Source organism: Arachis ipaensis, chromosome B9 (genome assembly GCF_059453495.1).
Source record: "Arachis ipaensis isolate K30076 ecotype BB chromosome B9, ASM5945349v1, whole genome shotgun sequence".
NCBI classification, from domain to species: domain Eukaryota; kingdom Viridiplantae; phylum Streptophyta; class Magnoliopsida; order Fabales; family Fabaceae; genus Arachis; species Arachis ipaensis.
Genome location: NC_142444.1, coordinates 118,509,354 through 118,581,442, shown reverse-complemented (window position 1 = coordinate 118,581,442; position 72,089 = coordinate 118,509,354). Strand labels below are relative to the sequence as shown.

The 72,089-nt window shown below is 38.8% G+C and overlaps 3 protein-coding genes and 1 non-coding gene across 4 annotated transcripts; 1 reads left to right on the top strand and 3 right to left on the bottom strand.

Annotated features, from left to right (window-relative positions):
- Nucleotides 1-32,964: 32,964 nt before the first annotated feature.
- LOC148546085 (uncharacterized) lies at nt 32,965-34,910 on the bottom strand. The gene is made up of 4 exons (XM_088499143.1): nt 34,649-34,910; nt 33,951-34,363; nt 33,766-33,834; nt 32,965-33,384 (listed from the first exon to the last, which is right to left on the bottom strand). The coding sequence occupies exons 1-4, from the start codon at nt 34,908-34,910 to the stop codon at nt 32,965-32,967; spliced, it is 1,164 nt and encodes a 387-aa protein (XP_088355269.1).
- A 696-nt stretch (nt 34,911-35,606) lies between these two features.
- On the bottom strand, nt 35,607-36,122 carry LOC107615774 (uncharacterized). The gene has a single exon (XM_016317807.1). The coding sequence runs from the start codon at nt 36,120-36,122 to the stop codon at nt 35,607-35,609; it is 516 nt and encodes a 171-aa protein (XP_016173293.1).
- A 10,631-nt stretch (nt 36,123-46,753) lies between these two features.
- On the bottom strand, nt 46,754-48,400 carry LOC148546084 (uncharacterized). Its single transcript, XM_088499142.1, has one exon. It carries the CDS (start codon nt 48,398-48,400, stop codon nt 46,754-46,756), a length of 1,647 nt encoding a protein of 548 aa, XP_088355268.1.
- A 6,686-nt stretch (nt 48,401-55,086) lies between these two features.
- Nucleotides 55,087-55,194, top strand: LOC148546083 (small nucleolar RNA R71). Its single transcript, XR_015901761.1, has one exon. It is a non-coding gene; the product is annotated as a small nucleolar RNA R71 (small nucleolar RNA).
- The last annotated feature ends 16,895 nt before the right edge of the window (nt 55,195-72,089 follow it).

Sequence of the window (72,089 nt, the reverse complement as noted above, 5' to 3'; positions counted from 1 at the left end):
TTTAGGTTGTTAGGTAGCATAGGATGTGGTTAGTGGATTTAGGTCTGTTTAATTGCGTTGTTCGTGTTTCTTGTTTTATTCTGTTGTTGCTGTGATGATTGTAATGTTCATATGCTGTACTTCCTTGTTTCTTGCTGCTCTGTACACTGAATTTTCATGTTTATATTCCTGATATGTAATTGCAGCTTTAATTTTGATTCATATGAACTATTTGATTGCTGTTTATTTTCCGGGACAATCCAATTTTAGCCGGAATGCTGCCCGAATTTCTGTAAAATGTTTTCATTCATGTTTTAGTTTTGGCATTTTGAACTCTGCTTTTCTTTGCTTTAACCAAACCAATTCATGACTGCCAGGGCATGCTTTCTTATCCTTTTTGATTTCCTGATTCATAAACTGTATTTTTTATGTTTGATTCCAATTTTTGCTTTCTCTATATCTATTTGAATCATCATCACCCTGTTTTCCTTGTTTGGTTATGAGTTACCTGTAGCCTTTAATTGTGAATGCTTGTTACTTAGAAACTTATCATTATGCCACTTACTTTAACCCACTTTTTACTAACTCACTAATTCTAACTTCTTAAACTCTTTTTCAATTCTAACCAACCTAACCTTTCAAAACTTCTCTTCTGATTTTCTTTCACTTTCTTTTAACATTCTAACCATGGCATGATGTCAATTTTTCTATTTAACATGATTTCTAATACATTTTGGGTTGTTAATTTTACTTCTCGAACTTTTAACTCCTATTCAATCCTTAATGCACATTTAATTAGCTCATATTCATTACTCTCCTGCTCCTTTGCCACTATGTGCTTCTTTTGTTAATTGCCTCCTTGTTTTCCTGTTTTTATTATATCCTTGAATTCTGTTTTTCAGGATGTCGGACTCCCACAGAAAAGGGAAAGGAAAGGCAACAACTGGCAAACGGAAAAGAGGAGAAGCCTCTATGTCTATCATAGATCTCATGCATGATGCCTCCTTGCGGGAGAAAAACTTTACCCCGCAGGAGAAGGCCGACCAGCTTATCCCTGCCACTGATCCAGTAAAGTTTGCAAACTGATACTGTGAGCTGAGGTATCCGGTGTTTGCAGCCTCTAGGAACCTATACTTGGAGAGAACTCTGAAGATCCCAGAAGAACTCCAGCAATACACCTCTGAGCAAATCAAACAAAGAGGCTGGTTCTTTCTAGAAAGACCCCTGACTGAGGTCAATGCATCTTGGGTTAGGAAATTCGACTGCAATTACTTCAAAACCTCCCTAGATGCAGTGAACCTCAGAGGGAAGTAGATTCTAGTTACTGAAGAGGCAATTGAAGATGTTCTGAAGCTTCAGCCTAAATCTGATCAGCTGGATGGTTATCAGAAAGCTAAGGAGGATATGTGCTTCATGAAATTTGATTGGGATGCAGTCAAGGCCCGGATAGCCCTTCACCCGACCGTTCCTTGGATTATGGGTCAAAACACTACCATGCCAAAGGGAATCAAGAGGATTTACCTGAATGATGAGGCTCGGCTATGGCATCAGATACTTAGCAACTTTATTATGCCGAGTACTCATGAGACTGAGATACCAGCCGCTATGATCACCCTCCTTTGGTGTGTGATGGAGGGTAAGGACCTGTGCCTGCCACGCTTTATCTGGTACTATATGGCCAGAGTCCACGTCCGAGGCACTCTTCCCTTTCTTTACCTGGTTACACAGCTAGGCCGTCGAGCTGACGTGCCTTGGGAGGATGCTGATGAAAAGCCACCTGCTGCAGAATGCAAGAAGATTATCCCTCACAGTAGGAACTTTCTGGCTTTGGGCTACAGACCTCCATTCCTCACTGCTACTGCTGACACAGCCACACCATCTGCCGGCCCCTCTTCTTCCACAGCTACCCCTGCCACCACTACTGCACCTCCACCTGCCCCAGAGCCCATCTATCATCTAGTGCACCGCCTGTTTCGACGGCTTGACCAGATGGAGCGTCGCAACAAGCGATGCTATGAGTACCTGAAGTTGATGATACGCTCTGGCAACATCCCCTCTAAGCCTGACACACCATCCGAGGCATCTGAGGAGGAGGCGGATGATCACGAGGCAGAGACCCATCCACAGAGCGAGGCAGAGCAGGCAGGCACCCAGCAGGCCGCATCACATCAGGAGGCTCCGCCTCAGATTCAGGCTGTAGACCCGAGATCCCTATCCAGTCAGCACCTCCTCTGCAGCAGGCTGATCTTCAGACCACCACCACAGAGACCCCAGCTACCCACCCTTCCAGTGATGACACCCCTTCACACCCTGCTTGAGTGAGCATCAGGGACGATGCTACATTTTAAGTGTGGAGAGGTCGCCATCTCTGGCGTTCTTTTTTTGGTGAACCACTACATACTCTTTTTATTTATTTTGCTATTTTTCTGTATTTTTATTTTTATTTTTATTTTTTTATTTTCTCGGTACTTATATATATTGCTATTTTTATGTATTTATTCTATTTTGCACTTTAGTTCATATTTTAGCCAATTAGTTTAGTTGCAATTCTAACTTATTAGTTATAGAAATTGTGGATTAATTAGTATAGTTTACCCTTTTTAGCATAAGATAGCTTAGTTTAAATTGAAAATATATAAAGGAAGTAAACTAGGAACTTGAACATAATAGAAATAATCCACACACCTTGTATATATAGCATTATATGTTAGTTAGTTAATAACATTTCATCAAGGAGAAACACTAGAACTTTAAAGCCATTCAATATAAGTTTTACATTGAGAATAATGGGAATTTTTAACTAAACCTGCATGACATACATAACTGATAAATGATTTTTGAGCTAGAGAACATACAGCCTGTGAGTTTTGAGCTTAATTGTATGGTTACATTCAAACCATAATATTTTATTCCTGTGTGTTCCACCCTTCTTTTTTATTCTGATGTTCTTTACTTTGTTTTAATCTATATGTCCGATTATAGAATAGAAATACATACCAAGAGAGTGATTGAGGCCATTATTTGATTTTAGCTCACTTATCCCAAAATAGCCTACCTTTTACATCACCCTTGTTAGCCCCCTTGAGCCTTTAAATCCCTTTTATTCTATAAACCACATTACTAGCCTTAAGCAGAAAAACAAAATAAAAATCGCAAGTTGAATCCTTGGTTAGCTTAAGATAGAAATTGTGTATGGTCTACATGTGGGAAACCTATTGGGAACATGGATGATAAAAACAAAAGGTAGAAAACTTGAAAAGAATAAAATAATTCAAAATAAAGAGTTTTGGGAAGCATGCTCATGTAAAATCAAATTAATTGAATTACCATGTGCATTAAAAAAATTAATTTTCAGTATTTAAATAAAGGGGACACAAAAGAATTCCCCAATTGAGAAATAAAGCAATGCACATGGGATAAAAATAATAAACATTGAAACATGAGCATGTAACATCAAAAGTGGAAAAATATGGGAAAATAGGTAAAGAAGCTTTGCTTTAGAAAGTATGTATGTTAGGTGAGATCTTAGACTAATTAAGGATTCACTTATTAGCTTACTTAGCCTTATACATATACCCTTACCTTTACCTTGGCCCCATTACAACCTTAACTAAAGACCTCATGATTTTTGGTATGTCTATATTCTATAATTGTTGATTAATTAGATGAAGAACAAAGTTATAGAAAGTAAGGATAAAAAAAAGACTAGAGTGATTAACCAAATAAACACTGAGTGACTAGAGAGTAAACACAAAATCCAGTGAGGGTTCAATAGCTCATTAACATATATCTCTGTTTGAATTATTAATTGTCTTGCAAGTTGATAAACCCATATTTTATGATATATTTTGTGCTTAATTTAAGTGATTTATTCAATCCTTCACCCACTTATTCATATTATTTGCATGATTTTACTTTCCCTTCCTTATTATGTGATGTATGTGAAAAACATGTTTTCCTATGCTTTAAAATTAATTATTTTAATTACCTTTATTTCCATTCGATGTCGTGATTAGTGTGTTGAGTAGTTTCAGATCTTCTAAGGCAGGAATGACTTAAAGGATGGAAAGGAAACATACAGAAATGGAAGGAAAGCATAAAACGGAGTTTGTGAAGAAACTGGCATCCACGCGATCGCATGGGCGACGCGGACGCATGCCAAGCGCGAAGAAGCAGCGACGCGGCCGCATGACTGACGCGACCACGCGCCTTAAGCAGAACACATATGACGCGGCCGCATGACTAACGCGACCGCATGACAAGGAAAACTCCGAATGACACGACCGCGTGACCCACGCGGATGCGTGACAGAGGCCACGCACCAGAAATTGCAGAAAATACTCCCAGCGAATTCTGAAGCCCTTTTTGGCCCAAATCCAAGTCCAGAAGGCATAGACCAGAGGTTATGAAGTGGGGGAATGCATCCATTGAGGGAGAGACCACTTTTTAGTTTAGTTTTCATGATTTAGATTTAGTTTAGAGAGAGGTTCTCTCCTCTCTCTTCTCTCTTTAGGATTAGGATTTATAATTAGGATTTTATTCGCTTTCAGGATTATATCTTTATCAGGTTCAATATTCCTTTTTATTTACTTTTGCAATTTAATTTATGAATTCTTCCATGTTACAGATTACTCTTTTGAATTAATGTTATTTGACAGTTTAATATTGCTTTCTCTTATTTACATTATTGTTATTCCCATCTGAAGACATTTTTATTCCAGTAGATTTACTTTTCTCCTTTTTAGTCTTGGTTAAGAAATCAGTAACTCAGGAGTTATCAAACTCAAACATGAATGATAATTGTTATCTTTGTTAATTGAATTGAACTTCAATAATCCCAATCTTTTCTTAGGAAATAAATAGGATTCGAAGATCAAACCAATTAATCCCTTGACCTCCCTTTATCTTAGTAAAGGTTAACAAAGTGGAATTAAGATTCAATTCTCATCATCATTGATAAGGATAGCTAGGATAGGACCTCTAATTTTTCATACCTTGCCAAAAGTTTATTTACAGTCATTTATTTATTTTACTTGCCATTTAAATTACTTGCTCCTCATTTACTTTAATTGCTAATTAAACTATTCACTCCTCATTCTCAAAACCCCAATTCACAATCTCCATAACCAATAATAAGAACATACTTCCCTGCAGTTCCTTGAAAAGATGGCCCGAGGTTTGAATACTTCAGGTATCAATTTATTTAGGGTTTGTTACTTGTGACAACCAAAACGTTTGTACGAAGGGATTTCTGTTGGTTTAGAGACTATATCTACAATGCGACTGTTTTTATAAAATTCTTTACTGGCAAAAATCCTAACGTCACCAACCCGACACATTCCCATGGGAATGTCACTTTTGGTCACGTTTATAAATGGGAACCCCTAGGGATATAGTGTCCGGCTCACTTTCCCAGATATATAGTGCTCGGTCACTCTTATGACTGAAAGTATGTGAGCAAGACATCTACCACAGCCCTCACACCTCAGCATACGTGGGTTGAATCCTGCCTTACGCCTACAACTCAGCATAAGCGGGACGAACCCGGACCTTATACCTACAGCTCATCAATATTATTCAAAAATAGTTTAATAATTCATGGTAAAATCTCTCAGCTCATTCTGAGTTTCATCATGATCCGAATTCATGCCTCAATATTCTCAATCTCAAAATAAGATCATCATCACATCATGTGTCTTCCATTCAATCTTAAAGAACTCTCCACCACTCACTCAGAATAATTCATCCATAACTCATACCACGCCTAAGTCTCCATCTTCTAAGAATTACTAACTTTATCTAATTTAAGCCCTCTAACTCTTTCTCATTGGTCTCAAGTGTCAGTTACAAGTTAGAAATATTAAACTGTAGATAAAGGAGCTTGGAAGACTAAAAAATCCTTGAAAAGTGAAGAAAATAATTTTTCAACAAAATAGGGATTGTGCGTATGCACACCCCTATCGTGCGTATGCACACGTCGAAGAAAACGCGTCTGTGTACGCGTGCCAATGTGTCGCGTACGCATCCATGCGCCACGTACGTGGAAGTACTGGACAGAGGCCATTACCCGCGTTGAGTGCGTGTGCCGTGATAAACCACTATTTTATGATTTATCTTGTACTCAATTGAGTGGTTTTTATCAATTCTTCACCCACTTATTCATACAATTTGCATGGTTTTATAATTCCTTCCTTATTCTATGATATATGTGAAAACATGTTTCCTATGCCTTAAAAATATTTATTTTAATTATCCTTTATTACCATTCGATGCCGTGATCTGTGTGTTAAGTATTTTCAGGCTTCATAGGGTAGGAATGACTTAGAGGACAGAAAGGAAACACGCAAAAATGGAAGGAACGCACAAAATGGAGTTTTGAAGAAAATGACAGCGACGCGCACACATGGACGACGCGGACGCGTGCCTAGCGCAAAACACAAGCGATGTGTACGCGTGACTGACGCGTACGCGTGACAAGGAAAATCTCCAAATGACGCGCACGCGTGATGGACGCCACGTGCAGAAAATTGCAGAAGTCGTCCCCAGGAATTTCTGGGCCCTTTTTCGGCCCAAATCCAAGCCCAGAAACACAGAATAAGAGGCTGGAGAATGGAGGAATCAAAGGAGGCGAATATCCGACATTCATTATTCACAATTTTAGTTTTTAGATGTAGTTCTCTAGAGAGAGAGGCTCTCTCCTCTCTCTTAGGTTTTAAAATTAGGATTTCTCTTATTTTGTGGTTATTTCTTCATTCCAGGTTCAATGTTCCTTTAATTTAATTTTTCTTCTACTCTTATTTACTTTATCACTTAGTTTATTTACCTTCCCAATTTGATTTATGAACTTTCTTATGTTAGAATTGATATCTTTATTTAATATAATTTGAGGTATTTCAGATTTATGATTGCTTTCTTTAAATTTATGTTATTGATGCTTCCAATTAATCTTCTCTTGGTTAAGACATTTTTATTCGAGTAGATTTTCTTTCCTTTTGGCTTTGGTTAAGTAATTGGTGACACTTGAGTTGTCAAACTCAGCGGTTGATTGAAAATTGGGAATTACTAATTGATTTGGATCCCTCTAAAGCTAGTCTTTCCATAAGAGTTGACTAGGATTTGAAGAATCAAGTTAATTAGTCCACTTGACTTTCCTTTATTTAGTAAGGGTTAACTAAGTGGGAGCAACAATAATTCTTATCACACCTGATAAGGATAACTAGGATGGGATTTCCAGTTCTTATACCTTGCCAAGAGTTTTTATAATTATTAATTTATTTTTCTTGCCTTTTAAATTACTTGTCCCCTATTTCAAAAACCCAAAAATATACCTTTTTCCATAACCAATAATAAATCATACTTCCCTGCAATTTCTTGAGATACGACCTGAGGTTTGAATACTTCGGTTATAAATTTTATTGGGTTTGCTTAAGTGACAACCAAAGTTTTTGTACGAGAGGATTTTCTGTTAGTTTAGAAACTATACCTACAACGTGATTATTTTTATAAAATTCTTTACCAGTAGAAATTCTAATCGTCATGCCATGTACGCAAGCCTTAGCAGCATCAACATTAATACTCATCATCATTATCAGCATTCATCATCATAATTCATCAAGTAATCACAAACATCAATACTCATCAACAATTCACACTTATCCTAAGGTCCACTAGCCTATGTTTCACGAAACATTACATATTATATAAAGAAAACCGAAACCATACCTTAGCCGATTCTCAATATGCTCAAAAGTCACCAATTGATCACAACCAAGCTCAATCAAGCCACCAACTCAACTCCAGTTGCTGCCAATAACTATACACAATTAATTCATAAAAATCAATACCTAGGGTTCTTAAATACATAATTTCACAAGGTTAAGAATAAGCTCACCAAACCCAATATTGATTGGGTCAAAACTCAATAGAAATCAAGTGCTAGAGTGTACCTAAACACCCAAAATCACAAAAATTACTCAATAACTATAGCCAAATTTTCAAAAATCTTAAGGCTGAGAACTGTGCAAAGATTTTTGAAAAGCTTATCATAATACTAGCTAGAAGTAATGAGCTCGGCGAAAGTTTCACGTAGCAACTGACAACACATGAATCGAAACATCGTAGCTCGAGTTATGAGCGATTTAAGTGGAATGTGAATAGTGTTTTTATTTCTTTGCTCTCTTCTCTCACTCTCACCGTGCTCCCTCTCTTGGCTGCATGGAATGAGTTGAAATGCTCATTAATTAGGGTTATATATGTTGGGCTTGGGCCCAATTTGGGTCTGGTCTAACTCGTTAGCATTTTTGGTATGTTTGGCCCAATTTTAGGTCAAACCTTTAGAATTAGCACCCAATTTTTAACTTTAATTATTTTTCTAAGTTTTTCTATAGTTTTTATTATTCTCATGCAGTACCGAACAAACTTAAGCCAGTATTACCGCTAATTTACCGGTACGCGTTTTTACGCAATTTTTCGCAGAAAATTATATTTTCCAACTTGAAAAATTCTACTGAGCCCAAATATCACATTTCAATTTAATAATTAATATTCTAAATTTTTAAACCTATTTTAGGCAATTAAATTATTTTAACTAAGCAGTTAATTAATTACGGTTCTTACAGTTAGCATTTTAAATTTAATAAATAAAAATAAATAACCCAACTAAAAATTATTTTGTAATCTGTAAAAAATAAATTTATTTTTTATGTAAACAAATTTAATTAATTATAATTTAATATGACAATATAAATAATATTTAATATTGATTTAATATAATTATTTATATTAATTATACTTTAAATAAGTAATATAAGTAATTAATATAAATTATTAATTAAATAGAGACATAATTATTTAATATAATTAATTATTATAATTATTAATAAATTAAATACTGTTCTTGTGAGAGTAACCTGGATATAGCTCGGTCTCCGAAAGTCAATGCCGAGTTGTTCCTTCAGCGCCGATCTATGAGCTTGAGAAATCCGAGCTTTCTGTCTAGAAAGGTGTCACGTCACGGAGAGTATGAACAAGGGGGGATGTACATACAAAAGGCACTCCGATGCTTAAGTCAGTATTGAGAATTCAGTGTGTCTATTAAGGATAAAACATCATACCTTTATAGGTGAGGTAAGATAGGTCAGTTACGTTCTTGTTGATTATCTGAATTGATGAGCAGTTATTAGGTTTAATAAGTAATAAATACCTGGTCAAACAGTTTTATTCCAGGATGTAGTCCGTTGAGTTTGTTTGTAATGCATAACGGCGGAGTTATAACGCCAAATGCCGATTTATTACTCATATTGCCGAGTTATAGCTATTAATTTGTAACAGCCGTATCATAGCCCATATGCTTACCCTAAAGATTTTTAATGGAGCAGGTTGAGCTTTTAGATGAGCTATAACTTGGCGAGTGGGATAGTTATGGAGCCTCCAGTTCAACTTGCTTTATTAAAAATAATATTAAATAATTACTGTAAAAAAGGAATGTGGTTTTAAATGAAGAGAGAGGTAAGTAATGATGGCATTAAGAGGTTTGTCATTTCCAATGCCACTTGGAGTGTAACACCCTACCACACAAAGTCTTATGCTTAAGTCATAAAACAGGGGTGGCAAGGCATTACGACCTTTAAAAATAAAATCTAGTAGGTATAGTATTGCAAAAATGTTTATAACTAGGAGCCTTTGAAGAAAAAGGGGTAAATCAAAACCGTTAAATCAAAAAGCGCAACACTCCGATCGATAATGTAAACGAACAGACAGAGAGTAAGTTAAAGGGAAGAGATATATAAAAGAGTGCCAAAATACATATATCAAGACTCGGGACTCGGTTTGCCAAGATAACCGATCCGAGCATATAAGGTATACATACATATATAAGGAACTTCCCAAAAGACAACCCAAAAGACAATATACAGAACCTGCTTCTCCAAAATAGCCTCTAAGAAGAGCTAATACAATATATATATATATATATATATATATATATATATATATATATATATATATATATATACAATGGAGAATATAAGTATCTATACAAGTATATAATGATCAAAATAAAATCCCAAGTTACAAGGATCTCCACCAAAAGGAAGTCTCCAGCATGCCTCAACGAGGAGCCTCACGTCCTGCATCTGAAAACCACAAAATCCACATGGATGAGAATCGGGGGTTCTCAGCATGGTAACAGTTCCCAAATATCTAACATGTAATGTCCTGGGAAAGCCGAAGGCAATCCTAGAACTTCCAGATTATAATCAAAGTGCATAAACATGCTAAACTATAAGATATGTAAATAGGCAACTAACTTAAGGATCTTCGGACTAACGAAACATCCTCTTTCCAAATTCTGTAAACCTTCCAACCGCCAACAGTGATCTAATATGCAAGCGCAATTATATCAAGCAAAGAAATGCACAAGTAAGAAACAAGTAAGGTAGTTAGGCAATTAGCAAGTAATGATGCAATCAAATAGGCATTCCAAACAATTCACATATAATGCAGATGATGCATGCCTGTCCTAGTGGCTGATGAGTCTCATCTGTCGGTTATAAAGCCAACCTGATAAGTTTTGGTAGCTAACCATTGGACTGTCCCTCTGTCGTGCATCCCCAACTTGAGTTATACTCAACATAAATCATAATCTCATATATATATCCAATACCCTCACTGGTGTATATTTACACGGGCGAGCTCATCCGGGACTTTCACAGTGCCCAGCCACACTTACGACATAGGGTCAGCAGAGTATCGAGTCTCCACCTGGAGCACGTAATGGCTAGCCACTGCTTTCACCCAGGGAAACTCGTATCTCAGATAGGTGGAGTGCAAACAATCATAATATCAACAATTCAATTCAGTATATATGCATTTAATCATAGCCATACATTAATATTCATCTCAGTCATCTGGCTTTCAACTCATAATTCATAATCAAATTTAATCACCATCACATACAGCCATTCGGCCCATATCACACTCAGCCATTCGGCCCATATCACACTCAGCCATTCGGCTATCATCATATACAACACTTCACCATCCTTCCCAACAATTCATATCATCATAATTCATCATAACATCCTCTTTCTTCACCCACAAGTTACCCTCTCCCCTAGCTTACTCTCATTCGCTAGGCATTCTATATCAATTAAAGATTTAAGGGATGAAATTGGGGGTTTATAAGTGTGAAATAACAACTCAGAAGGTTACAAGCTTGTTGGGAATGTAAGAGACTTGAAAACAAAAGCTTAAAAAAAGGGCTGCTTCATGTGCGTACGCACAAGGGTGTGTGTGTGCATGCCCAGAAGCATTTTTAAAAGTGTGCGTACGCACAGGAAGCAAAATCTTCAGGGTTGAGTGCGCGCGCAAGGCGTGCTGGCGCCACCAACAGTATGCCATTCCCAACGTGTGTGTGTGCACAGGCCTGTGCGTACGCACAGCTCGCAATTCTTCGTTGGTTGTGTGTGCGCACAGGGCATCCTAGCGCTCTTACCAGTAGCCCTCTCCCCGCGTGTGCGTACGCACAAGGCTGTGTGTGCGCACATGTCCAAATTCCCGTGGGGTGCGCGTGTGACGAACCCCGATTTTGTGGTTTATCTTGTGCTTATTTTGGGGGATTTTATCACCATTTCTCACATTTATTCAATGAAATAGCATGGTTTTGCAATTCTCCCTTGATTTGTGCTTAAATGTTAAAACATGGATTTTAGGCCCTAAAATTGGTGATTTTAATTCACTTTAATTCCATTCGATGCCTTGATATATTTGTTGAGTAATTTCAGGTTCATAAGTCAAGTATTGGATGGAAGAAGTGAGGAGAAAAGCATGCAAAGTGGGAGAACTCATGAAGAAATGAAGGAACCGTAAAGCTGTCAAGCATGACCTCTTCGCACTCAAACAACCATAACTTGAGCTACAAAGATCCAAATGAGGCGGTTCTAGTTGTGTTGGAAAGCTAACATCCGAGGCTTCAAAATGATATAAAATTTGCCATAGTTTCCTGACATATAGGGGCGCGCACGCGCCATGTACGCGTGCACGCTGATTGAGCATGTGGTTCACTAAAGTGAAATCGTGGCCAGCGATTTCTAGAGCATTTTGGGCCCAATCCAACTCATTTCCAATGCTATTTCATGCAGAATTCAAGCTTGGGCAAGGAGGGAGCAATTGTTTGGTAGCTTAGCATCATGTATGTTAGTTTCTATAGAGAAAAGCTCCCTCTTCTCTCTAGAATTAGGTTAGGTTAATCCATCTTAGATCTAGGCATGATTTCTTGATTTCATCTTGTTTCCTTTACAATTTCTTATTTCTACTACTCTATTCTTCTTAGTTCTTTTGTCAATTTTACTCTTATGTCTCTTTTATATCTATGAACACTCATGTTGGATCTTGTTTACATTTGATGAAATTTAATGATGATGTTTCTTTTATTGATGATTTGAGTTGTTGATTTACTTTTTTTGCAATTGGTAGTTAGTAGATTTATTATTCTTGCACATTTATTATGCTTTCCTTTATTACCCACCAAGTGTTTGATAAAATGCTTGGTTGGGCTTTAGAGTAGATTTTGAGCATTCTTGGCTTGGAAAGAGTAATTAGACAATCTTGAGTTATGAATACCCAACTAATGTTGGTGATCTAGAGTTGTTAGTTAATATGATTTCCATTGACTCTAATCTTTTGCTAATTCTATTAGTGAGTTGATTAGTACATTTGGATTGAGGTTAACTAGTCTTGTTTGACTTTCTCTCATGGAAGATAATGTGATACCTTCTTCCAATATTGGAGATGACGAAATGAGATAGATTCTTGTTATTATTGTGATATGATTGATTAGTCTTGTTTGACATTCTCCCTATGTGAAGATAACATGATACCTTCTTCCATTTGTTAGAGTTGACTAAATAAGATGAATTAATCATTGTATGACTAGGATAGAAAGCCTATGATCTCAATTCTTGCCATGAATGTCTCTCTTTATTACTTGCTTTCTTTAGTTATTTGCTTGATTTACTTTCCTTGTCATTTAATTTCTTTCCTCTTATCAATCAAAACCCCCCTTACATCCTTCATAGCCAATAATCATACACTTCATTGCAATTCCTTTTGAGATGACTCGGAGTTCAAATACTTCGGTTAATTTTCGTTGGGGTTTGTACTTGTGACAAAACTAAAATTTAATTTGATGTGAGAGTTGTTCGTTGGTTTGGAGCTATGCTTACAACGAAATTCTTATTTCTAAAAGAGAAATTCTAGACCGACAACAATTTTTGCCATCAAATTAATGTCGCCGTTGCCGAGGAGTTGCAATGGTGTTATGTTATTGGCTATTGTATATATGTTAATATGCTTCTTTGCTAGTTTTTGCTTGTTTTAGGAGTTAGTTTTTATTAGTTCTTACTAGTTTTGTTTTTATTTTCTCTTGCTATTATGAATTCTCACCACTTTGGCTATGAGTTTGGCTCAAATTATGTTGTAAGGAATGGAAGCTACAATGAGGATGTGCATCAAGGATGGAACAATCAAAGGTGGGAGGAGCTTCAAGGGAGTGATCAACTTTCTTGGCAACGACAACCTCCGGATTCTTATGGGTATAATCTTAATCCTAATGCATATCAATCTAATGGATGTGGTGACCTTTATTGTGATTGTCAACAACCACCACCATATGCCTATGAACCACCTCCTCAACATAATTTTGAACCACCTTACTCACAAGCCCTTTTTCACCAAATACCTCCATATAACCCCAACCCATATCTACCATACCAACCATCTTGTGAACCATATGAACCATATGAAGAACCACCCCAATTCTACCACCAATACCCTCAAGAAGCACCACCTCCATACTATTACCAAGATGAATCACCTCCCATGTATGATAACTTTCAACCACAAAATAAATTCCCCTCTCCACCACAATCCTCTATGGAAGAACACCCATACCCATCCATCCAAGAGCCAATGGATCGTCTCAAGGAAGCAATGGATCGGCTTCAAGCAATAATCCATCAAAAGGAGCAAGAGGAAGCCCAACAGAGGAGGAATGAAGTTATCGAGGCTAACCTTGCCAAAATTAAAGCCAACTTGGACTCATGGGACTCATGCAACAAGCAAAGTACCTCTACGGATGAATGTGAGAAATCAACCGAAGAGAGGAGTATGAAGGAGATTTTGGAATCCCAAGATGAGGACAAGGAGATGGGGTATGTCTTGCAACAAGTGGAGAGTGAAGAGATTGTTAATGAAGAAGAAGTGGTTGAAGAGCTAGGCAAAGTTGAACAAGAGGTGGATTCCAAGTTTGAGAATACTTCCACACCAAGTGACATTGTTGATGATTTGGTGGAAGTTATTGAACCTTCTTCCAATGAGCTTGAATTTGGTGTTGAGGAGGATAATGCGCAACCTCCTAAGCATATAATGAATGATGAAGAATTGGAAGAAGGTGAGCAAATGGAAAATCTTCCTCTTGAAGATGATACCACACCAACACATGATCCTTTGGTAATTGAGGAATCTTCTCCTCTTGAAATTGAGGTGGATGTTGAGACAAGTTCCACATTACCTCTAAGTTGTGATATGAAGAATGGAAAAAAGCTAGAAAAGGTTGGTGAGGAAGTAATTGGACATGAAGAGCCTTGTCAAGAGGTGAACATGGAAGAAGCTTGCCAAGAGGTGGAGGTATTCAAAGAAGAGCACAAGGAAATGGAACTTACAAGACCATTGGAGACGTCCCTTCCTAAGTCGCCATTCAACATAACATTCAAGTGGGTAAAATTCTTATCTCTAATCTTTATTTTCCCACTTGAATATAGTTTGATCGAAAATGATGGGCAACTTAGAGCTCTTTGTGGGGTTAAGAGCAAAAGAAAATCTATTAGTGGGTGGAAATGCCAATCAAGGTTCCTTATGGTTGGAAACTCAAGGTCTAAGTGTAATGGTTGGTATAGTTCTCAACTAGAGGGGTTTAGGAAGATGCTTTGGTGTTTACTTGAGAATTCGGATCACTTCTCACCCAATTGGAATTGTGATGATCAATGAGAAGATGGGTGCAAGAACAAGGTTTGGGACCCCGGAATTCATTTCAACAATCAAAACTCTTGGGGTCTTGTCATCTACTTGAGCTTACTTAAAGGCCTTGTGCGCCTAATTTGGGATCCCGGTGGACATTGGAGATGCAAACAATGGTGGGGATTCAAGGATGAATTCAAGCATAAACCACCCTAGCAAGGACCCCCACCAAATGTCCAACATAAGGACTTAAACTAAAAGTGCTAGGTAGGAGACACCCCACCATGGTAAACTCTTTCCACTCTCTTTTAGATTTGGTTAATAAGTGATTTGAGTTGCCATTGTAGGTAGTTTTTGTTATTTTCTATACTCTTATGCATTTTGCTTTTATTGACAGGTTGTTTGTTGCATTCCTGCTTTGATTAGAATAGTTGTTGTTAGATTGCATTTTGTTTGTAGTATAAGTTTTGTTTTTAGTATGTTTGAAAATTTTTCAAAAACTAAAGATTTTTTGTTAAATTTGGTTTGTGGTTGCTTTAGAATGTTTATAGGTTAGGAGAGTGTTAAATTCTATTTTTATGCTTCTTAAAAAAAAAAAGGGCATCCGCGCACGAGCGTACTGTGCATGTGCGCGTCGATGGTGCATTTCACACTCCTGGTACAAAAACCAGAGAGTTATGCCCAGTTTGTACCTATTCTATGCCTGCGACCCACGCGCAAGCGTGCATGACGCGTACACGTCAGTCGCCATCTTCACATCCACGCGTATGCGTGCTATGCGCGTACGTGTCACTTGTCCCGCCCTACACGCCCTGTTTTTCCCTGTTCTGCCCTGTTTTCTTTCTCCCTTCTTCTCTTCTTTTCCTTCTAGTTTCTTCCTCTTCTTTTCTTCTTCTTACTTCCTTTCTTACTTTCTTTTCAAAATTTTCACTCTTTATTTTTCTTGTTTTCATCTTCTTTTATATGTTGCATTTGCATATTATCATTCATTGCATTTTAATTTTGTTTTTATAGTTTGTTCTTATTTTATTTTCTAAGTTTCTCATTTTAATAATGGTGTTGAATTTTCTTACTCAATTGTTGAGAATTTCTTGGTTAATCTTGGTGCTTCTTGACTTGTTTGATATTGTTGGGTGATGAAAATTTTAAATCAATGCTTAATCCTGTATGACTCTTATATTCTTTGTGCATTGATATGAACTTGCATGTCCTTCATGACCCACTCTTCCATTTGAACTTGATGCTCAACATGCTCTTCATGCTTTAACTTGCTCTTGCATCAAGTGTTAGTTAATATGCCTTAGCTTATATTGTTTTCTCACTCACATGTTGTAGCTACCATGTATTTGAGAACCATACTTTTATTTGGCATTAGCCCCTTCCTATGTTCTAATTACTTTCATATCTTTGTTGTAGGCTTAATTATCCTTATTTATCTTTCCTTTTAGGTTGGCCACCAAGAAGGAAAGGAATGAAAAGGCTTCTAAATGGGGCAACAAACAAGTTCATCCGTAAAACCCTTTGAAGAAACTCATCAATCGTAGCAACCCGTCCACCTTGCTCTTCTTTGCATGCACCGAGGACGGTGCAAATTTCTAAGTGTGGGGAGGTCATTCGACCGATCTCCATGGATAACAATTTCTTTCCTTCAACACCAATTCTTAATTTTTGTCTTTGTTAGTTAGTTGTTGCATTGCATAATAGGTTGCATGTTAGTAAAAATTTGTATATATTTTACTTCTTCTTTTTATTTTAGGACTACTTGATTAGGGTGATGATTTCTTTTCCAAAAAAAAAATTGTTTTAGGGCACCCTACCAATTTGAAAAAAAAAATTGTGACAAACTTGCTTGAAGAATTTATGTTGAAACATGGTTTTTGAGCTAAGAACACAAGCATGTGAGTTTTGAGCCCAATTGTGTGGTTACATCTTATAACCACTTATTTTCCATTCTTTTGTGTATTGTTCTCTTTCTATGATTGTAATCTTTAATTTGTTTGATTTTTTATGTCCATTATTTCATGTATATATGCATTTATATGATTGAGGCCATCATTTCATATAGCTCACTTACCCAAATAGCCTACCTTTCATCAACCATTGTTAGCCAATTTTGAGCCTAATTAATCCCTTTTGTTCTTAATATTAGCACATCACACCCCCTAGGTGAAAAATAATAGATATCCCTTAATTTGGATCTTTGATTAGCTTAGGTTAGTGAGGGTGTGTATCATTTAGGTATGGGAAACTTGGGACATTGGTTGAGGTAAAAGTGTAATTTTTATTTTTGCTAAAAATATTGGGAATTGGGTACATATTCATGCACTATATGTAAAACCATATGTATTGATATGTTTGTATATACTTTAGAAAAAAAATGATGATAAAGAAAAAAGAAAAAAAATAGAAAAGGATAAAAGAGAAAAAGAAATAAAAATGGGACAAAAATACCCCAAAGTAAAGTAATAATAACAATGCATATGGGATGTGAATTAAAAAGAATGCATGAGTATGTGAAAAAGTGGGAATCATGGGTAGCTAGATTGTGTATTAGAATTGTATAGGTTGTTATATGTGTTTGGTGAGAGCTTAGGTTAATCAAAGATTCAAATTTCAAACTCACTTGACCATATACAATCCTACCTTTACTCTAGCCCCATTACAACCTATGAATAAGTCCTCAGGATGAATGTATGCATGCATTGAATAATTGTTGATTGTTAGATGAAAAACAAATCTTGAAAAGTATAAGTAGAAGAGAACTGAGTGATCAACCCTATACACTCGCACGACTAGAGTGCAAACACTTCCAGTGAGGGTTCAATGCTCAATTCCTTGTTCCCGGCTTTCATGAACTTTCTTCTTGTAAGTCTACTTGTACTTCATTTTGATATTTGAATTGGTAGAGTTTGTGAGTCATCATATGACCTTTGCCCTACTTGCTTATATATGTTCTTGGAGATTGATTTTCTTTTAACCAAGTAGATAGAATCATTTTGCATTTAGTTGCATTAATATAGATAGGTGCATATAGTTTATTTGCATTGAATAAATGTTCATACCCCTTTTCTTGTCCTTCTTTATTCTTAGCATGAGGACATGCTTGGTTTAAGTGTGGGGAGATTTGATAAACTCCAATTTTGTGGTTTATCTTGTGCTTATTTTGGGGGATTTTATCACCTTTTCTCACATTTATTCAATGAAATAGCATGGTTTTGCAATTCTCCCTTGATTTGTGCTTAAATGTGAAAACATGCTTTTTAGGCCCTAAAATTGGTGATTTTAATTCACTTTAATTTGATTCAATGCCTTGATATGTTTGTTGAGTAATTTCAGGTTCATAAGGCAAGTATTGGATGGAAGAAGTGAGGAGAAAAGCATGCAAAGTGGGAGAACTCATAAAGAAATGAAGGAACCGTAAAGCTGTCAAGTCTGACCTCTTCACACTCAAATGACCATAACTTAAGCTACAGAGGTCCAAATGAGGCAGTTCTAGTTGCGTTGGAAAGATAACATTCGGGGCTTCGAAATGATATAAAATTTACCATAGTTGCCTGATGTATAGGGGTGCGCACGCACCATGTACACGTGCGTGCCGATTGAGCACGTGGTTCACTAAAGTGAAATCGTGGCCAGCGATTTCTAGAGCATTTTGGGCCCAATCCAACTCATTTCCAATGCTATTTCATGCAGAATTCAAGCTTGGACAAGGAGGGAGCAATTGTTTGGTAGCTTAGTGATAAACCCATATTTTATGATATATTTTGTGCTCAATTTAAGTGATTTATTCAATCCTTCACCCACTTATTCATGTAAATTGCATGGTTTTACTTTCCCTTCCTTATTATGTGATATATGTGAAAAACATGTTTCCTATGCTTTAGAAATATTAAAATTAATCATCTTCTATTACCATTCGATGCCATGATTTGTGTGTTGAGTGCTTTCAGGCTTTATAAGGCAGGAATGACTTAAAGGATGGAAAGGAAATATACAAAAATGAAAGGAAAGCACAAAATGGAGTTTTTGAAGAAACTGGAAGTGACACGTCCGCTTAGACGACGCGAACGCGTACTTTGCGCAAACTGACATCCGCGTGAACGCGCGCCTGACGCAAACGTGTGACTCGTGCAAAGTACAACTAACGCGGAAGCGTGCCTGACGCGACCGCGTGGAAGAGCAGAACTCCAGATGACGCGACCGCGTGACCCACGCGGACGCGTGACAGACGCCACGCACCAGAATCTACAGAAAACTCCCCCAGCGATTTCTGGACCCTTTTTCAGCCCAATTCTGAATCCATAAACACAAAATATAAGCCAGAGAATGGAGGAATCAAAGGAGAGATCTTCCATTATTCACTTTTCATACTTTAGATGTAGTTTTTAGAGGGAGAGGTTCTCTCCTCTCTCTCTCTCTTAGGTTTTAGGATTACGATTCCTCTTAAAGGATTTAGGATTACAACTTCCTCTCAGGTTCAATATTCCTTTTACTTTATATTTCTCTTTTACTTTCAGATACTCTAATGCTTTTATTTAATTACTTATGTTGCCAAATTGGCTTATGAACCATTCATGTTAGGATTTTATTTATTTAATATAAATTGAGGTACTTCAGATTTATGATTCTTATTTAGCTTTTTATATTCTTGGCTTTAATTGATTAACTGGAGACTCTTGAGTTATCAAACTTATCGTGGTTGTTAATTGTTATTTTTGCTAATTGAATTGAATTCTACTAACTCTAGTCTTTCCTTAGGAGTTGACTAGGACTTGAGGATCTAACTAATTAGTCCACTTGACTTTCCTTTGCTTTAGAAAAAGTTAACTAAGTGGGATTAAAACTCAATTCTCATCACCATCGATAAGGATAACTAGGATAGGACTTCCGAATTTTCATGCCTTGCCAAGAGTTCTTTTCTATTATTATTATTAATTTATTTTCTTGTCATTTAAATTATTTGCTTCTTATTGCAAAAACCCCCCAATTTATAAAACTCATAACCAATAATAAGAACACCTCCCTGCAGTTCCTTGAGAAGACAACCCGAGGTTTGAATACTTCGGTTTATAAATTTTATTGGGTTTGTTACTTGTGACAACCAAACGTTTGTACGAAAGAATTTTCGGTTAGTTTAGAAACTATACTTACAACGCGATCACTTTTATTCTTTATCGACATTAAATCCCGTTCATCACTTAGCATCATGTAGATTAGTTTCTAGAGAGAAGCTCCCTCTTCTCTCTAGAATTAGGTTAGGTTAATCCATCTTAGATCTAAGCATGATTTCTTGATTTCATCTTGTTTCCTTTACAATTTCTTATTTCTACTACTCTATTCTTTTTAGTTCTTTTGTCAATTTTACTTTTATGTCTCTTTTATGTCTACGAACACTCATGTTGGATCTTGTTTACATTTGATGAAATTTAATGATGATGTTTCTTTTATTGATGATTTGAGTTGTTGATTTACTTTTCTTGCAATTGGTAGTTGGTAGATTTATTATTCTTGCACATTTATTATGCTTTCCTTTATTACCCACCAAGTGTTTGATAAAATACTTGGTTGGACTTTAGAGTAGATTTTGAGCATTCTTGGCTTGGAAAGAGTAATTAGGCAATCTTGAGTTATGAATATCCAACTAATGTTGGTGATCTAGAGTTGTTAGTTAATATGATTTCCATTGACTCTAATCTTTTGCTAATTCTATTAGTGAGTTGATTAGTACATTTGGATTGAGGTTAACTAGTCTTGTTTGACTTTCTCTCATGGAAGATAATGTGATACCTTCTTCCAATATTGGAGATGACAAAATGAGATAGATTCTTGTTATTATTGTGATATGATTGATTAGTCTTGTTTGACATTCTCCCTATGTGAAGATAACATGATACCTTCTTCCATTTGTTGGATTTGACTAAATAAGATGAATTAATCATTGTATGACTAGGATAGAAAGCCTATGATCTCAATTCTTGCCATGAATGTCTCTCTTTATTACTTGCTTTCTTTAGTTATTTGCTTGATTTACTTTCCTTGTCATTTAATTTCTTGCCCTCTTATCAATCAAAACCCCCCTTACATCCTTCATAGCCAATATTCATACACTTCATTGCAATTTCTTGTGAGACAACCCAGAGTTCAAATACTTCGGTTAATTTTCGTTGGGGTTTGTACTTGTGACAAAACCAAAATTTAATTTGATGTGAGAGTTGTTCGTTGGTTTGGAGCTATGCTTACAACAAAATTCTTATTTCTAAAAGAGAAATTCTAGACTGACAACAATTTTTGCCATCAGCGTGCGCACACAAACCAGAAATCACAAATTCCGTAGAAGTTGCAAAATTCAGATTTTTGGCCCGAACTTTCAACGATCATATCTCCTTCCACAAAAATTAGATTTGCACCAAATATAAACCATTTTAAAGCTTATGAAATCATCTTTCTTTTGATATAAAAATCATCAAATTCCGAAAATAATAACTCAAGATATGATCTGTTGAAGTTCATCCAAATCCCACTGATAAACCCATATTTCATGAGTTCTTTTGTGCTTAATTTGAGTGATTTATACAATCCTTCACCCACTTATTCACATTAATTGCATGGTTTTACTTTCCCTTCCTTATTATGTCATATTGTGAAAAACATGTTTCCTAAGATTTAAAATTAATTATTTTAATTACCTTTATTTCCATTCGATGCCGTGATTAGTGTGTTGAGTAGTTTTAGATTTTCTAAGGCAGAATAACTTAAAGGATGGAAAAGGAAACATACAAAATGGAAGGAGAAAGCAAAACGGAGCTTTGAAGGAAACTCGTATTCACGCGATCGCATGGATGACGCGATCGCGTGCCAAGCACGAATCAGCAGCGACGCGGCCGCATGACTGACGCGACCGCGCGCCTTAAGCAGAACGCACATGACGTGGTCGCGTGACTGACGCGACCGCGTGGAAAGGAAAAGCTCCAGATGACGCGACCGCGTGACCCACGCGGACGCGTGACAGAGGCCACGTATCAGAATTTACAGAATACGCCCCCAGCGAATTCTGAAGCCCTTTTTGGCCCAGATCCAAGTACAGACAGCATAGACCAGAGGTTATAAAGTGTGGGAATGCACCCATTCAAAGAGAGCTCACCAATTTTTAGTTTCTATGATTTAGATTTAGTTTAGAGAGAGATTCTCTCTCTCTCTTAGGATTTAGGACTTCTTCTTGTTATGGGAGTAACTCTGGATCCAGGTTTTAATGTTCTTTTATTTTAGTTTTACTTTTATTTATTTATTCCAACATTTGAATTGATTATTATACTTTGACTTATGAATTATTCCATGTTACAGACAGTTATTTGAATTAATGATAATTGAGGTATTTTCAGTTCATGATTGTTCTCTTTGATTTAAGTCACCATTGCTTCCTATCTAAGGATATTTTTATTATTCCAGCAATTTTACTTTTCCCCCTTTTGGTCCTGGTTAAGAATTCAGTAACTCAACAGTTATTAAACTCAACGTAATTGATAATCGTTATCTTGCTAATTGAGCTGAACTTAAATAATCCCAACCTTTTCTTAGGAAATAATTAGGATTCAAAGGTCAATTTAATTAGTCCCTTGACTTTCCTTTGCCCTGGTAAAGGATAACTAAGTGGAATTAAGATACAACTTTCATTGTTGTTGAGAGGGATAACCAAGTTGGACTTCTAACTTCCCTTATCTTGCCAAAAGTTGTTTTACAGTTATTATTTATTTTTAATTGCCATTTAATTCACTCGTCATTTAAATTACTTGCTTCTCACCTTCTAAACCCCGATTACAACCTTTATAACCAATAATAAGAACATACTTCCTCGCAGTTCCTTGAGAAGACGACCCGAGGTTTGAATACTCGATTAACAATTTTTAAGGGGTTTGTTACGTGTGACACCCAAAACGTTTGTAAGAAAGGTTGATTGTTTGGTTTAGTAACTATACTTACAACGAGAGTTTGCTATAACCTCTAAACCATCAATCTTTGGTTCTTCAAAATGGCACCGTTGCCGGGGAACTGCTAACGTGTGCCTTATTATTGGTTATTGTAAATATTTTTTTTTGCTTGTTTATTTATTTTTGTTTTTCCTTTTTATCTTTATTTGCTACTATGAACTCTCACCCCTCTCGCTTTGAGTTTGGTTCTAATATTGTTAAACGAAATAGAAGTTACAGTAGGAATGTGCATCAAGGTCAGACCAATCAAGGATGGATAGAGCCAAGAGGATCTAATCAACCCTTTAGGTAGCAACACCCTCTGAGATATCCTGGACAAAGACCATTCTACAATGCATACCCAGCTGAAAGATATGGTGGACAACCTTGTAACTACCAACAAGCCCCACCCCGTGCCTATGAACCATCCTTTCAACATAACCTCGAACCACCACACTCACAAGTTTTTCTTCACCATTCGCCATCATATGATCCTTTCTTACCCCAATACCAATTCAATTGTCCCTAATCATCACCACATTCCTTTGTATCATGTCCAAGTCTGGCAAACCGCGAAGCAGAGGATCGCCTAAAAGAAACAGTAATTAAATTTCAAACAACCATTCAACAACTGGAGCAAGCACTAATTCAATGGGCCACTAGGCGCTCAAATATACAAGGATCAACCACAGCTCCATGTGGACAGCCCGATGAAGAGCGTAGCATGAAAGAAATACTAGAGACTCCAGTGGACAAGACAGAGAATGAATTCGTACTAGAACAAGTGGAAGAAGCTGTCATTGTTCAAGAAGAAGAATTGGTTGAAGATCTAGGAGATGCTGAACTTCCTTGGGAATCCAGAATTGAGGAAAACTCCGTCCAAGATGCTACAGTTAATGCTAAGGAGGATACCGTACAATCTCCAAGGCAAGTCGTTTACGAAGAATCAGACGGAATAATCCAAGAAGCAAATTTTCTTAATGATGATAGTCACAAGTCTAGTTCTCCTAGTGATGAACTTGCGTCCGCAAGTGAATTCTCTGAGATCGAAGGATTTTCCCCAAGTGAATATGAAGATGATGCGGAGGTAGATTTCTCTCAACCTCCAATATATGACTCGAGTGATGAGGAAGACATAGAAGACTTTGACCAGGATACAGATACAATTGAAGATCTTTGCAAGGAAGTGGAAGAATTCACAGAAGAGCACAAGAAAACGGAACTTGCAGAACCACCAAAAACACATATCCCAAGGCCATTACCACCTAATACAAGCTTCAAGTGGGTACAATCCATAACTTATAATTTTACTTATTCACTTGAATATGGTTTGCTTGAAACAGATGGCCAGCTTAGAGCTATCTGCAGCTTTAAGAGTAAGAGGAAAATAGCTCGTACTCAGAGCTGGTGCACAAGGTTCAATAAGGTTCCACGCTTCACTTCAAAGTACACGGATTGGTATCATGCTCAATCACATGGATCACGGAAAACGTTTGGTCACCAAGGTGAGATTCTACTTTTTAACCCGCCCGAATGGAGACATGTAGATCAAGACGGAGGTGGATTTAAAAGCAAGGCTTGGAATCCTGAAGTTTATTCTGACATTTGTCATCCCGGGAGCCTAACAATATATTTAAAGTTGTTCAGAAGCTTTACATACCTAGTTTGGGACCCCGGAGGCTATTGGCATTCCAAGCACTGGTGGAAATTTTTGGACGAATTTAAACATAAGCCACCATAACAGGATACCCTTCCAATGTCCAACTTAAGGACTTTAACTAAAAGTGCTAGGTGGGAGACAACCTACCATGGTATGGTCGCTTCTTTCTCAATCTAATTCTTGTTTATTGTTTTCAATTTACCTTTTTTTTTTATTTTAACATTAACCTAGAATCATGCATAGCATTCATGTTCATCACTGCATCCTGCATTTTTCATTTAAAAAAAAAAGGATGCACGACGCGACCGCATGCCCCATGCGATCGCGTCATATCGCGGAAAACACCACCCGCGCGACCGCGTGACCCACGCTGCCGCATGATATATATATCGGCGTAAGGATCCAACGAAACAGAAAGTTAGGCTGGAATCGTGCGGCCCCTGTGCGTTTCGCATAAATTGGCCCACGCGATCGCATGCCCCATGCGACCGCGTCCCTTGCACAATACCAATCCCACGCGACCGCGTGAGCGACGCGATCGCGTCGCATGGATTGCACATCACCCCAAAAGGAGACAGAGAGTTGCGCTAAAACGGCGCTGGAGTCGTGCGTTTAGCACAAATTCCAGCGACGCGATCGCGCGACCCACGCGATCGCGTCACCCTTCTTCCCCCCTCTCATGCGATCGCGCACCCCACGCGATCGCGTCACTCCCATTTTCGTCCCAACCACGCGACCGCGTGCCCCACGCGGCCGCGTGGATTTGAAAATATAACCCCCCAGCCCGCGAACCCTATCAGTCGCGAGCCCCCCACCCCCAACCCTCTTCTCCCTCTCTGCTCCCTCTCCCTCCAACCACCACCCAGCACCACCCAGACGCCGCCGCCACCCCGTACGCCGCCGCCCCAACCCCCTCCCCTCCCTTCTTCTCCCTTCCTCCTCTCTCCTCCCCTCTCCACCACTGCCTCCGCGACCATCGCCCCCCCCCCCCACCGCCGGCCACCCAGCCGCGCCCCCCTCTCTCTCCGCCACCCATCCGCACCCCCCTTCTTCTATCACCAACCCAAAACCCTTGCCGCCACTGCCCCCATCAGCAGCCACCGCGACGCCGTGCACCACCACCGCGCCGGACACCGCCGCAGCCACCTTCTTCCCTGTTCCACCCCTTCCGCTTACCAGGTTCCGCAACACGCAACCCTTTTTATCCGTTCGTCACTTTTCTGTATTTTTTATTCCGTTTATGTTCATGATTAGGATAGCTAGACTTGCATGTTGTAGTGGATTTTTAGGTTGTTAGGTAGCTTAGGCTGTGGTTAGTGGATCTAGGTCTGTTTACTTGCACTGTTCTTACTTCTGTTTTATCCTATGTGCAAATATGTTGCTGCTATAATCATGTTTCATATGCTGCTTTCTTGTATGTTGCTGCTATTTACATTGAGTTTTTATGTTTATTTTATATCTATGTACATGCAGCTTGATTCTTTAATTCATATGAACTGATATGATTGCTGTTTATTTTCCGGGACAATCCAATTTTAGCCGGAATGCTGCCCAAATTTTTTTAAAAATTGTTTTCATTCTTGTTTTGGTTTGGCAACTCTGTTTTACTATGCTTCCCCCAAACCATTTCATGAATGTTAGGGCCACTTTCTTATCCTCTTTGATTTCCTGGTTCATAACCTGCAATTGTGATTCATTGATTCCAATTTCTGATTTTTTTATTTTTATTCGAATAAGCATCACCCTGTTTTCTTTATTCGATTATGAGTACTTCTATTCTTACCTGTGAATCCTTGTTATATGGAATTTTTTCTATGCCACTTACTTTCCTAACTCACTAATTTTAATTTACTAATTTCTTTTTACCATACTAACCCTCTTGATCTTTTTTCTGATCACTTTCACTTACTCTAACTTTCTCGCGATGGCATATTGATTTTTTTCTTTCCATTTAACATTAATTCAATAACATTTCAATTACTCATTTTCCTTATTCTATATCTCCCTTACCGCTTTGAGTTTCCTTTGTTTAAATTGCCTATTTGCTTTCCTATTTTATCCATTTCCTAGTTTTCTGTTTTTCAGGATGTCTGCCTCACAAAGGAAAGGCAAAGGCAAGGCTACTGGCAAGCGCAAGAGAGGAGATTCCTCCCAGTCCATCACTGCTCTAATGCACGATTCCTCATGACGGGAGAAGAACTTCACACAGCAAGAAAAAGCTAACCAGCTGCTCCCTTCGACTGATCCTATAAAATTTGCAAACCGGTACTGTGAGCTGAAGTACCCGACTTTTGCAAACTCCAGAAATCTATACCTGGAACGTACCTTGAAGATTCCAGACGCCCTCCAGCAATACATCACTGAGTAAATCAAGCAAAGGGACTGGTTCTTTCTGGAGAGACCACTGACAGAGGTCAATGCATCTTAGGTACGAGAATTCTATTGCAACTACTACCTTACTACCCTAGATGCAGTGAACCTGAGGGGAAAGCAAATTCTGGTCACTGAGGAGGCCATAGAGTCCATTCTCCAGCTCCCAGCCAAGTCCGATCAGCCAGATGGCTATGCACAGGCTGAGGAGGACATGGGCCAAATGCGGTTTGATTGGGATGCTGTAAAGGCACGAATAGCTCTCGACCCTGCTGTTCCTTGGGAGATGGGTCAGGACACCACTATGCCTAGAGGGATCAAGAGAGTACACTTGAATGATAAGGCTCGGCTATGGCATCAGATCTTGAGCAACTATGTGATGCCGAGTACTCATGAGACTGAGATCCCGGTTGCCATGATCACCCTCCTCTGGTGTGTGCTGGAGGGTAAGGACCTGTACTTGCCTCGTTTTATCCGGCATTATATGGCCAGGGTCCACGTCCGAGGCACCCTCCCCTTTCCTTATCTGGTTACACGGCTAGGCCGTCAGGCTGATGTGCCTTGGGAGGATGCCGATGAGCGACCACCAGCAGCGGACTGCAGGAAGATCATCCCTCACAGTAGGAACTTCCTTGCTTTGGGCTACAGACCACCACCTGTCACTGCTACTGATGAGACAGTCCCTCCGTCTGCTGGACCCTCTTCATCCACAATTGCCCCAGCTGCCCCTGCTACCACCACTGCACCCGCACCCGCCTCTGAGCCGGTTTATCGCCTCGTGCACCGTCTATTCCGCCAGCTTGATCAAATGGAGTGCCGTAACAGGCGCCGGTATGAGAGATTAGAGTGCCGCAGCAGGCGACGCTATTCCCATATGAAGCTAATGATTAGACAGGGCGCCGACATTCCCTTCGAGCCCGACACACCATCAGAGCCATCAAAGGAGGAGGAGGATGAGCACGAGGAGGAGCCTCATTCCTAGGTGGAGACTCATCAGCAAGCAGGCACAGAGCACGCTACGCCACAGCAGGAGGCCCCACATCAGCTTGAGGCTACGGATCCGGAGATCCCGATCCAGTCAGTCCCCCCTCTACAGCAGCCAGACTCTCAGCCCACTACCGCCACAGAGACCCCAGCTACCATCCCTACCAGTGATGCCACTCCTTCACACCCGGCTTAATTGAGCATCGGGGACGATGCTTCATTTTAAGTGTGGGGAGGTCGCCATCTCTGGCGTTTATTTTGGTGAACTACTACATACTTTTTCTTTTATTTTGGATATTTTTCTGTATTTTTCTTTTTTTCTTTTATTGTTATTTTCTGAGTACTTATACATTGCTACTTGTGTATTTTACTCTATTTTCTGCATTTTGTATTTTTTGTTCATATTTTAGTTATTTAGTTCATTTTAGTTATTTAGTTTAGTTTGCAATTCTAACTTATTAGTGGATCAATTAGTATAGTTTACCCTTTTACATAAGATAGCTTAGTTATAGCTTAGTTTAAATTGACAAATATAAAAAAAGAGTAAGCTAGGAACTTGAACATAATAGATTTAGATCCATAAAACCTTGTATATATAGCATTACATGATGTAGTTAAGCTGACAACATTTCATCAAGGAGGAACATTAAAACTTTAAAAGCCACCCTAAATAATTTTTTTTTATGAGAATAATGGGAATTTTTAACTAAACCTGCATACAATATATAATTGATATATGATGCTTGAGTTAGAGAACGCACAGCCTGTGAGTCTTGAGCTTAAATTGTATGGTTGCATTCAAACCATAATTTCATTTCTGTGTGTTACATTTCTTTTTATTCTGATATTCTTTCCTTTGCTTTAATCTATATGTCCAATTATAGAATATAAAATAGATACATACCAAGAGAATGATTGAGGCCATCATTTGATTTTAGCTCACTCACCCCAAATTAACCTACCTTTTACATCACGCTTGTTAGCCCCCTTGAGCCTTTTAAAACCCCTTGATTCTATTTAGCCAAATTACTAGCCTTAAGCAGAAAAACAAAAGAAAATCCCAAGTGAATCCTTAGTCAGCTTAAGATAGAAAATCATGAATAGAGTTAAATGTGGGAAACCTTTTGGGAACATGGATGATAGAAACAAAAGGTAAAGAAGTAAAAAGGAATAAAATAAAATTTGGGAAGCATGCTCATGAGAAAATCTAAGTGATTCAATTATCATGTGCATTAAAAAAAAAAGGTTATTTTTCAGCATCTAAATAAAAGGGGATACAAAAAGAAATTCCCCAATGAAAACAATGCACATGGAAAGTGAAACATGAGCATGTAACAATAAGTGGTAAATTATGGGAAATTAGGTAAAGAAATTTTATTTTACTAGATATGTATGTTAGGTGAGATCTTAGTCTAATTAAGGATTCGCTTATTAGCTCACTTAACCCTATACATAAATCCTCACCTTTACCTTGGCCCCATTACAACCTTAATTAAGACCTCATGACTTTTTGGTATGACTATATTCTATAATTGTTGATTGGTTAGATGAAAAACAAAGCTGTAGAAATTAAGAATAAAACAAAAGATGGAGTGAATAAACCCAATAAACACTGAGTGACTAGAGAGTAAACACAAAATTCAGTGAGGGTTCAATAACTCATCAACATATATCTGTACTTAATTTACTAATTGTTTTGCAAGTTTGTACAAAGTTTTTCTTTCCCATCTCATTTGCTAAAATGCTTTATTATTTAAGAGTTGGCTATATATATACATGACTCCTTGAGAATGTGGATTAACTTGACTACATGTAAGCTTTATATATGAGTGAATAAATTAGAGTTGCATGATGCATCATTCATTTAGGTAGTTGCATTTAAATTAGGTTGCATTGCATGACATTCCATCACTTTAACCTTAGTTATTTACCTTGGATTTAGCATGAGGACATGCTAGTGTTTAAGTGTGGGGAGGTTGATAAACCCATATTTCATGAGTTCTTTTGTGCTTAATTTGAGTGATTTATACAATCCTTCACCCACTTATTCACATTAATTGCATGGTTTTACTTTCCCTTCCTTATTATGTCATATTGTGAAAAACATGTTTCCTAAGCTTTAAAATTAATTATTTTAATTACCTTTATTTCCATTCGATGCCATGATTAGTGTGTTAAGTAGTTTCAGATTTTCTAAGGCAGAATGACTTAAAGGATGGAAAAGAAAACATACAAAATGGAAGGAGAAAGCAAAACGGAGCTTTGAAGGAAACTGGTATTCACGCGATCGCATGGATGACGCGATCGCGTGCCAAGCACGAATCAGCAGCGACGCGGCCGCATGACTGACGCGACCGTGCGCCTTAAGCAGAACGCACATGACGCGGTCGCGTGACTGACGCAACCGCGTGGAAAGGAAAAGCTCCAGATGACGCGACCGCGTGACCCACGCGGACGCGTGACAGAGGCCACGTATCAGAATTTACAAAATACGCCCCCAACAAATTCTGAAGCCCTTTTTGGCCTAGATCCAAGTACAGACAGCATAGACCAGAGGTTACAAAGTGTGGGAATGCACCCATTCAAAGAGAGCTCGCCAATTTTTAGTTTCTATGATTTAGATTTAGTTTAGAGAGAGATTATCTCTCTCTCTCTTAGGATTTAGGACTTCTTCTTGTTATGGGAGTAACTCTGGATCCAGGTTTTAATGTTCTTTTATTTTAGTTTTACTTTTATTTATTTATTCCAACATTTGAATTGATTATTATACTTTGACTTACGAATTATTCCATGTTACAGACAGTTATTTGAATTAATGATAATTGAGGTATTTTCAGTTCATGATTGTTCTCTTTGATTTAAGTCACCATTGCTTCCTATCTAAGGATATTTTTATTATTCCAGCAATTTTACTTTTCCCCCTTTTGGTCCTGGTTAAGAATTCAGTAACTCAACAGTTATTAAACTCAACGTAATTGATAATCGTTATCTTGCTAATTGAGCTGAACTTAAATAATCCTAACCTTTTCTTAGGAAATAATTAGGATTCAAAGGTCAATTTAATTAGTCCCTTGACTTTCCTTTGCCCTGGTAAAGGATAACTAAGTGGAATTAAGATACAACTTTCATTGTTGTTGAGAGGGATAACCAAGTTGGACTTCTAACTTCCCTTATATTGCCAAAAGTTGTTTTACAGTTATTATTTATTTTTAATTGCCATTTAATTCACTCGTCATTTAAATTACTTGCTTCTCACCTTCTAAACCCCGATTACAACCTTTATAACCAATAATAAGAATGTACTTCCTCGCAGTTCCTGGAGAAGACGACCCGAGGTTTGAATACTCGGTTAACAATTTTTTAGGGGTTTGTTACGTGTGACACCCAAAACGTTTGTAAGAAAGGTTGATTGTTTGGTTTAGTAACTATACTTACAACGAGAGTTTGCTATAACTTCTAAACCATCAATCTTCGGTTCTTCACCCACTTTTACCAAAACTCATAAACTCCCCATTTTAAAACATACACTTACTAAATCCATTCAAAATCAACCCAAAACTCAACCATTCCAACATTAACCATTTCTAAACCTCATTCAATCATTAACCCATCAATTACACCATATTTAACCAATATCTCAATCTCCAACAAGCATTCAGTTCATCAATCACCTTCTATACATAAATACACATATCAATATTACACTTCTATCATGCTCATCAACAAGAGCCTTAACCCATATCATCAATCCAACATATAATTCATATCACACACAACATTACATGCTTTGCCAACCATTACAACCACTCACACTCATTTTCACCCTCATTCATACATTTTTAATTCAATCCAAATTAACCAACAACCACATTAATAATTCCAAAGTCCTATCCTAGGGTCACTAGCCTATGTTTTCACACTACATTACATGTTAGATACAAGAAACTGAAATCATACCTTGGCCGATTCTCGTTCCACTTGGAACACTCTCAAACTCAACTTCCAAGGTTTCCAAACTCAACCAACAAATTTTTCCAAGCTTGGGGCTCCAAACCAAAGCTTCCAAAATCACCAATCAAGCTCCATTACACACATATATAATTCCTAAGCCATAATATCACATCAAACACAATAACTCAATACCCAATACCTCAAATTCAACACTTTCACTAGGGTTTGAGATTTCTTACCTTACCCAAGGATCAAGGGAGCAGAACAAGCCTTCCTTTCAAGCTAATTTGATACTATAAGATAAGGAGCTCACAAATTTCAACATTTTTGCTCATGAAACTTGAAATTAAGGCATGGGAATCGAAGGAGAAAGCTTGGCTTACCTCAAGATTGATTATATGTATTTTGTAGAACTCGATGCTACGATCACGTGGCCGCAAACGGTACGTCAATCGGAGCTCCAGATCAAAAGTTATCAACAATGGAAGATTGAAGTGAATAGGAGCAAGGGTTTTGATCTTTCCCCCCTTTTTCCCTTTGTGTTCAGCGTGTGTGTGTTCTTGGAGGAGAGGGAGTGCTGAGCTCTCTCATTAACTGAGAGCTTGGCTGGGCCTTTGGGCCCAACTTGGGCCTGGTTGGCCCGGTTTGGTCCGTTCGGCCCAATCTTGGGCCGATTTCTTTAAAATTGGTGTCGAAATTCTCGTTTTAAATTTCTCTACCACATTAAACCATAAAATCTCATTTCTAACTTTCTAGAATATATTTTAATTTATGGGTTAATTAGCCATTAATTAACCGGATTTTATATTCTACCCACCTAATTGGAAATTTCGCCCACAAAATTCGAACTCAGTTACCTGAGAATAGGTGTGGGTAGTCCGCTCGCATTTCTGACTCAAGTTTCCAAGTGTGCTCCTCAACACCGGCTCGACTCCATGCCACTTTCACTAATGAAACCTCTTTTTCACGCAACTTCTTAATACTCGTGTCATCAATCCTGACCGGAGTCACCAGCAGCGTCAAGTCTTCCTTTAACTGAACTTATTCCTGTTCCAACACATGGCTAGCATCAAGAGTGTACTTCCGAAGCTGCAACACGTGAAATGCGTCGTGCATGTTCGAAAGATGAGGCGGTAGAGCCATCTGATACGCCACCGGTCTAACTCTCTCGAGGATCTGAAACGGACCGATGTATCGAGGATTCAGCTTCTTTGTCTTAATCGCTCTTCCTACTCCTGTTGTCGAAGTAACCTTAAGGAAAACATGGTCTCCTTCCTCAAACTCTAAGGTTTTTTGCCTCTGATTGGCGTAACTCTTCTGACAGCTCTGAGCAGTGAGCATCCTATCTCTGATTTTCTTAACTTGTTCCGTAGTCTCAGCTATCAATTCCGGCCCTAACAAGCTCTTTTCCCCGGCCTCATACCAGCATAGCGGAGATTGGCATTTCCTCCCATACAGAGCCTCATACAGAGCCATTCCGATGCTCGCATGGTAGCTATTATTGTACGCAAACTCCACTAGCGGCATATAGCGGTCCCAGCTCGCCGGCTGATCCAAAACACAAGCCCTCAACATATCTTCTAGGGTTTGAATTGTTCTCTCAGATTCATCATCTTTTTGAGGATGGTAAGATGTACTTAAGCTCAAACGGGTTCCAAAAGCTCTCTGAAATGCACCCTAGAATCTCGAAGTGAAACAGGGATCTCTGTCAGAAATTATAGTCGTAGGCACACCATGAAGTCTCAAAATCTCCTTTATATATAGGCGTGCTAACTCCTCAAGGGTATAGTTCATTTGAATGGGTAAGAAGTGAGCCGACTTTGTCAGCCGATCCACAATTACCCAGACAGCATCAAAACCGATTCTAGTCCTCGGCAATCCCGACATGAAATCCATCGCAATGCTCTCCCACTTCCATTGCGGAACGTCCAAAGGTTGCAACATCCCGGAAGGTCTCTGATGTTCAATCTTCACCTTTTGACAAGTTAAGCACTTCGAGACATACTCCGCCACATCATTCTTCATACCAGGCCACCAGACATAGCCTTTAGATCATGGTACATCTTAGTACTCCCAGGGTGAATAGAAAATCTGCTTTTGTGTGCTTTCTTTAGTATATCTTGCCGCAAGGTCCCAACATCTGGCACAATGATCCTACCCTTAAATCTCCACAATCCATCTTGATCCCATGACACTCTCCATTGCTTCCCTTGCTCAATAGCAAGTAATACCTTCGGCAACACATCATCGTCTTGATGAGCCTTTAAGAGTTCGGATTTAAAATCACTTGAGATTTGTAACCGACTCAAACACAGAGTTCCGGAGACTTCCTGAACACCAACCTTCAGACTCTCGAATGCTCTAAGAAGCTCCTCTTCTCGAAGCATCATCCAAGAAGCATACAGCGATTTTCGACTTAGCGCATCCGCTACAACATTCGCTTTTCCCGGATGGTAATTCAACTCAAAGTCGTAGTCTTTCAGTAATTCCATCCACCTCCTCTGTCGCATATTAAGCTCTTTCTGATCAAAGAGGTATTTCAAGCTCTTATGATCAGAGAAAACTCATAACTTAACCCCATAGAGGTAATGCCTCCACACCTTTAGTGCAAATACAACCGCAGCGAGCTCCAAGTCGTGTGTCGGATAATTAACTTCATGAGATCTCAACTATCGTGAGGCATACGCTACCACATTCCGGTGCTGCATCAGCACGCACCCCAGACCCTTTAGTGAGGCATCACAATACACCTCAAATGGTTCAGTCAGCTCGGGTAACACCAACACTGGAGTGGTAGTTAGCTTTTGCTTCAACGCTTGGAAACTCTCTTCACACTCAAGAGTCCAAAAAAGTGGCGCGTCTTTGCGGGTTAATTTTGTTAATGGCAATGCTATCTGCAAGAAACCTTTGATGAACCTCCTATAGTAGCCAGCTAAGCCCAGAAAACTCCTTATCTCAGTAACTGAGGTTGGTCGCTTCCACTCCATCACTGCTTTTACCTTGGCAGGATCCACTGCTATCCCCTATTTACTCACCACGTGCCCCAGAAACTTCACCTCGCTCTTCCAAAACTCACACTTAGATAACTTGGCGTACAATTTTCTCTCCTTCAGAATTTGTAACATGGTTCGCAAGTGCTCGACATGCTCTTCTTCGGTCTTAGAATAAATTAGTATGTCATCAATGAAGACAACAACAAACTTATCCAAGAATGGGCGGAAGATTCTGTTCATATAGTCCATAAATATTGCAGGAGCGTTTGTCAACCCAAAAGACATTACAGTGTACTCGTAATGACCATAACGAGTCTTGAAAGCGGTCTTAGGGATATCCTCATCTCTCACCCTTATCTGGTGATAACCAGATCGCAAATCAATCTTGAAGAAAACTTCTGCTCCTTGTAACTAATCCATGAGATCATCAATTCTCGGCAGTGGGTACTTATTCTTTATCGTGACCTTGTTCAGTTGTCTGTAATCCACACAAAGCCGCATACTCCCATCTTTCTTCTTCACCAATAACACTGGCACTCCCCATGGAGAAACACTAGGGCAGATAAAATGCTTGCTCATTAAGTCTTCCAACTGAGTCTTGAGCTCGGCCATTTCTAAGGGCGACATTCTGTAAGGGGCAATCGAGATAGGCCCTGTTCCTGGCACCAACTCAATTGCAAACTCAACCTCTCAGCTAGGAGGGAGTTCCTCAATGTCATCAGGAAACACCTCAGAAAATTCACAAACAACTGGGATTTGCTCTAAGCTTTGTTCTTCACCCGACACACTCGCAGCTAACAGCATAACACCTTGACATTCCTGCCCTGAACAGTTTACTACCACATAGTTCAAGTAACAACCATTCACCATAACTGGCTCTTCTGACCCTTCAGGCATGAAATACAACGATTTCTCAAAATAGTTCAACAGAAAACGATTCTTAGACAACAAGTCCATCCCCAAGATAAGATCGAGACTAGTCATCGGCAAACAGATCAAGTTATGAATGAAATCGCGTTGTTTAACCTTAAAAGAAACTTGCAGACACCCTAACCTAGTTATCATGGCTTCGTGGGTGGCATTATACACTTTCAGATCGTAGCCCAAGACCACAATCTTTAGTCCTAAATCACTAGCCTTTTCAAATACAATGAATGAATGTGATGCTCCAGAATCAAACAAAGCATTTAAAATCTGACCAGCCATTTCACAGTTACCTCGGATAAGTGTCTCGGACCCCTCAACACCCGCAGTGGAAGTAGTAAACACCTGTTTAGGCTGTTGTGCTCTCCCGGTACCCTGTCTCTGCTTCTCTGGATAGTTGAGGCTTTATGCCCCGGCTTCCCACATGAGTAACACAACCCCGATCCAGCCTTGCACGGAACACCAGGATGGTAACTCCCACATCTAGCACACGCCTACTCATTCTGAGGCTGCTTCCTGAATCTCCTCCCCAGAACATTGTTGGTATTAGGCCTCCTTAAGTTGTTCTGACCCTGAGTCCTCTGTGGTGCAAAACCTCCCCGCTTGAAGGGCGGACCTCTAGGAGCAAAACTCTTCCCTCGGTTCAGTGGGAATGATCCGCTCTGGCTTCTTCTTTCTGCAGCTGCCTTCTTCACACATTCCTCGGCAACTCTGCTCTTGTTTACCAACTCAGAGAAAGTCCTGATCTCCATAGGCCCTACTGAGCTGTAGATGTCGCTTCGGAGCCCTCCTTCGTATTTGATGTATATCCACTCCTCGAAGTCTCCCGGAGCTCCTTGACACATATGGGAGAATCTGAACAGCTCCTCAAACTTGTCTGTGTACTCAGATACAAACATAGTACCATGCTTCAACTAGTAGCTCAAGTTCCTTTGCCGTCTGAGCGGAGTTCGGAAAGTACTTCTTGTTGAATTCTTCCTGGAAGGCATCCCAGGTGATAGGGTCGACACCCTGCTGTATGAGACATCGGGTGCCCTGCCACCAATGTGACGCTTCCCCGGTGAGCAAATAAGTGGCAAATTCGATGCAATGCTGCTCAGGTATCAACTACGCTTGCAGTGCGCACTCCATAGCTTGAAACCAAGTGTCGGCCTCAGTTAGATTGGTGGTTCCCTTGAATTTTGGTGGATTGACCTTTAAGAAGGTCGCCAATTTCATTGAACCTTGAGTCCTATTTTTTCCATTTCCCCCATTATGATTATTGTTGTTCATCTGTTGTCCGAGTGCCTCAGCAGTGGCCTGCATAGCAGCAGCCATGTTCTGCAATGCAGCCATGAAGTCCACCGGGTCATTTTGGTTAGTTTCTAGCCCATGAGTACTGGCACGTCCTCTCCCACGGCCTTGACCGTGTCCACAAGGTGCCATCTGATTTCTATACAAACCAAACAATCGATATCAAGTTGATCAGTCTCAATATCGGAAGTCTAGTGCTTCAAAGTCCCAAATGCATGCTCATGAATGTTTATGCTAGTTATATCAGTTAGATATCCTAATAGCACATAAACATAAACACAGAGAATGCACAGAAGCATAGTCAGTCTGTCCCTCAGGCTCTATAGGAATGAACTGCTCTGATACCATAATGTAACACCCTACCACACAGAGTCTTATGCTTCAGTCATAAAATAGAGGTGGCAAGGCATTACGACCTCTAAAAATAAAATCTAGTAGGTATAATATTGCAAAAATATTTATAACTAAGAGCCTTTGAAGAAAAAAGGGTAAATCAAAACCGTTAAATCAAAAAGCGCAACACTTCAATCGATAACGTAAACGAACAGACAGAGAGTAAGTTAAAGCTAAGAGATATACAAAAGAGTGCCAAAATACATATATCAAGACTCGGGACTCGGCTTGCAAAGATAACCGATCCGAGCAAATAAGGTATACATACATATATAAGGAACTTGCTAAAAGACAACCCAAAAGACAATATACAGAACCTGCTTCTCCAAAATAGCCTCTAAGAAGAGCTAATACAAAATATATATACAATGGAGAATATGAGTATCTAAACAAGCATATAATGATCAAAATAAAATCCTAAGTTACAAGGATCTCTACCAAAAGGAAGTCTACAGCATGCCTCAGCGAGGAGCCTTACGTCCTGCATCTAAAAACCATAAAATCTGCATGGATGAGAACCGAAGGTTCTCAGCATGGTAACAGTGCCCAAATATCTAACACATAATATCCTGGGAAAGCCGAAGGCAATCCTAGAACTTCCAGATTATAATCAAAGCGTAAAACATGCTAAACCAAAAGATATGTAAATAGGCGACTAACTTAAGGATCTTCGGACTAACTAAACATCCCCTTTCCAAATCCTGTAAACCTCCCAACCGCCAATAGTGATCCAATATACAAGCACAATTATATCAAGCAAAGAAATGCACAAGTAGGAAACAAGTAAGGCAATTTGGCAATAAGAAAGTAATGATGCAATCAAACAGGCATTCCAAACAATTCACATATAATGCAGATGATGCATGCCTGTCCTAGTGGCTGATGAATCTCATCTGTCGGTTATAAAACCAACCCAACAAGTCCTGGTAGCTAACCATTGGACTGTCCCTCTGTCGTGCATCTCCAACTTGAGTTATACTCAACATAAATCATAATCTCATATATATATATATCCAACACCCTCACTGGTGTATATTTGCGGGGGCGAGTTCATCCGGGACTTTCACAATGCCCGGCCACACTTACGACATAAGGTCAGCAGAGTATCGAGTCTCCACCTGGAGCACGTGGTGGCTAGCCACTGCTTTCACCCAGGGAGACTCGTATCTCACATAGGTGGAGTGCAAATAATCATAATATCAACAATTTAATTCAGCATATATGCATTTAGTCATAGCCACACATTAATATTCATCTCAGCCATTCAGCTTTCAACTCATAATTCATAATCAGATTTAATCACCATCACATACAGCCAGTCGGCCCGTATCACACTCAGCCATTCGGCTATCATCATATACAGCACTCCACCATCCTCCTCAATAATTCATATCCTCATCTTTCATCATAATTCATCATAACATCCTCTTTCTTCACCCACAAGTTACCCTCTCCCCTAGCTTACTCTCATTCGCTAGGTATTCTATATCAATTCAAGATTTAAGGGATGAAAATGGAGATTTATAAGTGTGAAATAACACCTCAGAAGGTTACAAGCTTGTTGGGAATGTAAGAGACTTGAAAACAAAAGCTTAAAAAAAGGGCTGGGTCACGTGCATACGCACAAGGGTGTGCGTGCGCACGCCCAGAAGCATCTTTAAAAGTGTGCGTACGCACAGGAAGCAAAATCTTCAGGGTTGAATGCATGCACAAGGCGTGCTGGCACCACCAACAGTATGCCATTCCCAATGTGTGCGTGCGCACAGGCCTGTGCGTACGCACAACTCGTAATTCTTCGTTGGTTGTGTGTGCCCACAGGGCATGCTAGCGCTCTTACCAGTAGCCCTGTCCCCGCGTGTGCATACGCAAAAGGCTGTACGTGCACACAGGTCCAAATTCCCGCGGGATGTGCGTGCGCACACAAACCAGAAATCACAAATTCTGTAAAAGTTGCAGAATTCAGATTTTTAGCCCGAACTTCCAACGATCATATCTGCTTCCGTAAAAATCATATTTCTACCAAATATAAACCATTATAAAGCCTATGAAATCATCTTTCTTTTGATATAAAAATCATCAAATTCTGAAAAGAATAACTCAAGATATGATCCGTTGAAGTTCATCTAAATCCCACTTTTACCAAAACTCATAAACTCCCCATTTCAAAATATACACTTACCAAATCAAATCAAAATCAACCCAAAACTCAACCATTCGAAGATTAACCATTTCCAAACCTCATTCAATTATTAACCCATCAATTACACCATATTTAACCAATATCTCAATCTCCAATAAGCATTCAGTTCATCAATCACCTTATATACATATATACACATATCAATATTACACTTCTATCATGCTCATCAACAGGAGCCTCAATCCATATCATCAATCCAACATATAATTCATTCACACACAATATTACATGCTTTGCCAACCATTACAACCACTTACAATCATTTTCACCCTCATTCATACATTTTTAATTCAATCTAAATTAACCAACAACCACATCAATAATTCCAAAGTCCTATCCTAGGGTCACCAGCCTACGTTTTTATACTACATTACATTTTAGATACAGGAAACTGAAACCATACCTTGGCTAATTCCCGTTACACCCGGAATACCCTCAAACTCAACTTCCAAGGTTTCTAAACTCCACCAATAGATTTTTCCAAGCTTGGGGCTCCACATCAAAGCTTCCAAAATCACCAATCAAGCTCCATTACACACATATATAATGCCTAGGCCATAATATCACATCAAACACAATAACTCAATACCCAATACCTCAAATTCAATATTTTCACTAGGGTTTGAGATTTCTTACCTTACCCAAGGATCAAGGGAGCAAGAACAAGCCTTCCCTTCAAGCTAATTTGATCCTATAACACAAGAAGCTCACAACTTTCAATATTTTTGCCCATGAAACTCAAAACTAAGGGCTGGGAATCGAAGGAGAAAACGTGGCTTACCTCAAGATTGATTATATGGGTTTTGTAGAGCTCAATACTGCGGTCGTGTGGCCACAAACGGTGTATCAATCAGAGCTCCGGATCAAAAGTTATCAACAATGGAAGATTGAAGTGAATAGGAGAAAGGATTTTGATCTTTCTGTCCTTTTCCCCTTTGTGTTCAGCGTGTGTGTGTTCTTGGAGGAGAGAGAGTGCTGAGCTCTCTCATTAAATGAGACCTTGGCTGGGCCCTTGGGCCCAACTTGGGTCCGGTTGGCCTGGTTTGGCCCGTAATCTTGGGGCGATTTCTTTAAAATTGGTGTCAAAATTTTTGTTTTAAATTTCTCTACCACATTAAACCATAAAAATCTCATTTCTCACTTTCTAGAATATATTTTAATTTATGAATTAATTAGCCATTAATTAACCGGGTTTTACATGGAGCGGTGAGTTGATGGATGAAGTGGATATGGGGAACCTAATCGGTGGGGGTTACTTGTGGTTAATTTCATTGAAATGAAAATAGTTTCTTCCCCTAGGCCATTATTTCATTTTGGTTAAAAATTGCTTGTGAAGGTTGCTGAGAAAGGAATGAGTAAAAGAGGTACATTCTAACTTTCTCTCCCTGTATTTTGTTTCGACAGCTTTTGAATTTTGTTTGTTTAGTATGGGTTTTGAGAGAGAGAAAGAAAAGAGGAAGACAGTGGACTGGTTAGACGTTTGGGTGAGTGAGGATGTTAAGATGCGTACATTACTGTTCATAGATATGGAGGCTGTGAAGGAAATAGATTTGAGGAAGATAGTGAAGCTAGGTTCAGGGATTCATGTGAAACTGTTACTGTGTGCCAGCGATGACCGTGTGTATCATAGAGCAAAGGATTTTGAATTTTTCTTCATCAATAGTTGTGTCATGGAGGAACTGAAAGTGAAACTTCCATTCTCAGGGTTTCAATGTCAAGTGTTGAGGCAGTTGAACTGCGCCCCCTCTCAGCTTCATCCAAATGGGTGGTCATTTTTACGAAGCTTTGAGATGTTGATGGAGTATCTAGAAGAGAAGCCTTCTTTGGAACTTTTCTTCTCGATGTTTCAGCAAAAGGCGTTTGGAAGGGTGGGTGGATTAATGGTGCACGAAATTGTGATCTCCAGGCTCGAACAAATCCTGGTAATGGCTCCAAAGCTTGGTGCTCTGATCTTAATTCATAATTGTCACAACTTCGATACAACTAACCAGCAAGTGCACTGGGTCGTCCAAGTAATACCTTACGTGAGTAAGGGTCGAATCCCACGGAGATTGTTGGTATGAAGCAAGCTATGGTCACCTTGTAAATCTCAGTCAGGCGGATATAAATTGATAATGGAGTTTTCGAATAATAATTAATAAGATAGGGATAGAGGTACTTATGTAAATCATTGGTAGGAATTTCAGATAAGCGAATGGAGATACTTTCGTTCCTCTGAACCTCTGCTTTCCTGCTATCTTCATCCAATCAGTCTTACTCCTTTCCATGGCTGGCTTTATGCAAGGGCATCACCGTTGTCAGTGGCTACATCCCCTCCTCTCAGTGAATAATATGCTCACGCACCCTGTCACGGCACGGCTATTCATCTGTCGGTTCTCGATCATGCTGGAATAGGATTCACCCTCCTTTTGCGTCTGTCACTAACGCCCAACAATCGCGAGTTTGAAGCTCGTCACAGTCATTCAATCATTGAATCCTACTCAGAATACTGATGATTGGATTTTTGATGGTTTAGAAATTCACTAATAAAATCTCGTTGTAAAGTATAGTTTCTAAACCAATCACTAATCCTTTCATACAAAAAGTTGTTTGTCACTAGTACAAACCCCTAAAATTTATAAACCGAAGTATTGGACCTCGGGTCGTTCTCCCTAGGAATTACAATAAAGTGTCTTGTTATTGGTTATGAGTTATTTTGGGGTTTTGGATAAGAAGCATGAAAAGTAAATGGTAATGAAAATAAACTAACAACTATAAAAGGCTCTTGGTAAGGTGTGAGAACTAGAAGTCCTATCCTAATTATCCTTCTCAATTGTGATGAGAATTGTTCATTGCTACCACTTAGTTAACCCTTACTAATTAAAGGAAAGTCAAGTGGATGAATTGACTTGAGCCACAAGTCCTAGCCAACTCCCAAGGAAAGACTAGCTTTAGTGCACTCCAAACCAATTAGCAATCTCTCCAATTATCAATCAACAAAGGAATTAGATAACTCAAGTGTCACTAATTACTCTACCTAGGCCAAGAGGAACAAAATCTACACTAAAACTAAAAGAGACATTTCAACAAACACATAAAGTGCAAGAGGAGTAAACATTATTAAATGCAAGAATTAAAGGAATCTACAACTACAAAAACAAGAGATCAACAATAGAAAAGCAAAGAAGACACATTTATTATGAATTACCTCTTATTGAATTGGAAGAATGTAGAAGGAACAATACTAGATCTACAACAAAGTATAAGAACAACATAAAGGAAATTACAACAAAGGAATAGAAGAAGATTGAATGTAGCAACAAAGAATTGAGAGATAGAAGTGGAAGAAAGCAAAGATTAAAACCTAGATCTAAAAACTAAACCTAATTCTAATCCTAATTCTAGAGAGAAGAGAGAGCTTCTCTCTCTAGAAACTAACTCTCACTACTAAACTAAGCTAAAACTAAACTAATGGTAACTAACTTCTAAAGTATGAAAAGTATGAAAAGTCTCTCCATTCCCCCTTCAATCCTTGGCTTAAATAGCATCAGAAATGAGTTGGATTGGGCCCACAAGGCTTTAGAATTCGCTGGCCACGTTTTGTTTTAAGTGAACCAGGTGGCAGCAACGGCGCGTGCGCGTACTATGCGCGTACGCGTCACCATGCGCGGTTCAACCATAGCAAATCTTATATCATTTCAAAGCCCCGGATGTTAGCTTTCCAACCCAACTGGAACTGCATCATTTGGACCTCTGTAGCTCAAGTTATGGCCGATTAAGTGCGAAGAGGTCGGCTTGACAGCTTTCCGGTTCTTCCATTTCTTCATGAGTTCTCCAACTTTTCATGCTTTCTTTCTTCATTCCCTTGATCCAATCTTTGCCTCCTAAACCTTAAATCACTTAACAAACATATCAAGGCATCTAATAGAATCAAGGTGAATTAACTTTAGCTATTTTGAGTCCTAAAAAGCATGTTTTCACATTCAAGCACAATTAAAGGAGAATATACAAAACCATGCTATTTCTTGAATAAATATGGGTAAAAGGTGATATAATCCCCAAAAATCAATACAAAACAAACCGTCAAATTGGGGTTTGTCAACCTCCCCACACTTAAACCAAGCATGTCCTCATGCTTAAACCAAGAATGAAGTAAGGGTATGGCATTTATCCAATGGAAACTAACTAAATGCAATCTACCTATATGCAACTATCTAAATGAATGCAAGTGCTGGGTCAAAATAAATCAATTCCCAAGAAACATATATGCACAAGGGCTAAGGACTAGCAAGTCTAATCCACAATTGAATTGAGTTATTAAATATTTTTACAAACTTGCATGAAAATTATGATCATAGGTGAAAACATGTAATTGAGCATCGAACCCTCACCGGATGTGTTTGCACTCTATTTGCTCAAGTGTTTAGGGTTGATTCACTCAATTCTCCTCTATTTCATGCTTTCCAAGATTTGTTTTTCTTCTAACAATCAACATTTATTTCATGCATGCATACAAGTATCATGAGGTCTTTTCATTGGTTGTAATGGGGCTAGGGTCAAGGTAGGATGCATATTTGGTCAAGTGAGCTTGAAATTTGAATCTTTGATAAGCTTAAACTTCCCACCTAACCTATGACATCCTATATAATTAAGTTCTAATCTAGCTACCCATTTTTCACTTTTTCACATACTCATGCATTTTCTTTTCATTTCACAACTCATATGCATTGATCTTATTGAGCTTCACCTTGGGGCATTTTGTCCCCTTTTTATTTCTTTCTTTTTCGTTTTCTTTCTTTTTCCATTTTTTTCTATACTTTTCATATATTTTTTTTTGTTTTTCTCATTTTTTCTTTCTTTCAAACTATATACAAGAGTACCAATGCATAAGGTCTATACATTTAATCAATACATGAGCATGTACCCAATTCCCAATATTTACAATAATAATACAAAACTACCCTTTTATTCACCCAATGTCCCAAGGTTCCCACACTTGAATGATACACACACTCTAGCCTAAGCTAATCAAAGATCCAAATAAGGACATTTATTGTTTTTCGCTTTAAGGCTTGTAATGTGCTAAATTAAGAACAAGTGGGTTAATCGTAGGCTCAAATTTGGCTAACAATGGAAGATAAAAGGTAGGCTATTTGGGTAAGTGAGCTAAATGAAATGATGGCCTCAATCACATAAATGCATGAATACATAAAATAATGGACATAAAGAATCAAACAAATCAAAGATTACAATCATAGAAAGGGAATAATGCACACAAGAAGGAAAAATAAGTGGTTGTAAGATGTAACCACACCGTTAGGCTCAAATCTCACAAGCTTGTGTTCTTAGCTCAAAACATGTTCCACAATATATATAATTAAAGCAAGTTCTATGAAAAGTTTTCACTCAAATCAATTGACATGCCCTATAGATAGAAATCTTGAAAAATTCTCATTATTTTGACTAAGCTTATTGTGTATGCATATGCAAAAATAAGAAAATGCAAGTAAAAATCCTAAAATCCTATAATGAAATGCAAAAGTATTGGAGTTAGAAATTTGTCACCCAAGATTGCCGATCGGTCGGACGACCTCCCCACACTTAAAAGTTTGCACCGTCCTCGGTGCACTCAAAGATGAGCAAGGGGGTACGGCGACTCTCCGGATTGCTATGTGTTCTTTCTTCCGCTTCCATGGTTGCTTGTGGTGCATTTATCATGAAAAACAAAAATATAACACCATAAGATGAGAATATATAAAAGCAAAGAAGCATACATTGTTGGAATGAGGTAAATCACTAGAATTGAGTGAGTGAATTAGTGTGACATTAAGAAATATTAGGTGTGTGAATTCTAAATTGCGCGATTTAGAATACACATTAGCATAAAAGCTATGTCACAAAAGAAGCATGCACTTCACTTATCCTAGTGTGCTTGAGATGATTTAAGTAAGCTTGTAAGGTAAGACAAGCATTAGAGAAGCATGAAAGCATTCAAGTCAAACATATGGATGGATATAATCATGAAATACAAAGCATTAAGGTAAATGCTCAACATTATCCATCAAGAGATTGCCTAATCAAAGAATACGGTTCAAATCACATGATGGCTAGCTACAACATGCAATTCAAAAGAGTTATAAGCTCGAAGACAATTCTCATCACTTGGTATTTTTCAAAAGGTAAGCATGAAGAACTCAAAACCAAGTAACAAAATATAACCTCAATCATAGAATCCAACAAAGATTATCTAAAAACATTCATGCTTAAAATAGCATTTAGGCAATAAGGGCAGCAACGTATAATAAACAAAGTCAATAATCCAACACGTATAATGAAAAGAGAGAAAATAAAATGAAAGCTAAACTGAAACTAACTAATTAACTAACCAACTAACTAATTAACTAACTAAAATAAATGGTTATCCAAGGTGTTTGGAAGTGTTGGATGAGGGGTAGGAGAAGGGAAGAAGAAAGGAGAAGGAAAGAATTGGAAAGAGGAGAAGAAAAGAAAAGTGGATGGGAGAAAGAAATCCGCGCGTACGCACGCATGGCGCGCGCGCGTCGTTGGCTTATTTCGAGAGTGGCGCGTACGCGTTATGTGCGCGTGTGCGCAAGTGGGGTTTGTGCCAGAGGCACAACGTTGGCGCGGCGCAGGCACAACTCTCTGGAAAATGTATGGAGGTTGGAACTTCTCAATCCACGCGTACGCACGCATGGCGCGCGCGCGTGGATGGTCGGAAATGCTGTAAGTGCGCGTACGCGCCATGTACGCGTACGCGTGGATGGTGCTCTGTTTTTCAAAAAATTTTTCTATGTTTTTGCACCAATCCAAGCATTCCAAACCTCCAAGCAGCTACCAAAACACCATAAAACCTTATTTAACATACTTAAACTACCAAACATACTCAACTAACTAAACAAAACATGAAATTAAGCTAATTCTACCAATATATACAAAAGAGAAAATGAAAGGATTTTACCATGGTGGGTTGTCTCCCACCTAGCACTTTTGTTTATTGTCCTTAAGTTGGACTTATGGGGAGCTTCTCTCAAGGTGGCTTGTGCTTGTACTCATCTTGGAACTTCCACCAATGCTTGGACTTCCAATAAGCTCCATCATTCAAGATTAATATCTCCAAGCTTTGATGGAGTTCTTCACAAACCATGGGCTCCCAATATTGATCCTCATCTGTTCTCGGATCCCATATTTTGTCTTCACACCCATCTCCAAGTTGATTATCATTAATCCATGTGGGTGGTGAGCAAGGTGAATTCTCAACAAAGTGATTAAACATCCTTCTAGACCCATGTACTCTAGTTATACACCAACCTTTGCTATCAAGCTTTGGACATGTAACCATAATGAACCTAGAAGGATGCTTCCAACCACTAACCATCTCCTTTTTACTCCTAAAGCCACTAATTTTTCTAAGTTGACCATCCGTCTCAAGCAAACCATATTCAAGGGGAATAACAAAGCTTAAGTATAAGGAATTTACCCACTTGAATGAGAGAATGGATGGTGGTGGCTTGGGGAGAGGTATCTCCAATGTGCTTGCAAGCTCTACTCCCTTGTTTGCTTCCTTGTCAATCTCCACCTCTTCATAAACTTCTTCATTTTCAATCCTTTGTTCATCAACTTCCTCTAACTCTTCAACATCACTCAAGTCATAAATGGGAGGTTGAGAGAAATCTACCTCCACATCACTTTTAAATTCATTGGGAGAAGGTTCTTCAAATTCAAAGGATTCTTCACCAAGAAGATTGGATGCATGATCTTCATCACCAAGGGAACTCAATTCTTGCTTCATTCTCTCCAAGTCTTCATATAGAATATGCCTCGGAGGTTGTGCACATTCCTCCTCAACATCAAATTTACTCTTCTTGGAGGGATTTTCTTTGATTTTAGCTTCCCATGGAAGTTCCGCATCTCCTAAGTCTTCAACCACTTCTTCCTCTTCTTCAATGGTCATAGGTTCCTCCAATTGTTCTAACACAAAGTAGCCTTCCTCCTTTTCCACTGGAGTTTCCAATCTCTCCTTCATGCTATGCTCTTCTTGAGCCATGGGAGTTCCTTGAGTGTCCAAAAGTTGGGATGCTAACCGGTTTACCACCGCATCCAAGGCGGTCATGAATTGTTGCACATCCCTTGTCATCTCCTCATGTCCTTGAAGAAGAACACCAAGGGTTCCATCCATTAGAGGTTGGAGTGGATAAGAAGGTTCATTGTCTTGGAGAAAGGGTTCATTATAGGAAGGTGGTTCTTCTTGGTAAGGTGGTGGTGTGTATTGAAGTGGTTTTTGGGAGTAGTAATCTTGGAATTGTGGTTCCATGTATGGCTCATATGGTTCAAAAGGAGGTTGGTATGGTGGGTAAGGATCATGGTCATATGGAGGTGTTTGTTGAAAATAGGCTTGTGAGTGTGGTTGAGGGTCATGTTGAGGATATGACTCATAGGCATATGGTGGTGGTTCTTGAAAATCACAAGGAGATCCACCATAGCCATTTGATTGATATGCATCAAAGAATGGCTCTTCCTCATAGTGCATTGGTGGGGGTTGTTGCCATGATGATTGATCATAAGCATATGGCTCTTCCCACCTTTGATTGTCCCATCCTTGATACACATCTCCATTATAGTCCTCATCACCTACAACATAGTTGTAATCACACTCATAGCCAAAATGAGAATTCATAATGGAAAGAGAAAACAAAATCAAAAGATAATGGAAAATAAGAGAAATAAAATTCTACAACTAGCAAATAAAGCAAAAAGCAAGATATTCACACTATTCACATATGTACAATAACCAATAACATAACACCATTGCAATTCCCCGGCAACGGCGCCATTTTGATGATTGGATTTTTGACGGTTTAGAAATTCACTAATAAAATCTCGTTGTAAAGTATAGTTTCTAAACCAATCACTAATCCTTTCATACAAAAAGTTGTTTGTCACTAGTACAAACCCCTAAAATTTATAAACCGAAGTATTGGACCTCGGGTCGTTCTCCCTAGGAATTACAATAAAGTGTCTTGTTATTGGTTATGAGTTATTTTGGGGTTTTGGATAAGAAGCATGAAAAGTAAATGGTAATGAAAATAAACTAACAACTATAAAAGGCTCTTGGTAAGGTGTGAGAACTAGAAGTCCTATCCTAATTATCCTTCTCAATTGTGATGAGAATTGTTCATTGCTACCACTTAGTTAACCCTTACTAATTAAAGGAAAGTCAAGTGGATGAATTGACTTGAGCCACAAGTCCTAGCCAACTCCCAAGGAAAGACTAGCTTTAGTGCACTCCAAACCAATTAGCAATCTCTCCAATTATCAATCAACAAAGGAATTAGATAACTCAAGTGTCACTAATTACTCTACCTAGGCCAAGAGGAACAAAATCTACACTAAAACTAAAAGAGACATTTCAACAAACACATAAAGTGCAAGAGGAGTAAACATTATTAAATGCAAGAATTAAAGGAATCTACAACTACAAAAACAAGAGATCAACAATAGAAAAGGAAAGAAGACACATTTATTATGAATTACCTCTTATTGAATTGGAAAAATGTAGAAGGAACAATACTAGATCTACAACAAAGTATAAGAACAACATAAAGGAAATTACAACAAAGGAATAGAAGAAGATTGAATGTAGCAACAAAGAATTGAGAGATAGAAGTGGAAGAAAGCAAAGATTAAAACCTAGATCTAAAAACTAAACCTAATTCTAGAGAGAAGAGAGAGCTTCTCTCTCTAGAAACTAACTCTCACTACTAAACTAAGCTAAAACTAAACTAATGGTAACTAACTTCTAAAGTATGAAAAGTATGAAAAGTCTCTCCATTCCCCCTTCAATCCTTGGCTTAAATAGAATCAGAAATGAGTTGGATTGGGCCCACAAGGCTTTAGAATTCGCTGGCCACGTTTTGTTTTAAGTGAACCAGGTGGCAGCAACGGCGCGTGCGTGTACTATGCGCGTACGCGTCACCATGCGCGGTTCAACCATAGCAAATCTTATATCGTTTCGAAGCCCCGGATGTTAGCTTTCCAACCCAACTGGAACCGCATCATTTGGACCTCTGTAGCTCAAGTTATGGCCGATTAAGTGCGAAGAGGTCGGCTTGACAGCTTTCCGGTTCTTCCATTTCTTCATGAGTTCTCCAACTTTTCATGCTTTCTTTCTTCATTCCCTTGATCCAATCTTTGCCTCCTAAACCTTAAATCACTTAACAAACATATCAAGGCATCTAATAGAATCAAGGTGAATTAACTTTAGCTATTTTGAGTCCTAAAAAGCATGTTTTCACATTCAAGCACAATTAAAGGAGAATATACAAAACCATGCTATTTCTTGAATAAATATGGGTAAAAGGTGATATAATCCCCAAAAATCAATACAAAACAAACCGTCAAATTGGGGTTTGTCAAATACCACAGACAAGGTTTAGACTTTCCGGATTCTCTTGAATGCCGCCATCATTCTAGCTTACGCCACGAAGATTCTGGTTAGGAGATCTAAGAGATATTCATTCTAGCTTAATTCATGTAGAACAGAAGTGTTTGTCAGACACGCGTTCATAAAGGAGAAGGATGATGAGCGTCACACATAATCATCACCTTCATCACGCTCTTGGGTGCGAATGGATATCTTAGAAGAGAAATAAGAAGAATTGAATAGAAAACAGTAGTACTTTGCATTAATCTTTGAGGAACAGCAGAGCTCCACACCTTAATCTATGGAGTGTAGAAACTCTACCGTTAAAAATACATAAGTGAAAGTCCAGGCATGGCCGAGATGGCCAGCCCCCCAAAACGTGATCAAAGGATCATAAGGTAATCCAAAGATACCTAATACAATAGTAAGAGGTCCTATTTATAATAAACTAGCTACTAGGGTTTACATGAGTAAGTATTTGATGTATAAATCCACTTTCGGGGCCCACTTGGTGTGTGTTTGGGCTGAGCTTAAGTGTTGCACATGCAGAGGCCATTTGTGGAGTTGAACGCCAGTTTTTGTGCCAGTTTGGGCGTTCAACTCTGGTTTTGGATCCTTTTCTGGCGCTGGACGCCAGATTTGGGTAGAAAGCTGGCGTTGAACGCCAGTTTACGTCATCAATTCTTGGCCAAAGTATAGACTATTATATATTTCTGGAAAGCCCTGGATGTCTACTTTCCAACGCAATTGGAAGCGCGCCATTTCGAGTTCTGTAGCTCCGGAAACTCCACTTTGAGTGCAGGGAGGTCTGAATCCAACAGCATCAGCAGTCCTTTTTCAACCTCTGAATCTGATTTCTGCTCAAGTCCCTCAATTTCAGCCAGAAAATACCTGAAATCACAGAAAAACACACAAACTCATAGTAAAGTCCAGAAATGTGAATTTAACACAAAATCTATTAAAAACATCCCTAAAAGTAACTAGATCCTACTAAAAACATACTAAAAACAATGTCAAAAAGCGTATAAATTATCCGCTCATCACAACACCAAACTTAAATTGTTGCTTGTCCCCAAGCAACTGAAAATCAAAATAGGATAAAAAGAATAGAATATACTATAAATTCCAAACTATCAATGAAACAGAGCTTCAATCATATGAGCGGGACTTATAGCTTTTTGCCTCTTGAATAGTTTTGGCATCTCACTTTATCCATTGAGGTTCAGAATGATTGGCATCTATAGGAACTCAGAGTTCAGATAGTGTCATTGATTCTCCTAGTTCAGTATGATGATTCTTGAACACAGCTTCTTTATGAGTCTTGGCCGTGGCCCTAAGCACTTTGTTTTCCAGTATTACCACCGGATACATAAATGCCACAGACACATAATTGGGTGAACCTTTTCAGATTGTGACTCAGCTTTGCTAAAGTCCCCAATTAGAGGTGTCCAGGGTTCTTAAGCACACTCTTTTTTTTGCTTTGGACCTTGACTTTAACCGCTCAGTCTCAAGTTTTCACTTGACACCTTCACGCCACAAGCACATGGTTAGGGACAGCTTGGTTTAGCCGCTTAGACCAGGATTTTATTCCTTTAGGCCCTCCTATCCACTGATGCTCAAAGCCTTGGGATCCTTTTTATTTGCCCTTGCCTTTTGGTTTTAAGGGTTATTGGCTTTTTGCTCTTGCCTCTTGGTTTTAAGAGCTTTTGGCTTTTTCTGCTTGCTTTTTCTTTTTCTTTCTATTTTTTTTTCGCCTATTTTTTTTTTTCTGCAAGCTTTGTTCTTTGCTGCTTTTTCTTGCTTCAAGAATCATTTTTATGATTTTTCAGATTATCAAATAACATGTCTCCTAGTCATCATTCTTTCAAGAGCCAACATATTTAACATTCTTAAACAACAACTTCAAAAGACATATGCACTGTTCAAGCATACATTCAGAAAACAAGAAGCATTGTCACCACATCAATATAATTAAACTAAGTTCAAGGATAAATTCGAAACTCATGTACTTCTTGTTCTTTTGAATTAAAACATTTTTCATTTAAGAGAGGTGATGGATTCATAGGACATTTATAACTTTATAGGACATTTATAACTTTAAGACATAGTTACTAACTACTAATGATCATGTAATGAAGACACAAACACAGATAAGCACATAACATAGAAAACGAAAAACAGAAGAAATAAGAACAAGGAATGAATCCACCTTAGTAATGGTGGCGTTTCCTTCTTGAGGAACCAATGATGTCCTTGAGCTCTTCTATGTCTCTTCCTTGTCTTTGTTGCTCCTCCTTCATTGCTTTTAGATCTTCTCTGATTTCATGAAGGATGATGGAGTGCTCTTGATGTTTCACCCTTAGTTGCTTCCAATAATTGTGTGGAAGAAAATGTATCCCCTGAGGTATCTCAGGGATCTCTTGATTTGCAGTCAAATGTTCTACCACTGAGCTATAGACCCTTGATGGAAGCTTTTGTCTTCCCTTTCCTCTTTCTAGAGGTTTCTCTGGCCTTATGTGCCATCAATGGTTATGGAAAAAACAAAAAAGCTATGCTTTTACCACACCAAACTTAGAATGTTGCTCGCCCTCGAGCAAAAGAAGAAAGAATAGAAGAATAAGAAGAAGATATGGAGGAGATGGATGGGAGTGTGTATTCGGCCATATGGGTGGGATTGGGTGGGAGAGAGATGTTGAATTTTTGAAGGTAGTGGGTGTATGGATGTGAGTGGTAAATGGAAAAAAAGAAGGGATGATCATGAATGGAAAGAGAGATGATGAGGTAGATGGGGATCCTGTGGGGTCCACAGATCCTGAGGTGTCAAGGCATTTACATCCCTGCACCAATTTAGGCATGTAAAATGCCCTTGCACACAACTCTGGGCGTTCAGCGCCAGGTTGGTGCCCATTTTGGGCGTTCAACGCCCCTTTGCTGCCATTTCTGGCGTTGAACGCCAGAACCATGCTTGTTCTGGGCGTTCAGCGCCAGGATGCTCCCATTCTGGGCGTTCAGCGCCAGAACTATGCTCTGTTCTGGCGTTTGAACGCCAGACAGATGCTCCTCCAGGGTGTGATTTTTCTTCTGCTATTTTTTGATTCCGTTTTTGATTTTTTTGTTTATTTTGTGACTCCACATGATCATGAACCTAAGAAAACATGAAAAACAATAAAAATAAGAATTAGATAAACATTGGGTTGCCTCCCAACAAGCGCTTCTTTAATGTCAATAGCTTGACAGTGGGCTCTCATGGAGCCTCACAGATGTGCAGAGCTTTGTTGAGACTCTCCAACACCAAACTTAGAGTTTGGATATGGGAGTTCAACACCAAACTTAGAGTTTGTTTGTGGCCTCCCAACACCAAACTTGGAGTTTGACTGTGGGGGCTCTGGTTGACTCTGCTTGGAGAGAAGCTTTTTCTGCTTCCTCTCCATGGTTGCAGAGGGAGATCCTTGAGTTTTAAACACAAGGGAGTTCTCATTCCATTGAAGGAATATTTCACCTCTGTCAACATCAATCACAGCTCTTGTTGTGGCCAGGAAAGGTCTTCCTAGGATGATGGATTCATCCTCTTCCTTTCCAGTATCCAGGACTATGAAATCAGTAGGTATGTAAAGACCCTCAACCTTTACTAATACATCCTCTACTTGTCCATAAGCCTGTTTTCTTGAGCTGTCTGCAATCTCTAGTGAGATTTTAGCAGCTTGCACCCCATAGATTCCCAGTTTCTCTATTACAGAGAGGGGCATGAGGTTTATTCCTGAACCAAGGTCACATAGAGCCTTAAAGATCATGGTGCCTATGGTACAGGGTATTATGAACTTTCCAGGATCCTGTCTCTTCTGAGGCAATGTCAGTTGATCCAGATCACTTAGTTCATTGATGGACAAGGGAGGTTCAACTTCCCAAGTATCAATGCCAAATAACTTGGCATTCAGCTTCATGATTGCACCAAGAAACTTGGCAGTTTGCTCTTCAGTGACATCCTTATTCTCTTCAGAAGAGGAATACTCATCAGAGCTCATGAAGGGTATAAGGAGGTTCAATGGAATCTCTATGGTCTCTAGATGAGCCTCAGAGTCCTTTGGTCCCTCAGAGGGAAGCTCCTTATTGGTCACTGGACGTCCCAGGAGGTCTTCCTCCTTGGGATTCACGTCCTCTCCTCTCCTCACAGGTTCGGCCATGGCGCTTATGTCAATGGCCTTGCACTCTCCTTTTGGATTCTCTTCTGTATTACTTGGGAGAGTACTAGGAGGGATTTCAGTGATCCTTTTACTCAGCTGGCCCACTTGTGCTTCTAGATTTCTAATGGAAGTCCTTGTTTCATTCATGAAACTTACAATGGCCTTAGATAGATCAGAGACTAGATTTGCTAAATTAGAAGCATTTTGTTCAGAGTTCTCTGTCTGTTGGTGAGTTGATGATGGAAAAGGTTTATTATTGTTAAACCTGTTTCTTCCACCATTATTAAAGCCTTGTTGGGGCTTTTGATCCTTCCATGAGAAATTTGGATGATTTCTCCATGTTGAGTTATAGGTGTTTCCATAAGGTTCACCTAAGTAATTTACCTCTGCTATTGCAGGGTTCTCAGGATCATAAGCTTCTTCTTCAGAAGATGCCTCTTGAGTACTGTTGGATGCAGCTTGCATTCCATGCAGACTCTGAGAAATCATATTGACTTGCTGAGTCAATATTTTGTTCTGAGCCAATATGGCATTCAGAGTATCAACTTCAAGAACTCCCTTCTTCATAGGCGTCCCATTACTCACAGGATTCCTTTCAGAAGTGTACATGAACTGGTTATTAGCAACCATGTCAATGAGTTCTTGAGCTTCTACAGGCGTTTTCTTTAGGTGAATGGATCCACCTGCAGAAGTGTCCAGTGACATCTTTGATAGCTCAGATAAACCATCATAGAATATATCCAGGATGGTCCATTCTGAAAGCATGTCAGAAAGACACTTTTTGATCAACTGTTTGTATCTTTCCCAAGCTTCATAGAGGGATTCACCTTCTTTCTGTCTGAAGGTTTGAACATCAGCTCTAAGCTTGCTCAGCTTTTGAGGAGGAAAGTACTTGGCTAAGAAAGTCGTGACCAGCTTATCCCAAGAGTTCAGGCTTTCTTTGGGTTGAGAATCCAACCATAATCTAGCTCTGTCTCTTACAGCAAAAGGGAAAAGCATGAGCCTGTAGACTTCAGGATCTACTCCATTAGTCTTAATAGTATCACATATCTGCAAGAATTCAGTTAAGAACTGAAAAGGATCTTCAGATGGAAGTCCATAAAACTTGCAGTTCTGCTGCATCAGAGAAACTAATTGAGGTTTCAGCTCAAAGTTGTTTGCTCCAATGGCAGGAATGGAGATGCTTCTTCCATGTAAATTGGAATTAGGTGCAGTAAAGTCACCAAGCATCTTCCTTACATTATTATTATTTTCGGCTGCCATCTCCTCTTCCTGTTCGACAATTTCTGAAAGGTTATCTCTGGATTGTTGTATTTTAGCTTCTCTTAATTTTCTCTTCAGAGTCCTTTCAGGTTCTGGATCTGCTTCCACAAGAATGTTCTTATCCTTGTTCCTGCTCATATGACAAAGAAGAAGGCACAGAAAAATAATAATAATAATAGAGATCCTTTATACCACAGTATAGGGATCCCTTTGTGAGTGGAAGAAAAGAGGGGGAGACAAAGAATGTGATGTAAAGGAAGAAACACAACTGTACGGATGGAAGAGATGTGAGATGAGATGTTAGGATATGAATGAATAAATAGAATAGGATGGGGGAGGGATAATTTTCGAAAATTATTTTGAAAAAGAGTTAGTGATTTTTGAAAAATGGTTTTTGAAAAATATTTAGTAAATTTTTTTTTTTTTCGAAAATTTTTTTTTTTTTTGAAATCGAAAATAAAAATAAAAATAATTAGTTAATTAAAAAGAAATTTTTGAAAAAGGGGGAGATATTTTCGAAAATTAGAAAGGGAGAATTAGTTAGGTGGTTTTGAAAAAGTTAAGAAACAAACAAAAAGTTAGTTAGTTAGTTGAAACAAACTTTGAAAACCAATTTTGAAAAGATAAGAAGTTAGGAAATTAGAAAAGATATTTTGAAAAGATATTTTTGAAAAAGATAAGATAAGAAGATATTTTTGAAAAGATATGATAGAAATTAGTTTTTGAAAAAGATTTGATTTTTAAAATCACAATTAATGACTTGATTCACAAGAAATCACAAGATATGATTCTAGAACTCAAAGTTTGAATCTTTCTTAACAAGCAAGTAACAAACTTGAAATTTTTGAATCAAAACATTAATTGATTAGTTATTTTCGAAAATTTTATACAAAAATAAGAAAAAGATTTTTGAAAAATATTTTTGGAATTTTCGGAAATAACTAATAATTTTGAAAAAGATTTGAATTTTTTTGAAAAAGATTTTGAAAAAGATAAGATTTTCAAATTGAAAATTTGATTTGACTCATAAGAAACAACTTGATTTTAAAAATTTTTGAAAAAGTCAATCCAAATTTTCGAATTTGATGAGAAAAAAAGGGAAAGATATTTTTTTGATTTTTGAATTTTTATGATGAGAGAGAAAAACAAGAAAAATAATGCAATGCATGGCAATTTTAGATCAAAACTATGAATGTGTGCAAGAATGCTATGAATGTCAAGATAAACACCAAGAACACCATGAATGTCAAGATGAACATCATAGACACAATTTTGAAAAAAATTTAATGCAAAGAAAACATGCAAGACACCAAACTTAGAATTCTTTAATGCTTACGCACTAAGAATTCAAGAATGCATATGATAAACATGAAAAGACACAAAATAAAAAATCATCAAGATCAAACAAGAAGACTTACCAAGAACAACTTGAATATCATGAAGAACACCATGAATGCATGAAATTTTCAAAAAATGCAAGATGCACATGCAATTGACACCAAACTTATGATATGACTCAAGACTCAAACAAGAAACATGAAATATTTTTTATTTTTGTGATTTTCTAAATTTTTTTGGATTTTTATTTTATATTTTTTTGAAAAATTATTTTGAAAAAGAAAAATAAGGATTCCAAAATTTTTAATATGAATTCCAGGAATCTTATGCTCTAAAGCTCCAATCAAAGGGTCAGGCATGGCTTAATAGCCAGCCAAGCTTTAGTATGTAACTCAGACATGACACGCCTGACATTCCTTACATTCAATAGCCAATTGGCTAAGAAAGATAAAGAAGCTCTTCTCTTGAGTATAAGAATTGAGACATGGCTTTACAGCCAGCCAGGCTTCAACATGCTTCATGAAACACTAGAATTCATTCTTAAAAATTCTGAAGCCATAGAATAATTTATTTTTGAAAACATTTTTAATTAAAATTTTTTTTTTCGAAAATAAAGGAGAAAATTTTGAAAGATTTTTGAAAAATTTTTTAAAACAAAACAAAAAGAAAATTACCTAATCTGAGCAACAAGATGAACCGTCAGTTGTCCAAACTCGAACAATCCCCGGCAACGGCGCCAAAAACTTGGTGCACGAAATTGTGATCTCCAGGCTCGAACAAATCCTGGTAATGGCTCCAAAGCTTGGTGCTCTGATCTTAATTCATAATTGTCACAACTTCGATACAACTAACCAGCAAGTGCACTGGGTCGTCCAAGTAATACCTTACGTGAGTAAGGGTCGAATCCCACGGAGATTGTTGGTATGAAGCAAGCTATGGTCACCTTGTAAATCTCAGTCAGGCGGATATAAATTGATAATGGAGTTTTCGAATAATAATTAATAAGATAGGGATAGAGGTACTTATGTAAATCATTGGTAGGAATTTCAGATAAGCGAATGGAGATACTTTCGTTCCTCTGAACCTCTGCTTTCCTGCTATCTTCATCCAATCAGTCTTACTCCTTTCCATGGCTGGCTTTATGCAAGGGCATCACCGTTGTCAGTGGCTACATCCCCTCCTCTCAGTGAATAATATGCTCACGCACCCTGTCACGGCACGACTATTCATCTGTCGGTTCTCGATCATGCTGGAATAGGATTCACCCTCCTTTTGCGTCTGTCACTAACGCCCAACAATCGCGAGTTTGAAGCTCGTCAAAGTCATTCAATCATTGAATCCTACTCAGAATACTGGTGCACGAAATTGTAATGTTAATGTTCACATTACTCTCTTACAACTTCGCACAACTAACCAACAAGTGCACTGGGTCGTCCAAGTAATACCTTACGTGAGTAAGGGTCGAATCCCACAGAGATTGTTGGTTTGAAGCAATCTATGGTTATCTTGTAAATCTTAGTCAGGAAGTCAATTATGTTTATTAGTTGAATTATGAATAACCAGTAGAGCATAAATTAAAAGTTACTTGTTGTGTAGTAATGGAGAATATGTTGGAGTTTTGGAGATGCTTTGTCTTCTGAATCTTTGCTTTCCTCTGTCTTCTGATTCACGCACGCATGTCCTCCTATGGCAAGCTGTGTGTTGGTGGATCACCGTTGTCAATGGCTACCTTCCATCCTTCCAGTGAAAACTACGCTCACGCACTCTGTCACAGCACGGCTAATCACCGGTTGGTTCTCGATCCGGTTGGAATAGGATTTACTATCCTTTTGCATCTGTCACTAACGCCCAGCCTTCAGGAGTTTGAAGCTCGTCACAGTCATTCAATCCTTGAATCCTACTCGGAATACCACAGACAAGGTTTAGACTTTCCGGATTCTCATGAATGCTGCTATCAGTTCTAGCTTATACCACGGAGATTCTGATTAAAGAATCTAAGAGATACTCATTCAATCGGATATAGAACGGAGGTGATTGTCAGGCACACGTTCATGGTTTGAGGAAGGTGATGAATGTCACAGATCATCACCTTCATCACAGTTAAGCGCGAATGAACATCTTAGATAGGAACAAGCGTGTTTGAATGGAAAACAGGAATACTTGCATTAATTCATCGAGACACAGCAGAGCTCCTCACCCCCAACAATGGGGTTTAGAGACTCATGCCGTCAGAGAATACAAAGTTTAGATCTGAAAATGTCATGAGATACAAAATAAGTCTCTAAAAGTTGTTTAAATACTAAACTAGTAGCCTAGGGTTACAAAATATGAGTGGACTATGATGGATGATGCAGAGGTCCACTTCTGGGGCCCACTTGGTGTGTGTTGGGGCTGAGATTTGAGTGAGTCACGTGCAGAGGCCATTTGTGGAGTTGAACGCCAGTTTTTATGCCAGTTTGGGCGTTCAACTCCAGTTTTTGATCCTTTTCTGGCGCTGGACGCCAGAATTGGGCAGAGAACTGGGGTTGAACGCCTGTTTACGTCGTCTATCCTTGTGCAAAGTATGGAGTATTATATATTGCTGGAAAGCCCTGGATGTCTACTTTCCAATGCAATTGGAAGCATGCCATTTCGAGTTCTGTAGCTCCAGAAATTCCAATTTGAGTGCAGGGAGGTCAGAATCCAACAGCATTAGCAGTCCTTTTTCAGCCTGAATCAGATTTTTGCTCAGCTCCTTCAATTTCAGCCAGAAAAATACCTAAAATTACAGAAAAACACACAACTCATAGTAAAGTCCAGAAATATGAATTTTTCCTAAAAACTACTAGAAATAGACTAAAAACTAACTAAAACATACTCTAAACTATATGAAATTATCCCCAAAAAGCGTATAAAATATCCGCTCATCACAACACCAAACTTAAACTGTTGCTTGTCCTCAAGCAACTAGACAAATAAAATAGAAGACTAATAGGTTGAGAAGCAATAATATCTCAGAGTTTTTGATTGAAGCTCAGATTCTAATTAGATGAGTGGGACTAGTAGCTTTTTGCTTCTCAACAGTTTTGGCATCTCACTTTATCCATTGAAGCTCAGAGTGATTGGCATCTATAGGAACTCAGAATTCAGATAGTGTTATTGATTCTCTTAGTTCAATGTGATGATTCTTGAACACAGCTTCTTTATGAGTCTTGGCCGTGGCCCTAAGCACTTTGTTTTCCAGTATTACTACCGGATACATAAATGCCACAGACACATAACTGGGTGAACCTTTTCAGATTGTGACTCAGCTTTGCTAAAGTCCCTAATTAGAGGTGTCCAGAGTTCTTAAGCACACTCTTCTTTTTGCTTTGGACCTTGACTTTAACCCTCAGTCTCAAGTTTTCACTTGACACCTGCACGCCACAAGCGCATGGTTAGGGACAGCTTGGTTTAGCCGCTTAGACCAGGATTTCAGTCCTTTAGGCCCTCCTATCCACTGATGCTCAAAGCCTTGGGATCCTTTTTATTACCCTTGCCTTTTGGTTTTAAGGGCTTTGGCTTTTTGCTCTTGCCTTTTGGTTTTAAGAGCTTTGGCTTTTTCTGCTTGCTTTCTCTTTTTTTCTTTCTCTTTTTTTTTTTTTTTTCTGCAAGCTTTGTTCTTTGCTGCTTTTTCTTGCTTCAAGAATCATTTTTATGATTTTTCAGATTCTCAATAACATGTCTCATGTTCATCATTCTTTCAAGAGCCAACATATTTAACAGTCTTAAACAACAAATTCAAAAGATATATGCACTGTTCAAGCATTCATTCAGAAGACAGAAAGCATTGCCACCACATTTAACTAATTAGAATTTCTCTTATTAAAACTCGAAATTTTATTGCTTCTTATTCAAAAGATCTACTACTTTATTCATGTTTGCTGATGATGAGAAAAATAAACTATAGCTTAATTGGAGATAAAATCAAAATAGATACTAATTACTACTATATGACTCCTAAGGTAAAATTAAAATAAGAACAGTTATCACAGAGTTAAGGCTAAGATTAGAACTCAACAACCTTGAGGTTTGGGAAGTGGATGTTCCTCTAGTCTGTGAGGTGCTTGGTCCTTCAAGAGAGAATTTCTGGCGCTTCAGTTCCTTTAAATCACGCCCTTGCTCCTCTTGGAGTGGGTTGTTTTCCTTTAGGGGCCATGATCTTAGTGATCACGGATAAGCACACCAAACTTAGAGCTTTGCTTGTCCTCAAGCAAAAGAAAAAGAAGGAGATGGGTAGAAGGAGAGCTCCTCCCCACCATCCTGGCGTTTGAACGCCCAAACACTGCCTGTTTTGGGCGTTCAACGCCCAAGTGCTGCTCTCCTGGGCGTTCAACGCCCAGTTGTTGCCCTTTTCTGGCGTTGAACGCCAGATAGCTATCCTTACTGGCGTTCAGCGCCCACTGGATGCCCATTTTGGGCGCTGAACGCCCAAAATGGCCTTCACTGGCGTTTTCTTGCCAGTAAGCTCCCTATCTCTGTTTTGTGTGTAGATTCCTTCTGTAACCCTGTAAACTTATGCAAATGATTCTTTACCTTAGTGTCAGTGAACTTTATATAAACAAATAAAAATAAAAATAGGGCAAAATGCTTAGAGGATTGTTGCCCCATGGCTGGGTTGCCTCCCAGCAAGCGCTTCTTTATTGTCTTTAGCTGGACCTTGCTGAGCTCTTAATCTAGCTTCAGCCTTGAGCATTCTTGCTCAGTGTTGCCTTCAAGATAATGCTTGATTCTCTGTCCATTGACAATGAACTTCTTATCAGAATCAATATCTTGAAGCTCCACGTAACCATATGGTGACACACTTGTAATCACGTATGGTCCCCTCCACCGGGATTTCAGTTTCCCGGGGAATAGCCTGAGTCTAGAGTTAAACAACAGGACCTTCTGTCCTGGTTCAAAGATTCTAGATGACAGCTTTCTGTCATGCCATTTTTTTTATTTTTCTTTATAAAGCTTGGCATTTTCGAAAGCTGTGAATCTGAATTCCTCTAGCTCATTTAGCTGGAGCAATCGTTTTTCTCCTGCTAATTTGGCATCTAAGTTTAGGAATCTGGTTGCCCAATAAGCTTTATGTTCCAGTTCCACGGGCAGGTGACATGCCTTACCATACACAAGTTGGTATGGAGAGGTCCCTATAGGGGTCTTGAATGTTGTTCTGTAAGCCCACAGAGCATCATCCAAGCTCCTTGCCCAATCCTTTCTACGGGTATTTACTGTCCGTTCCAGGATTCTCTTTAATTCTCTGTTAGAGACTTCAGCTTGCCCGTTGGTTTGTGGATGATATGGAGTGGCCACTTTGTGGCGAATTCCATACCGAACCATGGCAGAGTAAAGCTGTTTATTGCAGAAGTGAGTGCCCCCATCGCTGATTAACACTCTAGGGACACCAAACCTGCTAAAGATATGTTTCTGGAGGAATTTCAGCACTGTTTTAGTATCATTGGAGGGTGTGGCGATAGCCTCAACCCATTTTGATACATAGTCAACTGCCACCAGAATATAAGTGTTTGAGTATGATGGTGGAAAAGGTCCCATGAAGTCAATTCCCCATACATCAAACAACTCTATTTCCAAGATCCCTTGTTGAGGCATGGCGTAACCATGAGGCAGGTTACCAGCTCTTTGGCAACTGTCACAATTACGTACAAACTCTCGGGAATCTTTATAGAGTGTGGGCCAATAGAAGCCACATTGGAGGACTTTGGTGGCTGTTCGCTCACCTCCGAAATGGCCTCCATATTGAGATCCGTGGCAATGCCATAGGATTCTCTGTGCTTCCTCTCTGGGGACACACCTACGGATAATTCTGTCTGCACATCTCTTAAAGAGATAGGGTTCATCCCACAAGTAGTACTTTGCATCAGTAACTAATTTCTTCTTTTGTATTCTATTGTACTCCTTGGGTATGAACCTTGCAGCTTTATAGTTTGCAATATCGGCAAACCATGGTGCTTCCTGAATGGCAAATAGATGCTCATCAGGGAACGTCTCAGAGATCTCAAGAAAGGGGAGGGACGTCCCTTCCACTGGCTCTATCCGGGACAGATGATCAGCCACTTGGTTCTCTGTCCCTTTTCTGTCTCTTATTTCTATATCAAACTCTTGCAGAAGCAATACCCATCTGATGAGCCTGGGTTTTGAATCCTGCTTTGTGAGTAGATACTTAAGAGCAGCATGGTCAGTGTACACAATCACCTTTGATCCTACTAAGTAGGATCTGAACTTGTCAATGACGTAAACCACTGCAAGTAATTCCTTTTCTGTGGTTGTGTAATTTTTCTGGGCATCATTTAAAACGCGGCTGGCATAATAAATGACATGCAGAAGCTTGTCATGCCTCTGTCCCAATACTGCACCAATGGCGTGATCACTGGCATCACACATTAACTCAAATGGCAATGTCCAGTCTGGTGCAGAAATGACTGGTGCTTTGACCAGCTTAGCTTTCAGCGTTTCAAACGCCTGCAGGCATGCTGTGTCAAACACAAATGGCGTGTCAGCAGCTAGCAGATTGCTTAGAGGTTTTGCGATTTTTGAAAAATCCTTTATAAACCTCCTATAGAATCCTGCATGCCCCAGAAAGCTTCTGATTGCCTTAACATTGGCAGGTGGTGGTAATTTTTCGATTACCTCTATTTTTGCTTGATCCACCTCTATTCCCTTGTTTGAGATCTTATGCCCAAGAACAATTCCTTCAGTCACCATGAAGTGACACTTTTTCCAGTTTAAAACTAGGTTGGTTTCTTGGCATCTTTTCAGAACAAGTTTCAAGTGATCAAGACAGGAGCTGAATGAGTCTCCATATACTGAGAAGTCATCCATGAAGACTTCCAGAAATTTTTCCACCATATCAGAGAAAATAGAGAGCATGCATCTCTGGAAGGTTGCAGGTGCATTGCATAGCCCAAAGGGCATCCTTCTGTAAGCAAACACTCCGGATGGACATGTGAATGCTGTTTTCTCTTGATCCTGGAGATCTACTGCAATCTGGTTATAGCCTGAGTAGCCATCCAAAAAGCAGTAATAATCATGACCTGCTAGTCTCTCTAGCATCTGGTCTATGAATGGTAAAGGAAAATGATCCTTTCTGGTGGCTGTATTGAGCCTTCTGTAGTCAATACACATGCGCCACCCTGTAACTGTTCTTGTAGGAACCAGTTCATTTTTTTCATTATGAATCACTGTCATGCCTCCCTTTTTTGGGACGACTTGAACAGGGCTCACCCAGGGGCTATCAGAAATGGGATAAATAATCCCAGCCTCTAGTAATTTGGTGACCTCTTTCTGCACCACTTCCTTCATGGCTGGATTTAGCCGCCTCTGTGGTTGAACCACTGGTTTGGCATTATCCTCCAATAGGATTTTGTGCATGCATCTAGCTGGGCTTATGCCCTTAAGGTCACCTATGGACCACCCAAGAGCTGTCTTGTGTGTCCTTAGCACTTGAATAAGTGCTTCCTCTTCCTGTGAATTTAAAGCAGAGCTTATGATCACTGGAAAAGTGTCACCTTCTCCTAGAAATGCATATTTCAAGGATGGTGGCAGTGGCTTGAGCTCTGGTTTAGGAGGCTTTTCCTCTTTCAGAAGAAAGTTCAGAGGCTCTTTCATGTCCCATGAATCCTCCAAATCAGGCTGAACATCTTTAAAGATGTTTTCCAACTCTGATTCGAGACTCTCAGCCATGTTGATCTCTTCTACCAAAGAGTCAATAAGGTCAACTTTCATGCAGTCTGTTGATGTGTCTGGATGCTGCATGGCTTTGACAGCGTTCAACTTGAACTCGTCATCGTTGACTCTCAGGGTTATTTCCCCTTGCTGGACGTCAATGAGGGATCGTCCAGTTGCTAGGAAGGGTCTTCCTAGAATGAGAGTAGCACTCTTGTGCTCCTCCATTTCCAGCACAACAAAGTTAGTGGGAAAGGCGAATGGCCCAACTCTGACAATCATGTCCTCAATCACGCCTGATGGGTATTTAGTGGAACCATCAGCAAGTTGGAGACATATCTGGGTTGGTTTAACTTCTTCAGTTAAGCCAAGCTTCCTGATAGTGGATGCAGGTATTAGGTTGATGCTTGCCCCAAGATCGCATAAAGCTGTCTTGGTGCAATCACCTTCTAATATGCATGGTATCAGAAAACTCCCAGGGTCTTTAAGCTTTTCAGGAAAGCTTTTCAGAATGACTGCACTGCATTCTTCAGTGAGGAGAACTCTTTCTGTTTCTCTCCACTCCTTTTTATGACTCAAGATCTCTTTCATGAACTTGGCATAAGAAGGTATTTGCTCAAGTGCCTCTGCAAATGGAATCTTTATTTCAAGAGTCCTTAGATAATCTGCAAAGCGAGCAAATTGCTTATCCTGCTCCTCTTTCCGGAGTTTTTGAGGATAAGGTATCTTGGCTTTATATTCCTCAACCTTAGTGGTTAAAGAAGCCTTTTTAGAGGGGTTGTTATCAGCACTTATGTGTGTCTGATCCCTCACTGGCAATTGCGTACCAGAGTTAGAGGCTGGAGTGACGTTAGACGCCAACTCATTGTCTGTTCCTGGCGCCTGAACGCCAGAAATGTGCCCCTGTTGGGCGTTCAACGCCAGATTCTTCCTTGTTTCTGGCGCTGAACGCCAGTTTTGGGCATGGTCTGGGCGTTCAGCGCCAGCCTTCCACCCATTTTCTGGCGTTTTAGTGCCAGAATTATTTTTCCCTGGGCTCTTACTGTCCTCAGGGGAATATTTGGTGGGTTGCTCATTTCTTGAATTTTTGATGCCTTGAGGTGGGGCATTTAATGTTTTCCCACTTCTTAATTGAACTACTTGGCATTCTTCTGCTATTTGCTTTGATAGTTGCTGCTTTGTTTGCTTAAACTGTTCTTCCATATGTATATTAGCTATCCTTGTCTCCTGTAACCTGTCTTTGAATTCAGCTAGCTGCTTTGTTAGAAAATCTAATTGCTGATTGAATTCAGCAGCTTGTTTTACAGTACTGAATTCAGCAGTTACTGTTTTAACCTCTTCATTCATGGAAGGGTTGCTGCTTAGATACAGATGCTGATTCCTGACAACTGTATCAATGAGCTCTTGAGCTTCTTCAATTGTCTTTCTCATATGGATAGATCCACCAGCTGAGTAATCTAAAGACATCTGAGCTCCTTCTGCAAGCCCATAGTAGAAGATGTCTAACTGAACCCACTCTGAAAACATTTCAGAGGGGCATTTTCGTAGCATCTCTCTGTATCTCTCTCAGGCATCATAAAGAGATTCATTATCTCCTTGTTTAAAGCCTTGGATGTCCAGCCTTAGCTGTGTCATCCTTTTTGGAGGGAAATATTGATTCAGAAATTTTTCTGTCAGCTGTTTCCATGTTCTTATGCTGGCCTTAGGTTGGTTATTTAACCACCTTTTAGCTTGATCTTTTACAGCAAATGGAAACAGTAATAGTCTGTAGACATCCTGATCTATTTCCTTATCATGTACTGTGTCAGCAATTTGTAAAAATTGTGCCAGAAACTCTGTAGGTTCTTCCTGTGGAAGACCGGAATACTGGCAACTTTGCTACACCATGATAATGAGCTGAGGATTCAACTCAAAGCTACTAACTCCAATGGAGGGTATGCAGATGCTACTCCCATATGAAGCAGTAGAGGGGTTAGAATATGACCCCAAAGTCCTCCTGGACTGTCCATCTCCACTTATGTCCATGATGGATCTATGGATATAACTTGGACTGATTTATCTTTTTATTTATTTTATTTTATAAGAAGTAAATACTTAAATAAAATAAAATAACTAAAAAGAATTTGAATTTTAAAAAAAAAAAATTTTTTTTTCGTATATAAAAAAATAAAAATTAATTAGTTAATAAAAAAGAAATTTTTGAAAAAGAGGGGAGATATTTTCGAAAATTAGAGAGAGAGAGTTAGTTAGGTAGTTTTGAAAAAGCTAAGAAACAAACAAAAAGTTAGTTAGTTAGTTGAAACAAATTTGAAATGATAAGAAGTTAGGAAGTTAGAAGAGATATTTTGAAAAGATATTTTTGAATTTAGTGAGGAGAGAGAAAAACAATAAGATAGTACAAGATTTAAAATTTTTAGATCTAATGCTCCCTGTTTTCGAAAAATTTGGAGGGAAAACACCAAGGAACACCAAACTTAAAAATTTTAAGATCAAGACACAAGGAAACTCAAGAACACTTTGAAGACTCACAAGAACACAAGAACATGAAGGAAGAACACCAAACTTAAAATTTTTAGAAAAACAAACCAAAATTTTCGAAAATCAAAGGGGAATCAACAAGAAAACACCAAACTTAAAGTTTGGCACAAGATTTAAGAGAAAAAAATATTTTTGAAAAAGAAGGTTTTGAAAAGAGTATAAAAGAGTCTAACCCAATCAAATTAATGTTCTAGCCAAATGAGTTATGGGACCTTCAAAAATTTTAAGAAAGATTATTTTTGAAAACACCAAACTTAAGGTTTGGCACAGGATTTAAAAGAAAAATTATTTTTGAAAAAGATTTTTTTTTTTTTTAAATATGATAGCCAATTATTATGAACATAAACACCACGTTCTAAATAACTGAGCTATAAGTTTAAAGTATTTTAACAAGGGGTAATTAATAAAAGATTCTAAACTAAAAAAGAAAGATTTTTCCTAATCTAAGCAACAAAATAATCCGTCAGTTGTTCAAACACGAACAATCCCCGGCAACGGCGCCAAAAACTTGGTGCACGAAATTGTAATGTTAATGTTCACATTACTCTCTTACAACTTCGCACAACTAACCAGCAAGTGCACTGGGTCGTCCAAGTAATACCTTACGTGAGTAAGGGTCGAATCCCACAGAGATTGTTGGTTTGAAGCAATCTATGGTTATCTTGTAAATCTTAGTCAGGAAGTCAATTATGTTTATTAGTTGAATTATGAATAACCAGTAGAGCATAAATTAAAAGTTACTTGTTGTGTAGTAATGGAGAATATGTTGGAGTTTTGGAGATGCTTTGTCTTCTGAATCTCTGCTTTCCTCTGTCTTCTGATTCACGCACACATGTCCTCCTATGGCAAGCTGTGTGTTGGTGGATCACTGTTGTCAATGGCTACCTTCCATCCTTCCAGTGAAAACTACGCTCACGCACTCTGTCACAGCACGGCTAATCACCGGTTGGTTCTCGATCCGGTTGGAATAGGATTTACTATCCTTTTGCATCTGTCACTAACGCCCAGCCTTCAGGAGTTTGAAGCTCATCACAGTCATTCAATCCTTGAATCCTACTCGGAATACCACAGACAAGGTTTAGACTTTCCGGATTCTCATGAATGCTGCTATCAGTTCTAGCTTATACCACGGAGATTCTGATTAAAGAATCTAAGAGATACTCATTCAATCGGATATAGAACGGAGGTGGTTGTCAGGCACACGTTCATGGTTTGAGGAAGGTGATGAATGTCACAGATCATCACCTTCATCACAGTTAAGCGCGAATGAACATCTTAGATAGGAACAAGCGTGTTTGAATGGAAAACAGGAATACTTACATTAATTCATCGAGACACAGCAGAGCTCCTCACCCCCAACAATGGGGTTTAGAGACTCATGCCGTCAGAGAATACAAAGTTTAGATCTGAAAATGTCATGAGATACAAAATAAGTCTCTAAAAGTTGTTTAAATACTAAACTAGTAGTATGGGTTACAAAATATGAGTGGACTATGATGGATGATGCAGAGGTCCACTTCTGGGGCCCACTTGGTGTGTGTTGGGGCTGAGATTTGAGTGAGTCACGTGCAGAGGCCATTTGTGGAGTTGAACGCCAGTTTTTATGCCAGTTTGGGCGTTCAACTCCAGTTTTTTATCCTTTTCTGGCGCTGGACGCCAGAATTGGGCAGAGAACTGGGGTTGAACGCCAGTTTACGTCGTCTATCCTTGTGCAAAGTATGGACTATTATATATTGCTGGAAAGCCCTGGATGTCTACTTTCCAATGCAATTGGAAGCATGCCATTTCGAGTTCTGTAGCTCCAGAAAATCTAATTTGAGTGCAGGGAGGTCAGAATCCAACAGCATTAGCAGTCCTTTTTCAGCCTGAATCAGATTTTTGCTCAGCTCCTTCAATTTCAGCCAGAAAAATACCTGAAATTACAGAAAAACACACAACTCATAGTAAAGTCCAGAAATATGAATTTTTCCTAAAAACTACTAGAAATAGACTAAAAACTAACTAAAACATATTCTAAACTATATGAAATTATCCCCAAAAAGCGTATAAAATATCCGCTCATCAAATACCACAGACAAGGTTTAGACTTTCCGGATTCTCTTGAATGCCGCCATCATTCTAGCTTACGCCACGAAGATTCTGGTTAGGAGATCTAAGAGATATTCATTCTAGCTTAATTCATGTAGAACAGAAGTGTTTGTCAGACACGCGTTCATAAAGGAGAAGGATGATGAGCGTCACACATAATCATCACCTTCATCACGCTCTTGGGTGCGAATGGATATCTTAGAAGAGAAATAAGAAGAATTGAATAGAAAACAGTAGTACTTTGCATTAATCTTTGAGGAACAGCAGAGCTCCACACCTTAATCTATGGAGTGTAGAAACTCTACCGTTAAAAATACATAAGTGAAAGTCCAGGCATGGCCGAGATGGCCAGCCCCCCAAAACGTGATCAAAGGATCATAAGGTAATCCAAAGATGCCTAATACAATAGTAAGAGGTCCTATTTATAATAAACTAGCTACTAGGGTTTACATGAGTAAGTATTTGATGTATAAATCCACTTCCGGGGCCCACTTGGTGTGTGTTTGGGCTGAGCTTAAGTGTTGCACGTGCAGAGGCCATTTGTGGAGTTGAACGCCAGTTTTTGTGCCAGTTTGGGCGTTCAACTCTGGTTTTGGATCCTTTTCTGGCGCTGGACGCCAGATTTGGGTAGAAAGCTGGCGTTGAACGCCAGTTTACGTCATCAATTCTTGGCCAAAGTATGGACTATTATATATTTCTGGAAAGCCCTGTATGTCTACTTTCCAACGCAATTGGAAGCGCGCCATTTCGAGTTCTGTAGCTCCAGAAAATCCACTTTGAGTGCAGGGAGGTCAGAATCCAACAGCATCAGCAGTCCTTTTTCAACCTCTGAATCTGATTTCTGCTCAAGTCCCTCAATTTCAGCCAGAAAATACCTGAAATCACAGAAAAACACACAAACTCATAGTAAAGTCCAGAAATGTGAATTTAACACAAAATCTATTAAAAACATCCCTAAAAGTAACTAGATCCTACTAAAAACATACTAAAAACAATGTCAAAAAGCGTATAAATTATCCGCTCATCACAACACCAAACTTAAATTGTTGCTTGTCCCCAAGCAACTGAAAATCAAAATAGGATAAAAAGAATAGAATATACTATAAATTCCAAACTATCAATGAAACAGAGCTTCAATCATATGAGCGGGACTTATAGCTTTTTGCCTCTTGAATAGTTTTGGCATCTCACTTTATCCATTGAGGTTCAGAATGATTGGCATCTATAGGAACTCAGAGTTCAGATAGTGTCATTGATTCTCCTAGTTCAGTATGATGATTCTTGAACACAGCTTCTTTATGAGTCTTGGTCGTGGCCCTAAGCACTTTGTTTTCCAGTATTACCACCGGATACATAAATGCCACAGACACATAATTGGGTGAACCTTTTCAGATTGTGACTCAGCTTTGCTAAAGTCCCCAATTAGAGGTGTCCAGTGTTCTTAAGCACACTCTTTTTTTTGCTTTGGACCTTGACTTTAACCGCTCAGTCTCAAGTTTTCACTTGACACCTTCACGCCACAAGCACATGGTTAGGGACAGCTTGGTTTAGCCGCTTAGACCAGGATTTTATTCCTTTAGGCCCTCCTATCCACTGATGCTCAAAGCCTTGGGATCCTTTTTATTTGCCCTTGCCTTTTGGTTTTAAGGGTTATTGGCTTTTTGCTCTTGCCTCTTGGTTTTAAGAGCTTTTGGCTTTTTCTGCTTGCTTTTTCTTTTTCTTTCTATTTTTTTTTCGCCTATTTTTTTTTTTCTGCAAGCTTTGTTCTTTGCTGCTTTTTCTTGCTTCAAGAATCATTTTTATGATTTTTCAGATTATCAAATAACATGTCTCCTAGTCATCATTCTTTCAAGAGCCAACATATTTAACATTCTTAAACAACAACTTCAAAAGACATATGCACTGTTCAAGCATACATTCAGAAAACAAGAAGCATTGTCACCACATCAATATAATTAAACTAAGTTCAAGGATAAATTCGAAACTCATGTACTTCTTGTTCTTTTGAATTATAACATTTTTCATTTAAGAGAGGTGATGGATTCATAGGACATTTATAACTTTAAGACATAGTTACTAACTACTAATGATCATGTAATGAAGACACAAACACAGATAAGCACATAACATAGAAAACGAAAAACAGAAGAAATAAGAACAAGGAATGAATCCACCTTAGTAATGGTGGCGTTTCCTTCTTGAGGAACCAATGATGTCCTTGAGCTCTTCTATGTCTCTTCCTTGTCTTTGTTGCTCCTCCTTCATTGCTTTTAGATCTTCTCTGATTTCATGAAGGATGATGGAGTGCTCTTGATGTTTCACCCTTAGTTGCTTCCAATAATTGTGTGGAAGAAAATGTATCCCCTGAGGTATCTCAGGGATCTCTTGATTTGCAGTCAAATGTTCTACCACTGAGTTCAAAGGTCAAACTACAACTTACACAACAATAAAATGACCAAGACACCACAGACTATAGAAACAAGAAGTTGAAGGAACGCTAACAATTTCAGATACACAACATCAGTATGAAGATTTTCCACTCGTTCGCTCGTCTTCAAATTAAGGGTATTCAGTTGACAAGAGCGATCATCTCCAATGTCAAAATGTTGGATACTTGGACATGCCCATCTAAACCATCCACATCGCCTTGCAGGACACGCGTAATACTTTCTACCCGGGTTGGCCATGCTATTTGAAACTTGTAACGGTGCTCTTAAACCATACTCACAAAAACGTTCTCCCGTTATGTTGCCACTGTCGTACGAACCATTTGTAGATCTTTTACTTGTGGAAGCCATTGTTAACCAGGCTATACATTTAACAATAAGCAACAATCATTTACCAGGTTA

Coding starts and splice junctions, on each gene's coding strand:
- LOC107615774 (XM_016317807.1), bottom strand. CDS start 36,122: ATGGCTGGTCAGATTTTAAATGCTTTGTTTGATTCTGGAGCATCACAT.
- LOC148546084 (XM_088499142.1), bottom strand. CDS start 48,400: ATGAATTCTCATTTTGGCTATGAGTGTGATTACAACTATGTTGTAGGT.
- LOC148546085 (XM_088499143.1), bottom strand. CDS start 34,910: ATGGAGTGGAAGCGACCAACCTCAGTTACTGAGATAAGGAGTTTTCTG. Junction 34,364..34,648: donor TTGTGATGCCTCACTAAAGG/GTCTGGGGTGCG, acceptor ATCCGGGAAAAG/CGAATGTTGTAGCGGATGCG. Junction 33,835..33,950: donor AGGCTATGTCTGGTGGCCTG/GTATGAAGAATG, acceptor CCGCAATGGAAG/TGGGAGAGCATTGCGATGGA.